The following is a 72089-nucleotide window of genomic DNA, read 5'->3' as shown; positions in this document are numbered from 1 at the left end:
CCACTAGTTAACGTATTCCTAATTAAAATGCTTGCTTACTGAGCTTAGTTGAATGCCAATTCTATAACATTGTGTTCTATTTCTTAGCTGTGCTTCTGTAGCTTTTAAACTAGGCTATTGGTAAGGTTGCAATATTTTTCTAGCGCTTATGAAAGAATAATCTAATCTGATTCATAAACTAGGTTAAATTAATAAAGTAAATTGGGTTGTGGGAATGGAGGGAAGTGAGGCTATTTGATAACTGTGATCATATTGTGTCTATGGAGGCTCTCAATCATCCAGGACATGGTTGCCCCAAAGGTGGATTTTCCAAAAGATTAATGGACTTTCTTGGTTTTGTTTAGCTTCTCATCCAAGAAGCTCCTTCATTTATGAAGAGAAGTGAAATATTTTCAAAGAAAAGAAACCAAGAAAGTCCAGTTGCCTTTAGAAAAGCGCCTATGAGTGACCATGCTATATTTTTAAACAAAGCATTGAAGATAATTTGGCTCATCTGCAGATGTACCAGAAGAAAATCCAGTTTTGGATGGGTCACAATTTACAAAGTATGCCATTTCATTTAATAACTCAAGAGATCCCATTATTCTTCTACATATAAGATGTTGCATCTGTGCCTGGATAGGAAGGGAAAGGATATGCTGAAGGTTTTTGAAGGGGATGGAGGTTCAATTAATCTCACCTCTCATTCATGTTGCATCCTTGCAAGTGATTGCTTCCAACCGATCTCCTAATGCTTCTAGGTTAATCCTGGTGATTTCATTTCAGCTAGCCCAAAAATATGGTCCCGTCTACAGTCTCTATCTCGGAGGAAAGCGTGCAGTCTTCATTCATGGGTTTTCTTCAGCCAAAGAGGTCCTGGTGACAAAAGGCCTAGAATTTGCTGGGAGGCCAGATAATCCATTAGTAGATTATATTGTTAAGAGAAAAGGTACACAATATATCATTTGTAAACACTATTTTTCCTCTCTACTCTTGTTATTCTCTTTGTTGGATGTTTGTGTTACGTTGGCAATTATGAGATTGATGGCTACCTGAATCCATAGAATGATTAAGTAATTAATCAGGTTTTACCATTAGGTAAGCATAAGATAAATACTGGTAGTCCTCAATTTATGACTACAAGTGAGCCCAATAAGCAAGACAGTTGTTAAGTGAGTTTTGCCTCATTTTACGACCTTTTGTACCATCATTGTTAAGCGAATCACTGCAGTTGTTAAGTTAGTAAACAGAATTGTTAAGTGGATCGGGCTTCCCCACTGAATTTCCTTGTCAGAAGGTCGCAAAAGAGGCTTCACATGACCCCCAGGACAATACGACCGTCATAAATGAGAATTAGGTGCCAAGCAGCTGAATTTTGATCATGTGACCAGGGGGCTGCTGCTATGGTCATAAGTATGAAAACCAGTCATAAGTCACTTTTTCCCCAGTGGCATTGTAAGTTCAAACCATCACTAAACTTCAGAGGGTAATTAGGATTGCAGAAAAAACAATGGCTTCCAACCTGCCTTCCATGGAGGACCTACTGCACGAGTTAAAAAAGGAGGGCTGTGAAAATATTTACAGATCCCTCACATCCTGGACATAAACTGTTTCAACTCCTTCCCTCAAAAAGACGCTATAGAGCCCTGCACACCAGAACAACTAGACACAAGGAGAGGTTTTTCCTCCATGCTATCACTTTGCTAAACAAATAATTCCCTCAACACTGTCCAAAGTCTGCACTACTATTACTGCTAATCTTCTTATCACTCCTTTATCATCCATCCCCTCCCACTTGTGACTGTATGACTGTAACTTTGTCGCTTGTATCTTTATGATTTATATTGACTCTTTCCTAGTATGATTTGATTGCTTATTGTACTGTATGACTATTAATAAGTGTTGTACCTGATGATTCTTGACTCTTGGCGAATGTATCTTTTCTTTTATGTACACTGAGAACATTTGCACCAAGACAAATTCCTTGTGTGTCCAGCCACACTTGGTCAATAAAAATAATTCTATTCTATTCTAAACGAACTGCTGTAAGGATTACCTGTCCTTGGAAATCCCTGTAGTTCCATTGTTTCCTTTTCCACCTTTCATTTTTATAGGCATAATCACAGCCCCTTACGGCGAAGCGTGGAAAGAACAACGGAGGTTTTCACTGATGCTTCTCAGGAACTTTGGACTGGGCAAAAAATCAATGGAAGAGAAGATCTTGCAGGAGGCAACTTGTTTGATTGAAGCATTTGCTGAAAACTCAGGTAAGCTCACCTGGGGCAGGACGGGATGGCTGGGGAATTTTCACACCAACGTGACTTCTTTTTCCACAGGACAGAATTCAATTGATTTCACGGTTGACTCATGTTTTTGTGTGTATGTGTGTGTGTGGGTTGATGCAGAGTGGGAGGAGCTTAGCATCCTGGTTGTATAAAACTTAAAGCAAATTCCAATGCAAGATAATATTTGTAGGTTTCAGATATTTCATTCCCCTATTAGGTAACAGGATGATGTTACGTAGGTGGGTAATGAAATTATCTGGGGGAAATGGCCATTGGAACTTCAAATCCCAATCTAATCACCTTGTTTGTGGCCTGATGTAACTTTGAACAGTTGTAAGCTGAGGGCTTTTTGGGGTGTAACCATTTAGAATGGGAAGAAGGCCTAAGTGAGGAAGCAGCCTGGTGTTCCTACATAAACACCAAGAGCGCTCGACCTCTTTTCCCCTTGAATCCTTCTCTGGTCTTTCCCAGGAGAAATCTTCCAGTCTAGGGAGGTTCCTGTATTACAGGCAAAGAACAATAAAGTAGCTAGCTTGAATTACACACATATGAGTCTGGTTGTTCATGCATCAGGATTTTTGTTGTTAGTTGCGAAGTCGTGTTTGACCCATCACAACCCCATGGACAATGCTCCTCCAGGCCTTCCTGTCCTCTACCATCTTCTGGAGTTCATTTAAGCTCAGGCCGACTGCTTCAGTGACTCCATCCAGCCCCCTCGTTCTCTGTCGTCCCCTTCTTCTTCAATTGCCCTCAATAGTTCCCAGCATTAGGCTCTTCTCCAGTGAGTCCTTCCTTCTCATGAGGTGGCCAAAGTCTTTTGAGTTTCCTCTTCAGGATCTGGCCTTCTAAAGAGCAGTCAGGGCTGATCTCCTCTAGGACTGAACGGTGGGATCGCCTTGCAGTCCAAGGGATTTGCAGGTATCTTCTCCAGCACCATAGTTCAGAGGCCTCCATTCTTTGGCATTCAGCCTTTCTTTCTTTTCTTTTTTTTTAAGTAAGAATTTTTATTTTTACTTAAGAGTTTTAAAATCTTTATCATATCTAGAATATATTTGCACATATGAAAACCAATTCATCCTTATACCATGTTCTTTTAGTTTTATTTATTTATTTATTTATTTATTTGATTTGCCAATTGTTTACAAGATAATAAGTATAAGTGTATACATAGTTGTGAATACATGATATGGGTACATATAAGAAAAATAAAAGAATAAGAGAAACAATAGGACAGGGACGGTAGGCACGTTGGTGCGCTTATGCACGCCCCCTACAGACCTCTTAGGAAGGGGGTGAGGTCAATAGTAGACAGTCTAAGGTTAAAGTTTTTGGGGTTTGGGGAAGAGACTACAGAGTCGGGTAGAGTATTCCAGACATTGACCACTCTATTGCTGAAGTCGTATTTCCTGCAATCAAGTTTGGTGCGGTTTACTTTGAGTTTGTATCTATTGTGTGCTCTTGTGTTGTTATGGTTGAAGCTGAAGTATTCATTGACAGGTAGGACATTGCAATGTATGATTTTATATACCATGCTTAAGTCAGACCGAAGACGGCGTAATTCAAGGTTTTCTAGTTCTAGAATTTCAAGTCTGGTGGCATAAGGTATTCTACAACGAGTAGAAGAGTGGAGAACTCTCCTTGTGAAATATTTCTGGACTTTCTCAATTTTGCTAATATCAGATACGTAATGAGGGTTCCAGACTGATGAACTGTATTCGAGTATTGGTCTAGCAAATGTTTTGTATGCTCTGGTTAGTAGTGTGATATTACCAGAGAAAAAGCTATGTAGGATTAGGTTAACAACTCTTAATGCCTTTTTGGCTATGTAGTTGCAGTGGGCTCTAGCACTTAGATCATTAGAGGTGAGTATTCCAAGGTCCTTTACAGAGCTTGGGTCATCAACAAGATCTTGACTATTCAGCTTGTATTTTATTTTCTGATTTTTTTGCCAATATGTAAGACAGAGCATTTATTTGTTGAGATTTGAAGTTGCCATTTGTTTGACCATTCAGATACATAGTCAAGATCTTTTTGTAGGGTAGCAGTATTGTCTGTGGTATTGAACAGCTTTACATCATCAGCGAAGAGAACGCAATTGCTCTTAATATGATCACAGAGGTCATATATGTAGAGTATGAAGAGAGTTGGTCCTAGAACACTGCCCTGGGGGACACCACTATTGACAGGTACTGGATTTGATAGGACGCTCCCGATTTTGACCATTTGTTGTCTGTTTGCATAGATTTAAGTTCACCCTTTATATTCAATATTTCACCATATCTAACTGTTTGTTCCTTTTTATATGTTATTGGATATGAAAATGCTTCAATAGTTGATATAGTTGATAACCATATTGGAATTTTTAAATAATGTTGCCTTTTAATCTTCTCCCAGTTTAATAACAAAGCTTCTCGTATATAATGTCTTCTGAAATACCCCTTTGTTTTAGTTCCCTTGTATCATAAGAAGGCGTGCCATCCCAACAACAAATCACATCCTTCTAATTTCAATAATCTAGTATTTCTTAGTGTTATCCATTCCTTAACCCACATCAAGTTTGTCGCCTGATAGTATAACTCCCAATTAGCCAGGCCAAATCCTCCTCTTGTTCTAGCATCTTGCAATGGTTTTAGTTTTATTCTTGCTTTCTTTACCTGCCAAATAAACTTCCACACTATTTTATTTAAATCTTCAAAATAATCTTTCTCTAGCCTAATTGGAATTCTCTGGAACAGATAATAATATATTCATCTTAATTGTTGATATTGTCCCTATTAATGATAGTTGTAAATTTTCCAATTTTGTCAGATCTGTCACAATCCGTTGTTTGAGTTTATGATAATTATTCTATTTAAGTGTACTGCATCTTGCTGTCAAATGTATCCCCAAGTACTTAACCTTATTTTTGACCTGGATCTTCAAAACTTCTGCCAATTCTTCCTTTTGTCTTGCTAACATATTCTTTGTCAAAATCTTTCTTTATCTTTATTTATTTTCAAACCTGCTACTTTTCCATATTCCTCTATCTTTTTCCATCAATTTAAATCCTGTTTCTAATGGATCCTCTAAAATAAAAACCAGATAATCTGCAACTGCTTGCAATTTATATTCTTCCTTTTTAATTTTCTTTTCCTTCTCTAATATTTCTATTTAACACTTCTAATGTTAACACAAACAACAGAGGTGACAGTGGGCAACCTTGTCTTGTCCCTTTCCTTATATCAATAGAATCGGTCAGTTCCCCATTTATCATTACCTTTGCTGTTTGTTTATAATATATAGTTTCTATGGCTTGAGTGAATTTCTTACCAAAGCCCATCTGCTCCAGCTGTAATAACATAAATTGCCAATTAACTTTGTCAAGGCCTTTCTGTGCATCTAAAAATATCAAAGCCATTTGTTTTTCAGGATGTGCCTTGTAGTATTCCAAAGTGTCCAGAATATTCTCATGTTATCTTTAATTTGTCTCTTTGGCAGAAACACATTTTGATCTGGATGAATAAGGGTGAATAAAGGTGAATAAAGATGAATAAGGATGAATAAAGGTCTACTATTGACCTCACCCCTTTCCTAAGAGGTCTGTAGGGGGCGTGCATAAGCGCACCAACGTGCCTACCGTCCCTGTCCTATTGTTTCTCTTATTCTTCTTTTATTTTTCTTATATGTACCCATTTCATGTATTCACAACTATGTATACACTTATACTTATTATCTTGTAAACAATTGGCAAATCAAATAAATAAATAAATAAATAAATAAAGTTATTTAAATATCTTTTAAGTCTTTTTGCCAATATTGAAGCGAAGATTTTATAGTCTGAATTTAGCAGGGAAATAGGTCTATAGTTCTTAATTTGTTGTGGATCAGCGTCCTCCTTTGGCACAAGTGTGATATATGCTTCGATATATATATATTTAGTTCCATTTTATGTTTAATTGTGTCCATTTTTATTTTAATGTCCTTTTTATTTGGAAATTTCTCTAACTCTTTTTCAAGTCTCTTGTAATCATCCTCTAATGTTTTAAATGCTTATCTTTTCTTAGTATTTCTTTTCCTTGTATAGTAATACAATCAAGCCTCTGGTATGTGCCATCATTGTATCCCAAAGGTTTTGCATTGATGTGTCCTCTTTTCTGTTTTCTTCAAAGAAGAATGCCAATTCTTTCTCCATTTTTATGCAAAGTCCTTTTCTTTTAATATAGTATTGTTTAAAGTCCATCTAGATCTTCTCCTTTGTCCTTTCCATTTAATTGTCATTGGACTGTGGTCTGCCCAAGTACTTGTTTCTATATCAATTTCCTGTATATTAAAAATCAATTCCATTGACATTCATATCATATCTATTCTAGACCATGATGCGTGTCTATTTGAGTAAAAAGTATATTGTCTATTTTTAGCGTTTCTTTCGCTCCATGCATCTTTTAAATTCATTTCATCTGTCATTTTAAAAAAGGATTTTGGAAGAGTCTTTCTACTTTGCTTTATTGTTTTCTGTGTTTTATAGTCCAATTTCTCATTTACTATTCCATTAAAGTCTCCCATCATGCAAATATTAGCATAGTTCAATTCAATTATTTTCATGTGTAATTTTCTATAAAATTCTTCTTGGTTATCATTTGGAGCATAAATTGCTATTAAGAGTATTTTCATATTATTGTCCATTGTTTCCACCATCAAGATTCTTCCATCATCATCTGCATATATTTATTCTGCTGGGTTTGTGTCTCTAATATGTAAAACCACTCCTCTTTTCTTTTATCATGTCAACGCAGTAAATATTTTCCCTAATTTTGGCTGTATCAATATTTGTTCATGTTGCTTTTTAATATGTGCTTCTTGTAGACAGATTATATCAAATTTTAATTTCTCTAGTTTATGAAATGTTTTCTTTCTTTTGGTAGATGAATTAAGTCCATTTATATTAATTGTAATCAATTTTTTCTCTTCCATATTTATATTTTATAAGAGCTTACTGCTCTTGTAGATCTTGGTTCTCCTTGTTCTCTAGATTCCACATTGCCGCCTACTGCACCTTCTTCTTTTTCAGTTACTGCTAAACATTCCTCTTGGAATTCAATTAATGACTCTTCTCTTCCTGTCTCTCCCTCTAAAATATTCTGCATGAAATAGTTCTGCTTTCTCAGTTGAATCTATTCTGAGTCTTTATTCTTGCCATGTAAACATGAGACCTTCTGGTATCAGTCATCTGTAGTTAACATCTTTCTTAAGTAATATTTTAGTCAGAAATTGATATTCTCTGCTCATCTCTCTCATACTTCTCAGTATTTGTTTCAGGACCACAATTTCCTTGTCTTTGTATTTCAGTGTTTTCTCTCTTGCAATCTGTAGTATTTGCATTTTGATTGCTTTCTTAGTAAATCTTATATGGACTTCTCTTGATAGTTTATTTCTCATTGCATACCTTGTAAAAACTTGAAACAGCTCATCTATTCCATCCATCATCTTCTCTTTGGCTATCTGCAATGCCTCTACCAGGATTTCTATCATTATGTCTGCCAAGTTTTCTCCCTTTTCTTCTATGTTTTGAAATCTAGATAAAATTCTGATCTGTCAATCTCCCATCTCAATATTCCACTCTTGTCTCTTTCAACCACATTCAGTCTGTTATTAATATCTCCAGTTTTCTTATCTCTTTGTTCATCTTTTTCTTCAATTTTTTGGAGTCTATCTTCATATTGTGTCAACATTTGGTGTATATTCACCACTTTTCATCTGTTTTTTCTGTTCTCTGTTCAATATTCTCTCTTAATCTATTCATCTATTATTAATATTCTCTAATAAATTTTTGCAGGTCAATCATAATAAAAAGTAAAAATAAACATCTTCAGGTTCTTCTATACCTTAATCCAATTAAGTGGAGTGGGATAAACCAAATATTACAATTAACAATCTCCAGCAGAAAAAAAAAGAGAAATATATGTAAAAATAATATTTCCAAAGAAAAGGAGAAAAGAAATGCACCTTCTCTAGAAAAAGCAAAGGAAACACAGGCTTCTCCTCCAAAAGGCCACAGTCCAGCTAAAAATAACTAAGTGAGGGGGAAAGTAGAGAGGTAACACTAAAAAAAACCTAAAAAAGTTTTCTGTCAAAGAGAAAAAGCTGCCACTATATAATATCCAAGACACTTCTGTTGAATTCCAAACAAAATTTACAGTTCTCTTTCCAAGGTCACTGCAATCTTCTTTCTTTCAACTCTGAGTTTTCTTTCAACTCCAGACTCCAGCCACTGATAGTATCCCAGAGGAGAACCTGTATAAACTATCTTCCATGCTCATCCCACTATCTTCTCAATAAACAGGCTCAGAGTCCTTGAAATTTAATACCAGCTCTTACTTTTCTCAAAGTTATCAAACACTCAAACAAGAGAAAGAAAACAATGTTTCCAAGCCACTGAGTGGCAGTGTTACTTATTATCCTCTACTTTCACTTCTCTCCTTATATTCAAAACAAAAGAAAAAGAAAGAAATTAAGAAGTACAAATAAAACTATACAATAATGCATTGAAAAAAGAAAAAGAAAGAAAGTCTTAAACAAAAAAAATTATTAAGTAGTTATATAAAAAAGGAAAAAAAACACAGTCCAGTTTGAAATTAAAAAGTGTTTGTAAAGAATCCAGCAATAAAAAGGATTAAGAAAAACCACTAAGTTTGACTCAGGCTTAATCTCGCCACTTAACCTCTTCTGTCTAAAAGACTAAAAGATGTTTTCTTTTAGTCTTTTAGTGTGTTCTCTCAAATAATAATTAGAAGTTATCTCACCAAACTGACACACTTTCTCTCCAGCTTTCTTCCGTTCCGGAGCTGTCCCAGCTTCAGCAGCTTCAATGGCCGCTTCTCTGCCGCTGGAAAAAAGGGCTTCTCCTGGATCTACCAAGGACTTTGTGATGTCCCTGGGATCAGCAGGATGTGCCCTTCTCTATCAACATCTCTACAGGGCGGTTTAGGTCCAAAAGGACCGCCCAGCAACAGAGATATCGATGGAGATCTTGGAGCTTCAAGATCGCACGTCGTACTGCTGCGACACCAGCCCCGCCCTCCTGCATTCAGCCTTTCTTATGGTCCAACTTTCACAGCCATACATTGCAACTGGGAAAACCATATTAACAATAATATAATTAACAATAATATAATTAATATGAACAATCACAGGATTATCTCTAATCTTATTTTCTTTTGCTTTATTCTGCAGGTGCACCTTTTGATCCTCAGCCATTTGTCGAAACTGCAGTCACCAACATCATGTCTTCCATTCTGTTTGGGAAACGTTTTGAAAACAATGACAGCTCTTTAAGGACTGTGCTGAACATTTTACATCAAAATCTCAAACTGCTAGTTGGACCCTGGGCCATGGTATCCTTGATAGGAGCACAGGAAAACAGTCACAATTCTCAGAGATGCTAATGGGAATTTCAGTCTATTGGAATTAAATGTCCACCTCTCTAAAAGTTGTTGAGGTTGGAAAATACAAATCTGCAGGATATTATAACACCGGTAGATGAAATGCTTCATATATTTTAGAATTCCATCCAATTTTCCTTGCATAACTTTATTTACTTTTAAAGGAATGTCATAATTTGATGACTGACTTGGTTGAGCCTGCAGGAACCAGAGTTAATTAGAGCATGACACCGCTTTATTGAAATATTAACTTTGTGAATATTTGTGCCCTATCAAAAGTTGAACATGAAATAACCTTCATGAGTATAGATAGTCAAAGGTGTTTTTTCTCTCCCAACACACCCTACAGTGTATATTACCTGATGATCAGTTTAATTAATTTTGATTTGTTTTCTCCTTTTTGGTAGCTTTACAATGGTGTGCCCTTAGTGAGAAGGCTTCCCCTGCCACATCAGAGAATAGTAAGAAATGCCCAAAAAATCTTTGCTTTCCTTGAAAAAGAGGTGGAGGAACACAAGACAATGTTTATTTCTGGAGAAACCCGGGATTTCGTTGACGCATACCTAGAAGAAATTAAGAAGGTAAAAAAAATCCACCCCCCTTTGTTTGATTTTACACTCTTGTATAGTTTTTCTCATTGAGTGGTGCAGTGGCCTAGAAGTGGGGCTCTCACCTCACAATTAGGAGGCTGTGAGTTTGATTCTAGATAGAGGCAGATATTTCTCTCTCTGGGCACACTGAGAATATATCCGCTGAACAAAACTCCGCATTGGCAACAGGAAGGACATCCGGCCAGTAAACAATCTGCTTTTCTCATCTTGTATCTGTGGCTACCACATTACAGTTGTGTGACTATGAAAAACAGATATCTTGTGGATGGCCCTAACCTCATTTGATAATCTAATTACATACAAAATTGGTTGCTTGGTTAGTTAAACAACTTCCATAGAAACTCTTTGGAACTTTGTGTGAATTGGAGTTTTGTCCTAAAGAAAGGAACAAGCTATTGTGTTATCTCGTCTATGGGACTTTGCTTAGCCTGTGGCATAAACCCAGCCAACCCATTGTCCTATAAATCAGAACACGAACAAATATGAATTTCATTCAATAGATATGATTGGAAAATATTCTAGAATAATGCAAATGGTCCTCATTTTTTAACCCCAGTTGGGACTGGAGCTTCCATCACTAAGCAAGGCATTTGTGAAGCAATTCACACCCGATTTTACAACCTTGTAGTGTTAAGTGAATCACTGTGGTTATTAAGTAAATCCATCTTCTCTCATGGACTTTGAGAGTGGGAACCTTGTAAATGGTGATCACATGACCCATGGATTCTGCAACTGTCATAGATGCCTGCTGGTTTCCAAGTGCCCAAATTCTGATCATGTGACTGCAGGACAGTGTAATGGTCTTAAATGTGAAAACAGTCCCTAAGTCATAAGAAATTCTATTCTATTCTATTCTATTCTATTCTATTCTATTCTATTCTATTCTATTCTATTCTATTCTATTCTATTCTATTCTATTTCTATATTCCATTATTCTATTCTATTCTATTCTATTCTATTCTATTCTATTCTATTCTATTCTATTCTATTCTACTCTACTCTACTCTATTCTATTCCTGTTCTATTCTACTCTACTCTACTCTACTCTACTCTACTCTACTCTACTCTACTCTACTCTACTCTACTCTCTATTCTCTATTCTCTATTCTCTATTCTCCTCTCCTCTCTATTCACTATTCTACCTTACTCTACTCTGTTCATTTCATTTCATTTCATTTCATTTCATTTCATTATTTCATTTCATTTCATTTCAGCATTGTCATAACCTCAAACCATCACTGAACAAATGGTTCAGGACAGGTTCATATATGTTGAGGACTGTATTCTCTTTCTTTTTTTTGTTTTAACTAATAAAAGGCAGAGCGGAAAGGTTCAAGTTTTGAAGAAGAACAATTACGAGTTTTATTGATGGACCTTTTGAGTGCTGGATCAGAGACAACAGCTAGAACAATTCAATGGGCATTGCTCTATTTGGTAGCCTTCCCAGAGATCCAAGGTATGGAAATAGCAAATGATGAAGATCTTATATTAACCATGCAAAATCAGGATGGGTCTCGAAGGGGTGATTCCTGACTTTTCTAAAAGCTTCATTTGGATTTAGACAGGTTCATCCCTTCTGTTATGTTTAGAACTATAACACCTCGAAGAATCCCCAGATAGAGATGCATTGTTCTCCCACAACTCAAGGAGAGCACCAAGTTGAGAAGGATGCAAAACATGGGGAATCAGTGTGATGTTTTCAAAAATGTATGTAGGAGATGACCAGGCTGAGCCTGAGGGTGGGGTCAAGTGCATCTTCAGTCTGGAGTCCACAAGAGATCTAAGTCCAGCCCTCTTTGAATTCTGTTGACTCTTATCTCTCTCCAATTTGCTTTGACCATTAGTAGTTCAGATTCTTGTAGAGTTTTGAATATTGTTTTGAACTGCCAGGACTCCTGATTTCCTGCACTTTACAATATCATTGTCAATCCTACTAGATCAGGGGTCTCAAACTCGCGGCCCGCGGGCCAATTGTGGCCCACAGGACGATATCCTGTGGCCCCCACCGTGATACGAAAGTATAATATTAGTGCGGCCCGCAGGAAGAATGGACCTCTGAAGGAGGTCCCGCCCGCCGTTCCTCGTCATGGCTTCTTCTCCACCCTGAACTTTAACAAGTCCAAGTACAGGTCCAGACTTACTGATGATCATCTTCAAGCCATACTGAGGGTCTCAAGTGCCTCCTCTCTCAAGCCAAACGTGGCTCAGATATGTGAGAGGAAGCGTTGTCAAGTCTCTGGCAGCAAGGAGTAAGCTGGAGAAGCCATGTTCTGAGGAACTGTTCATGATCTTCATTCAATGTTCCATTCATGTGTTCAGGACAGTTCATGTATTGGAGAAATCATTAACTGTTGATGACATTTGAAGATATTTTTTTAACAACGTTTTTTGTGGAATCCCTTATGCGGCCCAGCCTCACCCAGACTCTGCCTCCAGCGGCCCCCAGGTAAATTGAGTTTGAGACCCCTGTGAGACCATGGAATGAATTCTTCAGGAAGCTAAAACTGCTTTCATGGAGATTGGCTACAATAACAGAATCTAATTGTGCTGGGTCTCCTCCCTTTCTGTCCAGTTAGCTAAAAAGAGACTTCTGCATATTTATTATACATGTCTGAAGCTCCTTTTCTCTAATGGAATGCCAATTGAAACCTCAACACCATAAGAAACATTTCCCATAGGCAGATCACATTAGCTTTGCATCTCGTGTTAGTCCCACTAAGTAGGCCAAACCGTGAAATGAATTTCTCAGGAAGGCTAAATTTCCTGTTCTTGGGATTGGCCACAAAACCAAGGAGAGAAGCAACCTGGAATTAAGGAGAAACTTCCCGACAGTGAGAACGATTCACCAGTGGAACACTTTGCCTCCAGAAATTATGGAACTCCACTTTTGCTGGTAGTGGCACCACAGGGCGGTCCTTCGCTGTTTCCAGAGCAGCCTCACGGGCCACATCTAAGCCCCCCATGGGCCAGATCTGGGATCTGGTCCTTGAGTTTGACTTTAAAATGTTTCAGTCCTTCTTCCCAGTCTACACAATTCTGTTGAGGTCTCCTTCCTTACCCTCCTCAGTAACTAATTTATTTGCACTGCAGAGAAATGCCAGAAGGAAATAGACTTTTTTCTGGGAAGTAATTCCAACCTGCAATATGAAGATCGGGAAAAGCTGTCCTACACAAATGCCGTCATTCATGAAATCCAACGCTGTACAACTGTTGTTCCTCTCGGAGCACCTCACGCGCCCATCCAAAATGCACAGCTTTGCGGCTATCAAATTCCCAAGGTAAAACTGGGAACCTTCATAGGTGGGCCATGGGTCTGGAGGCTGTACAATGAAGATAAAGGGAACTGCCTTGGGAAGGGGGTTGGACTAGAAGACCACCAAGTTCCCTTTCAGCCGTATGATTCTTTTCACCACCAGTGGTCCATTCTTGAACCAGATCGCAAAAGGGCTCAAGCAGATTGATTCAAGATCCCTTCCATCACGGAGCACTTTCTTCCGTGTGATCTACTTTTCCTGACATTTTCAGGGCGCCCTCATTTTAATCAACCTCCATTCTGTTCATCATGATGAATCCCAGTGGAAGTTCCCCCACGAGTTCAACCCCTCCAACTTCCTGAATGCAAAGGGAGAGTTTGTGAAGCCGGAAGCCTTTTTGGCATTTTCAGCAGGTAAATTAACCCTGTGTCTGTTTTACTTTGAATTTATTTTTATTTTGTATTTATTTATTTTGTCGAGTATGAATCTGATAATATAGATAAGAATATACACATGGTTATTAATATGAGAAATATATATGGATAAAAGGGAACATTAACACAGGGACGGTAGGCACATTGGTGCGCTTATGCACGCCCCTTACTTGAATGTTGTGCAGACCTTGAATGGCAAGGGCTGCACAACACACAGAACCAGGAAGTAGACAAGCCCGTGAACTCAGTTCCTGTGCTTAAACCTTCTGCTTCAGTGCATCCTTAGATGGAGAAAATTGTGAATGTAGCCAATGGGGAGAAGCATTCATTTTGGGGATATATTCATCCATGTTTGTGAAAGCATGGATGTAGATTCTCTCCATGCGTGTATCCTTCAACAAGATCAACCAGAAAATATGCCAATTCATGTGCCAGAAAAGGCATGTTTTGCTTTGCTATTCTCCACCTCTCTCACACCCAACACACACACACACACACACACACACACACACACATCCATTAATCCTAAGGAAACTAGCCAATTTCACATAACATTAGAAAACTACAACTCTGTGTTTCAGGGGTGTGAAGTGTGCTGAAGTGTGCACTGTTCTAGATGAACAGCTGTGATAGTTCATCTTGTCTTTGACTTTTCAGGACCAAGGGTTTGTTTAGGAGAAAATCTGGCTCGGATGGAGCTCTTCCTCTTCCTCACCAGCATCCTGAGAAATTTCCAGCTATCTTGGCCAGATAAATCCCGGGCACCAGATCTCACACCTAACTTTGGTTTCACACTATTTCCGTCAAGCTTTAAAATATTAATGAAAAGTCGCCAGGAAAGCAACTAGATCAAGGGAAGATTTTCCATCACTCAAAGCAAAGTCATCCTCTCCAAGAAGAGACCAAAGGCACTTGAAAAATCCAGATGGAATTTATAGGCTATACAGTTTAAAGCAGTTACCTGAACAAAAGATTTATACTAGATGGTCTGAAAAAATTATCTTCAATATTACAAACTTTTTTTTTTTAATAAAAGTTTTTATTGATTTTAACGACAAACAAAAACACAAAAAACATAAAACATAACATAAAAAACATCATCATTCTTCATATATTTACAGACAGTGTATCGGTTGGTTTACCACTCCTTTTTGTGCATCCATTTCATAGTCATCATAATAATTGTTACATAATAACTCATATTATCGATCAACAATTATATATCCTAATATCATTATTAAACAATCATTTGACTATAATTTTACTAATTCATACTTAAGCGAGATAACTGTAATTTAGTTACTTTATTTTATAACAAATCATGAAATCATACCAAGTCTATCTTAATAAAATATTCTAAAAGTGTTATCAAGACCAGGAAAAAATGTATATTCGTTATTTCCTAAATTTCTAACTATTCTATTATTATATTGTATTATCTAACCATTGATAAAAAAGATCCCAAACTTCATAAAATTGTTTATCTTCTTGTTCTCTAATTTCAAATGTCAATCTTTTCTTAATAATTTCTTCCTCTAATGGTATTTTCTCACTCTTCCAAGTTTTAGCAAATACAATCCTAGCCGCTGTTAATACATTTACAATCAAATACTTTAAGTTTTTATTATATGTATCAGGTAAGATTCCCAATAAAAAAATCTCTGACTTCAAATCTATATGTTTCTTTGTCATTTTTTCCAACCATATGCGAATTCTAGTCCAGGAAGGCCTCCTCACAAGTCCACCACATATGGTAATATGAACCAGGAATCTGATGACATTTCCAGCACTTTTCAGATTTGTTCTTGAACATTCTTGCTATTCTTGTCGGGGGAAAATGCCACCTGTAAAACATCTTATACAAATTTTCTTTATATGCTGTTGACATTGTCACTTTATAATTTTGAGACCACAACTTTTGCCATTTCTCTAAGTCAATCCCATATCCAAAATTCTTCCCCCAAGCAATCATTGTTTCTTTAACTTGTTCTTCCTCCAATTTAATTTCCAACAAATAATTATACAATTTTTAATCACTTTTTCATCAGTACCTGTCAAAATCCTATCTAAATCAGTCATTTTGTCATAAAATCCTTCCATTTTGGAATCTTTAAGATACCTTGAATGTATTTGTGCATATGAAAACCAATTCATCTTTATACCTTGTTCTTCTAAATTTTGCATCGTTTTAAGTTCACCCTTTTCATCTAGTAATTCCCCATATCTAACTGTTTGTTCCTTCTTATAAATTATAGGATAAGAAAAGGCTTCAATAGTTGATAACCAAACTGGAATTTTCAAATAACATTGTTTCTTAATTTTGTCCCAATTCAACCATAACGATTCCCGTATATAATGCCTTCTAAAATAACCCTGTGATTTAGTTCCCTTATATCATAGAAAAGCATGCCAACCCAATAGTAAATCATGTCCTTCTAATGCCAACAATCTAGTCTTTCTTAACGTTATCCATTCTTTAGCCCACATTAAATTTGCAGCTTGATAATACAACTCCCAATTAGGAAGGCCAAATCCTCCTCTAATTCTAGCATCCTGTAAAAGTTTTAATTTTATTCTCGCTTTCTTACCTTGCCATATATACTTCAACACAATTTTATTTAATTCTTCAAAATAGTCTTTACCTAACCTAATTGGTATTGTTTGAAACAAATATAACATTCTAGGTAAAATATTCATCTTAATTGTTGAAATTCTACCTATCAGTGACAATTGTAAGTTTTCCTATTTTTTCAGATCAGATGCTATCTGCTGCTTAAGTTTAATATAGTTATTCTCTTTCAGTGTAGTACATCTTGATGTCAAATATATCCCCAAATATTTAACTTTATTCGTAACTTGAATTTTCAATAGGTCTGTCAGCTCTTCTCTTTGTCTTAATAACATGTTCTTTGTCAAAATCTTTGTTTTGTCTTTATTTATTTTCAAGCCAGCCATCTCACCATACATCTCTATCTTTTCGAATAGTTTTAAAGCTGTCTAAAGAGGATCTTCCAAAATAAAGACCAAGTCGTCTGCAAAGGCTTGCAATTTAAATTCCTCCTTTTTAACTTTCATTCCTTTTATATTTGTATCCTCTCTAATATTTCTATTTAACACTTCCAAAATCAATACAAATAACAAAGGAGATAATGGACATCCTTGTCTTGTACCTTTTTTAATATTAATAGAGTCTGTAAGTTCTCCATCTATCATTACTTTTGCCGTTTGCTTATAATATATGGCTTCTATTGCTTGAATAAATTTTCTAGCAAAGCCCATCTGTTCCAATAATAATAGCATAAATCTCCAATTCACGTTATCAAATGCCTTTTGGGCATCTAAGAATATCAAAGCCATTTGTTTTTCAGGATGCGCCTCGTAATATTCCAATGTATCCAGGATTATCCTCATATAGTCTTTAATTTGTCTCTTTGGTAAAAATCCATTCTGATCAGGGTGAATAAAATTATTTAAATATTTTTTAAGCCTCTCTGCCAAGATTGAAGCAAAGATTTTGTAGTCTGCATTCAATAAGGAAATAGGTCTATAGTTCTTAATTTGTAATGGGTCGACCCCTTCTTTTGGGATAAGTGTAATATAAGCTTCTGACCATGTTTTAGGTATTTTCTTATTTACCATAACTTCATTCATGACTTCTAATAGTGGAATGCTCAACGATTCTTGTAGTGTTCTATAAAATTCTGCCGGGAGACCATCTGGTCCTGGTGCTTTTCCATTGTTCTGTCTGTTGAGTGCTTCAGTTAATTCCATCATTGTTATAGCACTTTCTAACATTTCCCCAGTTTCATCAGGTATCTTAGGTAGGTTAGCATTTTGTAAATACTGTTTGATTTTTTCCTCATCAAGACCCTCCTGTTTATATAATTGTCCATAAAAATCTCGAATGATTGCTTTTTTCTCTTTATTACCATAGCATACTTGGCCTTGATTGTCTATTAACTGTAATATTTTCCTTGATTCTTTCTCTTTTCTCAATTTATATGCTAACCATCTACCTGGCCTATTTGCATCTTCAAAATAATTCTGTTTAGCACTTCTAATTTTTTGTGCCAGTTCTTCTTTCTCTGCTTGATCCATTTTATGTTTAATTATGTCCATTTAAAGTCTAATATCTTTTTTTGTGGCGCTTTTTGTAATTCTTTTTCCAATTTTTTATGGTCATCTTCTAGAGCTTTAATCATTTGCCTCTTCCTAATGTTCTTTTTCTTTGAATAGTCTATTATTAATCCTCTTGCATATGCCTTCATTGTATCCCAAACATTCTGTATTGAAGTGTCCTCTTTTTTGTTTACATTGAAGAAGAAGGCCAATTCTTTTTCCATCCATTGTGTAAAGTTTTTTTCCTTTAAAATAGTATTATTTAATGTCCATCTAGATCTTCTTTTTTGTCCTTTCCATTTAATTGTCATTGGATTATGGTCTGCCCATGTACTTGTTTCAATATTTATTTCTTGAATATTGGATAATAATTCTGTTGATGTCCAAATCATATCTATTCTGGACCATGATAAATGTCTATTGTAATAAAAAGTGTATTGTTGAGTTTTACCATTTCTTTCTCTCCATATGTCTTTAAGATTTAATTCATCTGTCATTTTAAAAAAAGATTTAGGGAGAGTCGTCCTATTTTGTGGTGTTGCTTTTGCTGTATAATCCAATTTATTGTCTACAATTCCATTGAAATCTCCCATCATAAGTATATTAGCGTAGTCCAGTTCAATTATTTTCATGTGTAATTTTTTATAAAATTCTTCTTGTTTATCATTCGGGGCATAAATTGCAACCAAAAGTGTTTTTGTATTATTGTCCACTATTTCAACCATTAATACTCTTCCATCTTCATCAGTAAAAGTCAGTTTTGCTGGAATAGTTTCCTTAATATACAAAACCACTCCTCTTTTCTTACAGTAAGTCAGAGAAGTAAATATTTTCCCTAATTTTGATCATGCCAGTAGTTGTTCGTGTTTTTTTTTAATGTGTACTTCTTGTAGGCAAATTATATCAAATTTTAGCTTCTCTAATTTGTGAAAGGTTTTTCTTCTTTTAGTAGCTGAATTCAGTCCATTTATATTGATAGAAATCAATTTTTTTTTCCTCCATGGTTATGCTTTATGTTTAGGTTTAACAGCTCTCGTGGATCTTACTTCACGTTGTTCTTTGGTCTCCACTTGTCCACCTATTGCCCCTTCCTCTTTTCTCATTTCCATTTGATCCTCTTCAGATTCAGTTGAAATGTTCTCTTTTTCTATCTCCATTTCTCTTCTTTCAAAGAGTTCCTTGTAGAATGTTTCTGCTTTCTCAATTGAATCAATTCTGTATCTCTGTTCTTGCCACGTAAACATTAATCCTTCTGGAATCAGCCATCTATAGTTCACCTCTTTTTCCAATAGCCTTTTAGTCAAAAATCGATATTCTCTTCTAATCTCTCTCACTTTTCTAGGTACTTGTTTTAAGACCACAATCTCTTTGTCTTTATACTTCAACACCCTCTCTCTTGCCACTTGTAATATTTGGGTTTTAATAGTTTTTTTTGGTGAATCTAACATGAACCTCTCTTGGTAATTGGTTCCTCGTCGCATATCTTGTGAAGACTCAATATATCTCATCTACTCCATCCATCATCTTTTCTTCTGTTATTTCCAAGGCTCCAGCCAAGATTTCAATTATTACTGCAGCCAAATTTTGTCCTTTTTCCTCCTCAATATTTTAAAATCTAAGATAAAATTCTGACCTGTCCATCTCCCACTTCAACATCCCACTTTTTTCTTGTTCAACCGTTGTTAATCTGCTATCGATATTTCCAATTATGTCATCTCTTTGTTTGTCTTTCTCTTCTATTTTTTGGATTCTCTCATCATGATTCACCATCATTTGTTGAAAATTTTCAAATTTTTCATCAATCTTCCCAATTCTTTTATCAATACTCTCCATTTTTTGTTCCATGCTCATTTTAAGATCTTGTATTCCTTGCATAACCGTCGTTAAATCCATTTGTGTTTTATCTTGCTTTGCCATTATTGAAAGTCGTCCTCCATATGATGGGGAGACAGGAGCAGAAGTTGAAATGCCCGAAGGTAAAATTCTCTTACTCATTCCGTGACTCAGAGTCTTCCAGTTCTTTTAATCCAGTTAATAAGGTGACCAATTATAATCCAATTAGAAAAAGGGAAAGCACCAAAAAAAAAAAAAAAAGGCCAATAAGAAGTAAAAAGCCCAAAATTAAAAAAGAAAAATTCTTCAGGTTCTTCAAGACCTTAATCCAATTGTGAAATGCTCAATTATAATTCAAAAGTAAAAATTAAAAATGAAGAGAAAAAAGAGACAAAATAAAGCCAACAATGTAATAATAATAATAATAATAATAATAATAATAATAATAATAATAATAAGCAAAAAGAAGAAGTTCTTCAGGTTCTTCCCACCTTAATCCAATTGAGAGATCTCAAAAATAGAAAATAACCATAAAAATAAGTTAAAAGTAGAGATAAAAGGGCAAAAATCCCAATAAAAAAGGATAAAAAGGAAAAAATAAATATTCTGAGGCTTCCCCTTTAAAAATAAAATAAAAATGAGGTAAAATAAAAAATAAAAATAAGTATACCAATATTACAAAATGCTGTGGGGTTGGGGGGGGGGAGGGATAAAACAGTTAATAAAAAATAAAGAATAAAAAGCACCCACTGCCTTTTATTTATCCAAGACTCTTATTTGGCTTCTCCACACATTTCAAAGCCAAGCTTCAAATATTCAATTAATAATAGAAGTCCCGAAGTGCACCTGTATAAACATCCTCCAGTGCTCTTCCCTCTATCTTATCACTTCCAGTGGCCTTGAGAAAAAAGTTTTTTCCCGGCTCTCAACTTCAAATAAGATATTTTCAAGCCTCTAGTTGGCAGTGTTGCAAAATTTCTTAAAACCACTCCCCCTTCTTCCCCCCTAAAAAAGCCTAAAAAGAACGAAAATATATGTATATATATTTAATTTAGAGAAAAAAAAATACTAAAGGGGGCCTCTATTTTATAAAATATAAACAGTCAAAAAGGAGAAAAAAGAACTAGTAAATATAAAAGAAAAAACCAGTCTGCTTAACTAGATCACCATAGAAGTTCAATGAAAGGGGGGAAAAAAGTAAAAGTAAAAAGCCAAGCCTCACTTTGACATTTCTCTTTAAAAATCGCCGCTAAGTCAGTTTTGTCAAAAATCTTACAGATTTCTTCTCATTCTTAGAGTGTCCTTTAGTCCCGAATATTAATATTAGGAAAAAAAAAGTCCTCACCAAGCCGATACACTTTCTCTTGTGATCTCTTCCTTCCGGAGCTGTCCCAGCTTCAGCAGCTTAATGGCTGCCTCCCCGCCGATGGTAAAAGGGCTTCTTCTGGATCAACCAGGGACTTGCGATGTCCCTGGGATCTACAGAACGTGCCCCTTACTATCACCGTCTCTACGGGACGGTTTAGGTCCGTTGGGACCGACCAGGAGCGGGAATATCAGCTGCGATCTCAGAGCCCCGAGATTGCAGCTGTATCGCAGCGACGAGGCTCCGCCTTCTCTATATTACAAACTTTTTATTACAAATCTTCAATATTACAAACTACAAATCTCTTTTATGTATAGGCTGCACCCACACAGCCAACTTCCCTTCCTGCCCCATCACCTCATCCAAAGTTAAATCCTGTATCAGTCTAACCACACAATAAATCTTCCGGAGCTGTCTTTGTAGTTCACAAAAACTTACGCCTTTTAATAAAATTAAAGAAACAGTGTCACAAGATACTTGATGTTTTCTCCTATAGTCTAATATGCTGAGGTGGTATTCAGCCGGTTCTGACCAGTTCTAGAGAATTGGTAATGAACATTTTGAATAGTTCAGAGAACTGGCAAATCCCACCTCTGACTGGCCTTGCCCCCATCTCTTCTCTGCCTCTTGAGTCCCAGGTGATTGGCTGGGTCTTCTTTTGTTGCCCTGCACAGGAGAACGGAGCTGGAAAGCTGGTTAGTGGGGTGGGGAGGGAATAGGGATATTGCAGTATCCTTCCCCCAGGAGTGGGGAAGGAATGGGTTAGGGTTAGGGTATGCTTCCCCTGCTATGCCCATCAAGCCATGCCATGCCATGCCCACCAAGCCATGCCCACAGAACTGGTAGCAACTGGGGCAGGGGTGGGATGGACGGAGCCAGCTAGGAGTGGGACTTGGGGTTTTCTGAACTGCATAGAATCTTAATTAGGGGCTCTCCCAAACTGCTGCAAACCCACAGCAGCCCACCCATGCCCTGCTCCCTTTATGATATATTGTTGTTCAGGAATGGTGGCATTTTTTTAGCCTGGTGTGTTCTACCCAACTGAGTGTCCTCAGATTTAGACTTTCAAAGATCTTAGCAAAGACTTTATTCTCTCCAGAATATTGATGCTTGGGAATAGATTCTGAGCCAATAGGCTGTCCATTTCAATGCAGATTATATAGCTGCCCATGTTCTAGCCAACTCTGGGAGCAGGAGGTCTCCCAACAAAAGTTAAAACTGTTAAGGTAACACATAAGGGAAAGAAATAAGATATATTATAGCATTAAATAAAGAGTTACTCTATAGGCATATCTTACCTTGATGTTAGGCAATTGTTTTCCTATGTATGTAGAAGGATTTATTACTCTATAGGCATGTCTTATCTTGATGTTAGGCAGTTGTTTTCCTATGTATACAGAAGTATTATCTCTATAGGCATTTCTTATCTTGCTGTTGAAGAAAATATTTCTTTAACCTTTCACGTGTTGTAAAACTAGCCTGCAATTAGATACATATCTCTCATCTGAAGACACATGATTTTCCCATCTAAATCAATCTGAATCCATCTGGTTTATGTTCCACCCCCTTGAGAATGGAAAGCACTCCCTGGGAACATAACTCCCTACATCTGGAGCAATATACACCTTTTGAAGTGTGCTGTTAATAGCCCTCTTAAATGGCCAATTGTGATGGATTAGCAAGACAATAGGAGAAGGAATAATGAAAGATAAACAAGTGCCAGAAGGACATTTGTTTTTGCAGGAGAGATGTAAATCAAAGTTAGAGTGTTTTACAATGCAGTTACTCTACTTCTAAAAGAATCTTAAGGTATAAGAAGAGTTACTTTCCTCTATGTGCTTTGTAACTTTCCTCACATATCTGTGTGTATGAGAGAAGAGGTCTTACCCTTTTACTGATCAATATAAGTTAGATTTTGTTATTCAAAGCGTCTGCTTAAGTTCATTTTTGGCAAATTGTGATCTTAAGTTATAGCCGAACTTTACATGATGAAACTATATTAGCCATACTATAAAACGGAACAGATTAAAACATTAAAAACAACAAAGCCCTGGTCCCAGCTGCAGCTCTGAATGTGCAGTTATCCGATCTTATCCCAGCGTTGAGGGAATAAACTTCCTCTTTGGCTTTTCACCAGCAGAGAAATATAACAGCAGAGAAACAAAGAGAATTCTCTGATTTGAAGATGGCTGTTTTCAGCTGGCTCATCGTTTTTTCCCCTCCTGTTCTTCTGGTTTTGGAAAAACAGACGTCCCAAAGGCTTTCCCCCTGGGCCATGGAGGCTGCCTCTGTTGGGGAATCTGCTTCAGTTCAATATTGAGGGACCCTCTGAAGAAATTCGACCAGGTAAGGCTCCTTAATTGCTCTTATATTAAACTCCGTGGAGCAAATTTGCAGAAAAGAAAGACGTTTGGCTGTAATTCTTTTTTAAAAGGAGGCTGGCTGGGCAGTGCTGTGTCTGTTAAATGTTTCTGTGTGTGATTGAAAATACATTCTGCAGCCGACTGAGGAGAAATATTGATCAACGTTGAAATGCAGAGGTTGAAACTCCAGCTACGTAAAGATACACATTTGATTCCGAGCAATCCTAATGGCATTGAGCTGCTTCCAAAAGATTCTTCAGAGTTTATTTGCATTGTGTGGAGGTTTACGAATGTTTGAGCTGAATTCCAAGAGTCAGCTCTGCCCCTTTCCAAAGCAATGTTTGGAATTTCCTAGGACACAGCCAGAAATCTTTCTAGACCACCTTAAAAAAACCCCAAATTCTTCGGAGAAGGGAGAAAATGCCATGCAGCTGCTGGAAGTCACTGCTTTCCCTTTCTTGTAAGCATTGCAATTCCATTCTGTCATTTTGATGTTAAATGTCCATTATGCAATTAGGGGAACTTGTTTTTAAACAAACACCAATGTGTAGCAATTCTCTTGTATAATATCCACCGCTCTTAATTTGAGATTTTAACAAGGAAGCTTCTGATGAAAGGCTTCCAATAATTGTAGAGTTTGCACTTTGTCTTTGCCCCAAGGAGGTGTGTGAATTCTCACAAATGGTGAAAGTTAGAAAAGGGAACACCCTGTTGCTCCTATGTGTTTCTGGGCTGTTGTTAGTACAAATGAGGTCAAGGGCCCCACTCCTTTGGAAAACATGCTGTGCCTGGCGTCGTTCTTTGAGCTGAATTAAACTTTACACATTCCAACTTGCTATATGAAGGATTAGCATGAAGTACTGCCTAATAGCGAAAATTAAAAAGTTAATTAGACATTGAAGTGGAATCATGTTGTAAATAAAGTATTAAAATGATGTTGCTGGAAAACCATGCTCATATTTATCACTTATAGCTTTTATGTACACTGGGAGCTTATGCACTGAAGACAAATTCCTTATGTGTCCAAACACACTTGGCCAATAAAGCTATTCTATTCTATTCTGTTCTGTTCTGTCCTGTCCTGTCCTGTCCTATTCCCTATTCTATTCTAATCTTATTCTATTCTAAATAGTGTGGTCTTTTGATATCGGCCACCTTTGAGTTCGGATGTATAAATGTTCATTGCAAACTGGCAAAAGAGTCATCACACTCAAATGACTCTTTTGCCAATTTGCAATGTACATTTATACATCCAAATTAGACTGTGTTGTTTCTCTGCGTCATATAATTTATGTGGGTATGTGGGTGTATGCTTGCTTGCTTGTTCGTTTGTTTATATTATTGTCATGTTTAGTGTATATTGGAGGCGGTGATCATTTGAGAGCTGCATGCAACGAAATTTCATTTTAATGTATGCTGATTAGTGTACATTCAAAGTGACAATAAAGTGATTCTAAGTTTAAGTGGGTGTATGTAAAGAGGTTGCATGCCAGAAAGCAGGAAGAAGAGCTATATTGTTATCTATAAATAAATCCTTTCCCCTCTACAATATGGTACAATGTTCCTACTAAGCAGTGGTGGGATTCAAATATTTTTACCACCGGTTTGGTGGGCATGGCTTGATGGGTGCACTTTACATGCGTGCACACACTTTGCGCAGGCACAGAGGCATTCTAACTCACCTCCTACAAGCCTGCATGATCCCAGTCGCTTCAGCAGCTGCTGTGCAGCACTCTTCTGTGCCGCGCAAAGCAGCTGCGCTTCAAATTCAGAGGATGAAGGTGAGTATGGGAGCCCAGGCGGGTGGACAGGTGGGTCCAACAGCAGAGTGATGGACAGAACCGGTTTGGTCTCCGCTGCTCATCATAGCTACCGGCTCGGTAAAACTGGGCCGAACCGGTAGAATACCATCATTGCTACTGAGGCAGGGGTCTGCAACCTGCGGCTCTTTTGGCCCTCTGCTGCAGCTACCTGTCAGCTGAGCCCCACCCTGGCTGGGCCCTCCACTTCCCATCACTCCTCATCTGGCCTGAGAAGGTAAGGGTGATGGTGGGGGATGGAGACTCACTCTATATTCCAGAGCAAGAGGTGACCAGGTGGGAGTGAGTGACGTCAAGTTGGCCATGCCCACCCAGTCACACCAGTTGTTAAATTATTGGCTCCCGGGGTTTTTTTTCTGTGGGAAATGAGTCCAACTGGCTCCTTGAGCGTTTAAGGTTGCAGACCCCTGTACTAAATAATCCAGTGAAAGTTCTGGATACAACATGCTTACACGTTGAGTAGGGAGGGGGTAACAGCTGATCATTTTGAAGAATGGAGCATGATGGAGTTACAGGTAATTGTTCAACTTCACCTTGGTGAGGCTACGTTGTATCATTGCAGCAATTGGTTCTTGGTGATTTCCTAATAACTTTTTGGTCATCCTGTTGTTTTATTTCAGTTTGCAAAAAAATATGGCCCTGTCTTCTCTCTTTATGTGGGAAGCAAACCTTTAGTCTTGACTCATGGATTTCCTTCAGCAAAAGAGGTCTTTGTGATCAAAGGCACAGAATTTGCTGGGAGATCAGACTTTTACATTATTGATATGTTCACTAAGAAAAAAGGTAATGGTATAATTTTCAAACCGTTTTAATACCTCTTCAAGTTATTTGTTTTGTTACCTTGTTCTGTCACAAACCTTGTTCCAAGGAAACAAACACGAAACAAAGGTAACAGCAAAACTTTTTAATGATTCTTTACGAATTCCGTTCCTTCACGGTTAAAAAGGCTGTTTCAAACTAATTGTCTCTGGTAAGAATGAGCCTTGCCAAGGTGGTGCAAGGCTGCCAAGAACACCAGATAAAGTTATTAAGAAATATTTCAAACACAGTCTCCAAACACCAACCAAGATATTCCAAACGTCCACCAGGCTTGAGTGCAAAAACTTCTTTGCTTCCTGCAAAGAACTCTGGTTTCTCAGCTACTAGTTCTCCAGAATCGGTCAGAACCTGCTGAATACCACCTCTGAATTTCACTCATAAGAATACAAACATGAAAAAAAAACAACAACCAGAACACGTGCAACAAACTGAAAAGAGGATGAGAACACAAAGGCTTTCATCGGAAGATCTGGCAAATCATGATACCAATGCCAGATGTAGTCCCTTAGAGCAGCATTAAGGAAGGAAACTTACAGGCTTAATGATAGCTGTGTTTCTCAACCTTGACAGCTTGAAGATGCATTGGGCTTCAACTCCCAGAATTCCCCAGCCAGAATCTTTCAACTGTCAAGGTTGAGAAATACTGAATTATAGGATTAATGAGGCTCAATTCAACCAATTCACACTAACCCTCAGAAACAAGCCAGGAAATCCTTCAAATTTCCAGAATTCCTTCCCAGCCAAGAAGAATTGTATAAATGTATTACCATGATAAAATTCATCAGTGCTGGCTTTTCTTCTGTTTGCTGACAGCTTTACAATGAGGTGCCCTTGGTAAGAAGTCTCCCTCTGCCACACCAGACAATACTAACAACTGCAAAGAAAATACAAGTTTTTATTCAAAAGGAGATGGAAGAGCACAAGAAGACCTTGACTCCCGGAGAACCTCGTGATTTCGCTGATGCATATTTAGAAGAGATGTAGAAGGTGGTTGGTTTAATTTGCAAGTCTCCCTCCCCCCCGGTGGCTTTGACATTATCCGTTATGACAGTGCAACAGAAACATCGACACAGTCACTTTTCTAGAGGCCTACTTTGTGCCTGGTGTTTTGCATGTTGTACAGCCCCAACTAGGACAGGGTCCCCAAATCTTTGGGGCACCAGGGACCGGTTCCATGGATAAAGGTTTTTCCGCAGACAGGAGTCGGTGTGGCTTTGCATACTGCCTGTATCCCATGAATGGGGCTTCACTTATTTGCATGGCCCAGTTTCTGGCACACCGAGGCCCCGTACTGGTCCAGGGATTGGAGACTCCTGAACTAGAGTAGATCTTTAGACCAGAATAGGGAATAAAGTCCCCTTTGCCAGCTCTGCAGGATCTTCATTCTCTTCCAGAACTCTTTCTATCCTAATGGGTTAAAAGTCTGTAGAGATTCTCAGTCCTTCGGGTCATGGTTGTCCCAAACGTGCTTTTCCAGGAGGTAACTGGACTTTCTGTTTTTTTCTTTGAAGACATTTATTTAGCTTCTCATCCAACTCTGAGCTGAAGAGCTACACAGTTTGGGACGAACAACCTTTAAATAGTGTGGGAGTAGGAATGGATTTCCAGAGAAAAATTGCAGACTACAGGAACCATTTGCACTACTCAGGTGACCCTGAGGACACAGACAAACCCTCAAGTGGCCTCATTGATCCTCTAAAAGGATGAAAATGACCAGCTCTCTGCAAGGAAAATAAATCCTTCCATTCCCCACTATCCTGTCAGAGCTGAAGAAGCTTCTTGGATGAGAAGCAAAACATCTTCAAAAGAAAAACCAAGAAAGTCCAGGTGCCTCCTTGAAAAAACACCTTTTGGGACAATCATAATTGTCCAAAATTGTTACTGGAAGCAGTTACTAGTTCTACTTCTTCCTACTTCCTTTCCCCTTTTAGTCATAGTACTTAGGATGAATTTCAGTTTTTAAATTGATGTTACCAACTCTCTTAAAAAGGATATGTAACAGGGAGAAAATCCTTCTTCCATTTGGTTATTCATATTTCTTGTTTTAACTGACAAAAAGCCAGAGAAGAAAGGTTCAGGCTTTGAAGAAGAGCAATTACGAGTCCTATTGTCTGATCTGTTTCTGGCTGGAACAGAAACAATGGCTGCAACACTTCAGTGGACATTGCTCTATTTGATAGCCTTTCCAGAGATTCAAGGTATGGAATTACAAAACAGTTTTCTTTCAATAGCAATATCTGCTCTTATTGTGGAACGTGAAGACGGATCCTGAATTGGGGGTCATTTTTTTTGGCTGAGAATTCAATCAGCTGTACTCTGCTCACATCTGATGGGCACCTGGTTGGGAAGTATATTAGATATATCTACAAGAAACCAGAGAAATGCCGGTTGAAAGAGTGGGTAAATCTGTCGAATAAAAGGATCTTATTTTTAGAAGGCCATGATTTAGAGAGGGGATGGCATGCATTTTTATGGGACATTGGGAAATTTCCACAGACATATAATTAGAGATTCCTTATTGGCTAATTGGAACAAAATAAAAAAAAACATTATTTAAAAATCCCAATCTGGATCTCAATGATGGAGGCGATGATACATCCAAATAATCTAGATCTTAATAAAATGATAAAATACAAAGACCTTCTTGATGCGCGAGGAACTTTAAAATCATGGCAAGATCTCCAAGAACAGGGGCTACAAATAGACTGGTGGGCTTACTTGCAAATTCAAAATTGATATAGCCAGGACAAGAAAATTTTTGGAATTTATATTAAGGCACAACAATAAAACCAAATGTTATTAGGTCCAGATAAAAAACAAAACAAAACTAAATTTTATAATTAATTACTAGGGATGGAATTAGAAGAGGAAGTAGTCAAAGGCAACATGATAGCTTGGAGTAGAAACACAGGATGTAACATTACATTATTAGAATGGGAAAAGGTTTGGACAAGGAATAATAAAAGAGGCAGTAATTATATATTCGCAATAAGATATATTTGTAAATGTATCACCAATATTGATAACAAACAAGGAACCATAGACTGTCAATAGTAGAGCCTTATGCTCCATTCTCTACACTCCCCCACAAGACCTCATGAGATGGAGAACTTGCACACACAAAGTTTGTAAGCAAATTTTGCAAGCTTTTCTCTTAGTGTGCATTATACTCATGGGAGATTTCAGAGTAATTGAATCGCAGAGTTAGAAAGGAGCTTGGGGGACTTCTAGTCCAACACCATGCACAAAGCAGAAGACCTTGTACCATTGTGAACAAATGGCAGTCCGGTATCTTCTCAAAAGCCTGTGATGTTGGAGCATCCACAACTTCTTCTTTTTTAAAACAAACTTTATTGATTATACAAATAAGATGTCAAACAAACACATACACAACACACAGAAAAAGAAAGGAAAAAGGAAAAAAATGATTAAAAACTAGCAATTCTATTATCGACAGTCTGTGGTTCCTTGTTTGTTATCAATATTGGTGAAATATTTACAAATACATCTTATTGCGAATATATAAATACTACCTCTTTTACATTTTATGTTGTTTACTAATATATTTTCTATTTTTGTTCTATCCAGTCATACCAGCGTTAATATTCTGATGTTTCTTTTTCCTTGAGTGCTAAGGTTAACTTATCCATCTCTGCACAGGCTGTTATCTTCTGAATGACCATTTCCTCTGTTGGAATATCTGCTTATTTCCAACACTGTGCAAAGGTTTTTCTGGCTGCAGTAAGAATGTGCAGTATTATATATTTGACTTTTTTAGAAATTTATCTATTAACTATCCCCAATAGGAAGAATTCTGGTTTTAATTCAATTTGCTCCGCCATTATTTCCTCTAACCATTTTTTTATTCTATGCCAGTATCTTTGGGCTTCAGTGCAGGACCACCACATGTGAAAGAATGTTCCGTATTTTTTTTTATGTTTCCAGCAATCCGGATTCATGTTAGGAGACATTTTTGGTATTCTCGAGGGTGAGAGATGCCATCTATAAAACATTTTATAGGCATTTTCTTTATATGTTGCTGATTTTGTAATTTTATTATTCCTTGTCCAGACCTTTTCCCATTCTAATAATGTAATGCTGTGTCCTATGTTTCTACTCCAAGCTATCGTGTTGCCTTTGACTACTTCCTCTTCTAATTCCATCTCTAATAAATAATTATAAAATTTAGTTATATATTTTTTTATCTGGACCTAATAGGATTTTATTTAATTGTTGTGCCTTAGCATAAATTCCAAAATTTTTCTTGTCCTGGCTATATCTATTTTGAATTTGCAAGTAACCCACCGGTCTACTTGTAGCCCCTGTTCTTGGAGATCTTGCCATGATTTTAAAGTTCCTTGCGCATCAAGAAGGTCTTTGTATTTTATCATTTTCTTAAGATCTAGATTATTTGGAGCATCCACAACTTCTGAAGGCAAGTTGTTCCATTGATTGGTTGTTCTCACTTTTCGGAAGTTTCTCCTTATTTTCAGGTTGCTTCTCTCCAGGGGTGGGATTCAAATTTTTAACAACTGGTTCTGTGGGCGTGGCTGGGTGGGCATGGCCATGTGATTGGATGGGCGTGGCTTCTTCTCCTTTTTTTTTTTTTTTTGCAGCACCTCCCCCTGTTTTGTTTTGTTTTTCCTTCTGGACCTCAGGGAAGCCTCATGGGATGGAGGAATGTTTGCTCCGAGAAGGCTTCCCTGGGACTTAGGAAAGGAAAAACCTTTTTGCCTCCTGGGCCTCAGGGAAGCCTCCTGGGCAAAGCAGTAAGACAGTGAGGGGGATCCCGGCACGGCTGATCATTGCAACAGCTGATTGTTTGGAGTGGGGGAAGAAATACCTTAAGGAGTGACTGGGTGGGGGAGAAGGCAGTCAACAATGTCACACATGTGCAAGAAGGACCGACTGGGCATGGAGGGAAGGGGCAGGAGGAGGGGGGCAGGGCCAGCTAGGGGCACAATTTGCCGGTTTTCTGAACTGTGCAGAATAATAACAATCGGTTCTATAGAACCGGCCCAAACCAGGAGAATCCCATCCCTGCTTCTCTCCTTGGTTAGTTCCCATCCATCCTGCCTTCTGGTACTTTGGAGAATAGATTGACCTCCTCTTCTTTGTGGAAACTCCGTAAACAATGGAACACTGCTAGCATGTCACCCCTCGTCCTTCTTTCCACCAGACTAGCCAGTCCAAATTCCTGCAACTGTTCTTCATATATTTTAGCCTTCAGCCCCCCTATCAGTTTTGTAGCTCTTCTCTGCTGCTACTTCAATGTCACTGAAGATGACATCAGATTTAACCACATTTCAAATTTTTCCCACTAGTTTCTTGAGATTGAAAAGCAGAATTATCTAGTTACTAGCTCGATACCTGTACTTTGCTATGAAACTATGTGGTCGGGCTGAGTTTTTGAGGAGGAAAATAAAGGACAAAATTCTGCCTCTGCCTACCAGCATCCATCGGTATTCACCTGGCTAGCATCCTGTCAGTGTGTGAGAAAGTTGAGGGCTGTTTGGAAATGGAAACAGTATTTGCTGTATAAGCAAAGAGGCAGCAAGGAACCTGGGCGTGGCTTAGCTCAATTGTTCTGTGCTAAAGCTGCTTAGTGCTGTGAAACTGTAACTAAAACTCCTCTGTTTGTGTTTTGCATTTGGAACAGATTTCTTTTCAGGTGGGGAGGGGGAGTAGAACTCCTTAGCATCAGAGCGTGTTAATAATAATATAGGAAATACTAATGCTCTGATGGTCATTTTGAAAAATCCTTTCTTAGTGAGCACATAGAAGCCAAGAGGAACATACGTGCCAAATTTCAAGTTTATAGGCTTTACAGTTCTGGAGATTTTGTGATGACGTGTGAGTGGTATTTCACTTCTATGTATATCAATTTTATCATTATCGTGCTATTATCCGTGCACTTTTATATTCTATATTTCATTTTTATTTCTTGTTATATATGTTATACAGGTACTCCTCAACTTACAACCACAATTGAGCCAAAGATGTATATTGCTAAGTGAAAAATTGGTTAAGTGAGTTTTGCCCCATTTTATGACTTTTCTTACCACATTTGTTAAGTGAATCACTCTAGTTGTTGAATTAGTAACACAATTGTTAAATGGATCTTGTTTCCCCATTGACTTGGGTTATCAGAAGGTTGCAAAAAGGGACCACGTAACCCTGGGACATGGCAACCATCATCAATGTGAGTCAGTTGCTGCAAGTCATAAGTGTGAGAATGGTCAGAAGTCACTTTTTTCAGTGTCATCGCAACTTTGAACCCACACTAAGTGAACTGTTATAAGGCAAGGACTATCTGCGTATGAACCTAGTTGTGAATTACTGCATATCTGTGTGGCTGTTTGGGTTCATGTGTCTACACACATACATACATAGAACTGCTTTTCAAGTTGTATTATTCTTTCTGCACCAACTCAGAAAGCTCAAACTGTCCAAAGAGGTGCTGATCCAGTTCTACAGAGGAATGATGGAGTCTGTCATCTGCACCTCTGTGACTGTGTGATTTGACTCTGCAACCCAACAGGACAGATACAGACTCCAGAGAGTAATTAGGACTTCAGAAAAAACAGTTACTACCAACCAGCCTTCAATCGAGGACCTGTATACTGCATGAGTCAAAAAGAGGGCTGTGAAAATATTTACAGACTCCTCACTGCCCGGACATAAATTGTTTCAACTCCTTCCCTCAAATGACACTACGGAGCACTGCACACCAGAGCAACTATGTTAGTGTTTTGGGAATTAACCCCTAGCAGAGTATTGCAGCAGTAGTCAAGCCAGGAAGCCAAAACGAGAGTGGAAGGGCCCCAGAGTATACACACACTGAACACAAACACTTCTTTGTAGTTTAAATAGTTTTTAATCCATTTAGAGTTTAAAGCATTGTCATTCAGTCCATTAAGTCATTCACAGTATTTCCATCCAGTAAGACTCACTAGTATAGTCCAAGTTAAGAGTCCTTGCAATATCTTTATCAGCCGATAAAGATATCTTCTCCTCCTCCAGTGCCTCTCTCCAGAGGAACAAACGCTGGATATTCAGCAAGAAGTTCAAACAGTAGAACAGTAGAATTACGCAGTAAATCAGCAAACAGTAGCAGACAGGAACAGTTCAGTCACAGGCACTCACAGTCAGTAATCACAGTTAGTCACAGTAAGACACAGTTAGTCGCAGCAGGCTTTCCAGCTTCTAATGCTTCCTTATATTGTAACTTCTAACCGCACCCTTAATCGGCTAATTGCCTGCAGCATTGTGCTTAAAGTGATAAGCACTTAAACCATGATATCTAAGTTTTATATATTTATTCACCCAAACCATATTTGGTATCAATGTTATACCTAACATACTCCCCTTTTGGGTGAAATAAATATATAATACCTTACAATCTAACCCCATATTTTTCACAACTCTCCTGGTGCTTACTGGCACCTTGGGCTTTAGTAAAATTATCAGCTAAATTGTCCTCCGACATACAGTACTCTAGCTGAATCATCTTACTTCTTACAGATTGTCTCACGTTTAGGTATCTTAGATCTGTATGTTTGCTCCTTGTTTTTACTCCAATATTTGTGGCCATTTGAATTGCTGCCTGATTATCTTCATGTATAATTATAGGATAATCCACAGTTATACCTATATCAATTAACATTTGTTTATACATTATTAATTCTGTACATAACAGTGATAAACAGGAGAATTCTGCCTCCATAGTAGACAAACTTATATGCTGTTGTCTTATTGACTTCCAGCCTATTAATGTCTTACCCAGCATTATGGCTGTTCCTGAAGTCGACTTTCTAGTGTCTCTTTCTGATGCAAAGCTAGCATCTGCATAAGCACTCAGAATTAAATCACCCTTTGGTTCTAAATACAATGAATAATTCATTGTCTTTTTAAGATATCTTAATATCCTCTTAGCTGCAATCCAGTGTCTTTCACATGGTGCAGAATTGAATCTAGCCAACTGATTCACGCAGTACGAAATATCTGGTCTAGACCAATTACTAATATAACTCAAACTACCAATTAAAGATTGATAAATCACCTTATCAAACTCCGGGCTTTGTTCATCAGTGTTGCTAAACTCCTGACTCATTGGAGTCTTAGCTGGCTTACAAAGCTCCATCTTGTAATCTTTTAGCAATTTGCTTATCTTATCTTCCTGAGATATCTTAAAACCTTTCCGTGTTTTCTTTATATTTAAACCGAGATACTTCTTTATCTCCCCTAATTGCTTGATCTTTATTCTCTTTCCTAATGATGCTATTATTTTATTTGCTTCATCATTAGTTTCAGTAATCAATGCAATATCATCTGTGAACAACAATAATAATGATATTTTCTCATTTGTCTCCCTCTTAAACAGACATGGATCGGCTAAACCAGCTTTAAATCCTATATTGTCTAGTTCCTTTACAATATACTGGTTCCATTCATAGCCTGATTGTTTAAGACCATAGAGGCTTTTCTTTAACAACCAACAATCATTATTATTCTTATTTTCACTTTTAATACCAACAGGTTTTTTCATATAAATAGTATGTTTTAATGGGGCGTGCAAGTAAGCAGTTTCCACATCTAGATGGTTAACTATATAGTTTTTACTAGCTGCCCACACTAAAGCTGCCCTCAAGGTTGCTGCCTTAAGACTAGGTGCAAACACCTCATCGTAGTCATTGGCATTCTGCCTAAAACCTTGGGCTACTAACCTTGCCTTATGGATTAAATTACCATCTTTATCTGTTTTTACCTTAAATATCCATTTGCAGCCAATGGACTTCTTACCTACAGGTAATTTGGCATTCTCATACACTTTCATATCTCTTAATGAATTCAGTTCCTTATTCATTGCTGCATACCATTTTTCTTTTTCCTTAGTAGGATACTTTTTAATTTCTTCAACAGAATTAGGAACTTGATTAATCTGGCACACTGTGTTAGCCTGGTACCTATCAGGCGGTCTAGATACACGTGTAGTTCTTCTGGGAATTACAGGGCTTACAGGAGGACTATCTTGAACTACTACCTGTTCATCTTTCTCATCCTGTTCAGCTATTGAATCTGTTTCTTCCTTTATGGGCACTATTTCATCCTGTATTAGTTTCTTTACTTTATTTTTAAAGCTACAGGGATAACTAATTGGATTTCTATAGGATTCAATAATTACATCTTTATTGGCATCCTGTTCTAATTTCTCCCATCCTTCATGTTCTAGAAATTGGGCACTAGCACTACATAACACTTTAGATGTGCCTTTCTCCCAAAATCTATATGCCCTATGGTTTGCCTGATAACCAACGAAGAAAAATCTTTTAGCTCTATGTTGCCCTTTTTTTCTGAGTTGTGCAGGAATATGCACCCATGCTGGTGCACCAAATGTGTGCAGGTAACTTAGGTCAGGTTTCCTGCCATGCCACCTGGTAAATGGTATTTCACCTGTTGTTGTATTAACAACGTTGTTCAATATGTTATTAGCACACATTGTAGCCTCCCCACAAAGAATCAGGTAACCCAGAATCATTTAACATTGTTCTAACCATTGCCTGTAGTGTTTGGCCTCTTCTTTCAATAAAAGCGTTATGTTCTGGCCTGTATGGAGCAGACTTCTTATGCTCTATTCCAGCTACCTTAAGTCTGTTCTGGAATTTGTTATTAATAAATTCCGTACATTATCTGTCACCAGGGTTATCAGTTGCCGTTTAGACTTTCTTTCAGCAAACCTAAGCCAATTGAAAAATGTTGATATGTTTCAGTTTTGCTTTTCATTAAATAGCAAAACCCATATCTAGAATAATGGTCCATAATGCTCAGTATATATCTAGCACCCCCATACTGGGTTTCTTTGGACCTATGATGTCTGCAAATACCACTTCTAAAGGTTCTTTTGTTTTGAAACCATTTAGCCTATTTGCAGGCAATACTTTGGTCTTATCTTCACAGCAAACATTACAACGCAAATATTTATCACAAGGTTTTAACCTTATTCCTTCAGATAACTCAACTGTACGTTTTAGCATTTTAAAATTTACATGCCCCAAACGCCTATGCAATAAATGGATACATTCATTATGAGGTTTTATATTATTAAATACAGTTTGTGCCTCCCTTTTCTTACTATTATCTAAGACATATAATGTTCCATTTAAAGCTGCAGTTACCCTTTTGTTATCTTTTTCAATTATGCAATTATTATCTTTAAAAGTAATTACATAACCTAATTTATCTAATACCCTTACTGAAAGCAAATTAAACTTTAGTTGCGGTACATACAACATTTTTATATCCTGGTTTATGCACGGACAATGTGCAAGACCTTCACCTTTCGCTTTAAGATTCCAGCCGTTAGCAAGAGATATATGTTGAGAGCTTTTAGACATTTTTATAAATTTTGTCTTATCTCTTGTGATGCAGTGGGATGCGCCACTGTCAACCACCCATAGATCATTCTTCACATCAGAGTTGCTAAACGTGGCTAGTTCAAATGCTTTCTTTGGCTTTTTTTATATTCTGGCTTTTTCTCTTTTTGCAGAATCTTGCCAAATGTCCTCTGCCTCCACAATTAAAACACTTTTTAATTGTGTATGCTGTTGAAGATAAATTCTCTTCTTCCAGGTGCTGTATTTTGCTTTGCTGGTTTCTTTCAAGCTTTGAAGATAATTTCTCTTCTTTCTTATCTTCTCTCAGCTCGTCACGCTCACGCCTTCTTCTGGCTTCTTCTAGTAGCCTGCCTGTAATGTCGGTTAATGAGAGGCTTTCTTTTGGCAATACTTCCAACGAAGTCACATAGTCATCATAGCTTTGATCTAATGAAGATAATATTATGTAGACTTGTTGCAGTTCATTAAATATAAACTCTTTTTCTTGCAAATCTTGAAAAATGCTCTTCATACAGTTTAAATGAACTAACATATCTCCATTCCTCTGAAGATGCGTTCGAAAAAGCTTCCGTGTAAGATTTATATGTGCTCCTACACTGTCCCGAACATAAATCTTCCTGAGGTTCTCCCAGCAGTTTGCAGCATTTTCTTCTCCACGAATATGGACAAGCTGCTGATCACAGAGAGTCAGTCCTATGATGCATAAAGCCTGCTCATTTTTCAGTTTAAAGTCTTGTAACTTTTCGTTATCATCATCATCAGCAGGATCCCAGCTACTCACATCTGGTGGGTTTGCTATAATGTCCCACAAACCTTCTTTACGTAGAAGTAAACTACATTTCATTGACCATGAAACATAGTTTGTTCCATCCAGCCTGGATATCATGGACAGTTGTGACAAATTTACTTGTGCCATTGCTCTTCAGATATTTTGACTATTTTAAACTAATTAAAACAGTTTGTTTTTACAGTAATGTGCAACTCACACCAACTCTCTCTGCTATATCCTGGTTAGTTAGACTATGCTGCTGGGCCCATAACCAATGTTAGTGTTTTGGGAATTAACCCCTAGCAGAGTATTGCAGCAGTAGTCAAGCCAGGAAGCCAAAACGAGAGTGGAAGGGCCCCAGAGTATACACACACTGAACACAAACACTTCTTTGTAGTTTAAATAGTTTTTAATCCATTTAGAGTTTAAAGCATTGTCATTCAGTCCATTAAGTCATTCACAGTATTTCCATCCAGTAAGACTCACTAGTATAGTCCAAGTTAAGAGTCCTTGCAATATCTTTATCAGCCGATAAAGATATCTTCTCCTCCTCCGGTGCCTCTCTCCAGAGGAACAAACGCTGGATATTCAGCAAGAAGTTCAAACAGTAGAACAGTAGAATTACGCAGTAAATCAGCAAACAGTAGCAGACAGGAACAGTTCAGTCACAGGCACTCACAGTCAGTAATCACAGTTAGTCACAGTAAGACACAGTTAGTCGCAGCAGGCTTTCCAGCTTCTAATGCTTCCTTATATTGTAACTTCTAACCGCACCCTTAATCGGCTAATTGCCTGCAGCATTGTGCTTAAAGTGATAAGCACTTAAACCATGATATCTAAGTTTTATATATTTATTCACCCAAACCATATTTGGTATCAATGTTATACCTAACAAACTAGACACAAGGAGAGTTTTTTCCCCAAACGCCATCACTCTGCTAAACAAATAATTCCCTCAACACTGTCCAACTATTTACAAAGTGTGCACTACTATTACTATTAATCTTCTCACTACTCCTTCTAACCCATCCCCTCCCACTTATGACTGTATGACTGTAACTTTGTGGCTTGTATCCTTACTATTTATATTGACTGTTTCTTAGAAGGATTTGATTGCTTATTTGAACCCTATGACTATTATTAAGTATTGTACCTGATGATTCTTGACTCTTGATGAATGTATCTTTTCTTTTATGTACACTGACAGTATTTGTACCAAAGACAAATTCCAATGTGTGTCAAGTCACACTTGGCCAATAAAGAATTCTATTCTGTTCTGTTCTGTTCTGTTCTATTCTATTATTATCTTTCTTGGGCTTATGGCTGCAGTACATTTTTTTTTTATTTGAACTGAAAGTCGTGCACTGCTGTCCATCAGCCTTGCACTTATGCCAAAGCAAGAAAGTCAAAAATAATTCCTTTAGATATGAGTGCATATAAGTAATCAGAAGAGGCAAAAAACCCAACTGTATTTTGGCAAGGTGCAAATTCTTTTAATCTAGGATTCCTCTCTTATGACTTAAAAAAAATGCGCAACTCATCCAGGTTCTGCTTCCATGATAATGGAGACTCTTTGGCCACAAATAATCCAGGTCTTTCTGTTCAGACTTCACAAAACCTCAGAAATAATTGGAGAGAAGATAACTACACGTTCAGGAAGTCACGTCTTCCTGAATATCTAAGATCAAGAGAAACACAGTGTGTAAATCCAGCTCTTAGGTGTGTAGAGATCCTGCATGGAGGGAAAGAGCTGTCTCTATTCCCCAGTTCTGTACAAGAAGATCTGGAGATTCTTGGATAACACCTTCTCTGGTGTAAAGTAGAAGAATTTGGCTCTGGCCTTGAGAAGGAGATGAAAGATGTGAACATTTACGAAAATCTGAGAAAGTAGAAATTGTGGGAACAACACTTTGTTGTCCCTCTAAAGAGGCCATGAAAGAGGATGAAGAGACTTTCAAGAGTCTGTAAATACATCCTCCACATAAAATGGTGCCTCTAAAGAGGCCATGAAAGAGGATGAAGAGTCCTTTAAGAGATGAAGAGACTTTCAATATATCCTTCAAATAAAGTGACATTTCTGAAATCCTAGTGGTGTCTGTTTCTTGGCCTGGCCATGCATGTCTGGCTGACGAGCAAAGATCAAGGCAGGTCATCCCCCAGAAGAGAAAAATCCCTTTGACCCACCTCCCCTGCATATCTCCCCTACCCTGTACAGGAACCAGATCCTCCTGCCAGGAAGATAATTGATTTGATAAAGAAGCCATGGACTCTGCTCTTCTCCATTCTTCCTTCCAGTAACCTTGAAGATAGAGAAAAGAGACAAGGGAAATTAATTTCACCTCCTTCATAAACAAGACTGATCATCCACTGGAAAATGTGGCATAAGATAGCCCCTTTATTTTATTTTATTTTAAATGATCTTGTGGTGAATTCAAAGTAGAGGCGCCCTCCGGCTGTTGGAGAGAATGGGATGGTCTTCTTGAATCAGTTGCCTTGCAGATTCTCCCTTCGATCTACCCACTTGGCTGGCGATATTTCAGCAACACCTTAAAGCGAGATGGAGATTGCGTAACCCCAAAGTGTGGTGTGAAATCTGGAGCTTGGGATTTATCTGGCCACAATAACTGGAAGTTCCTGAGAATGCTGGTGAAGAAGAAGAAGAGCTCCATCCGAGCCAGGTTTTCCCCTAAGCAGACTCTCGGCCCTGAAAAGACAAAGTGAAGGAGAGAGAAGCCATTCAGACTGCTGAAGGCTGGCAACCAATTGCAAATGCTAGACTTGTTTGTTTCTCAGTGCTATGATCCCAAATCAGTGCTATGATTTCCAAAGTTGGTAACGTCTTTTGCATTCTTTCCTTCTCTAAAAGATTTATTTTCTAGGCCTCTATGCAGCACACCTCATGTTGTTTAGACCAGGGGTCCCCAACCGCCGGTCCGCGGACCGGTGCCGGGCAGCGGAACAAGCCTTACCGGGCGCTGGTTGCTGGGCGCCGCCATCTTTTTGGTAAAAAAGCAATTTTTAAATCAAAAGATGGCGGCGCCAGCGCTTGGTGAGCTTTTCCGGTAGAAAGCCATTTCTACCCGAAAAAGCTCACCGAGCGCTGGCGCCACTTTTTTGGACGAAAAATCACTTCGTGATGTCACCGGAAGTGATTTTCATCAAAAGATGGCGGCGCCAGCTGACGCCGGAACCGGGCATGGCGCCCAGCTGACGCCGAACCGGGCCGCGGCGTCGAAAGGTTGGGGATCCCTGGTTTAGACTTTAAAAAGATGTTGAGACTCTGAGTGCAGAAAAGAGCAACAAAGATAAGTTCATACCTGGAGGCTAAAACATATGAAGAATGGTTGCAGGAATTGAATATGTCTAGTCTAGTGAAATGGTGGACATGATAGCAGTGCTCCAAAATTTGAGGGGTGCCACAAAAAGAGGGGGTCAAACTATTCTCCAAAGCACCTGAAGGCAGGACAAGAACCAATGGATGGAAACTAATCAAGGAGAAAAGCAACCTGGAACTAAGGAGAAATTTACTAACAGCAAGGACAATTAACCAGTGGAATGGCTTGCCTCCATTAGTTGTAGCTGCTCCATCACTCAGGGATTTTAAGAAGAAACTGGACAGCCACTTGTCTGCCATGGCAGGGGTCCCCAACCACCGGGCCGCGGACCGGTACCGGTCCGTGGAGCACTCTGTACCGGGCCGCAAATAAAATAAAATAAAATAAAAATGGCGGCTTTCTTCGCCTTCGGTGAATGCTGCTGGGATCAGGGATCAAGGACACAAATGAAAGAAGGGCAGGGAGGAAGCAACCAAAGCCTGTCCTGCTCTCCGGCTCAGCGGCTTAGGTTTCCTCCCGCCTCGTTCCTCTCTCAGTCGCTCTCTCGCTCCTCCACCAGCCCAGGAAGAAACTGCTTCAAAGAAGCCGGGGGGTGGTGGCTTTTCCTCGCCGCAGCTCCTCCGAAGCGCCCGTTCACCCACACCCTGCGCGCCCGTGCGCGGTTCAGTCCAGTGCTACGTTCTGCCTCCCTGCCTGCCTTCATTTCTGGTTCATTCGGAGCAGCTTCGGCTGAGAATAATAACTATTCGCCTCTTTTTATCAGCCGAAGCTGCTCCCAAACAACCAGAAACGCAGGCAGGCAGGCAGGCAGGCAGGCAGAATGTAGCACTGGATTGAACCGCGTGTGGGCGGGCGGGATGGGGGTGAACGGGCGCTTCGGAGGAGCTGCGGCGACAGGAAAAGCCACCCTCCCCGGCTTCTTTGAAGCAGTTTATTCCTGGGCTGGATGTTAGAGGTCCATCGTAGCTCTGAATGATCCCTAAACAAGGACTACAGGAGCTTCCTAGGGAAAACACACTGACTAAATGCTCCTCATTCAATTCCTGTTTTCACCAAACAGAGATAAGAGAAACATCTGCATGAAATTTTGTAGCTACACAGCTGGGCAAGACCTAGAACTAGAGAGACTGCAATCAGGTGTCTTTAATGCTAGTTGTAGGGTAAACATAAAGTTTTGGGAATGGAAAATAGAATCTCCCCCCGCTGGTCCTTGAAAAAGTGTTTCTGCTTGAAACTGGTCCCTGGTACAAAAAAGGTTGGGGACCACTGCTCTGAACTACTCAAATTTTCCGCTACCGGTTCTCCAGAACTGGTCAGAACCTGCTGAATACCACCTCTGCTCCAGATGTTCTCCTTCTCAACCTGATGTTCCCAGTAGTTGTTACTATACTCAAATCCAAACGTTTGACATAGTTTCCAGTGAATAATTTTAGCAACTCAATTATGGTATTCTAAGTAGTCAGTTTGTGAGATTTTGCTGCACCCACTGATTAAATGATCAACTGTTTCATCTTTCTCATTACAGAGGCGGCATTTGCTGTTGGTGATGACATGCTGAATCTTTGCCTTCATGCAATTTGTGGCTAAGGCTTGTTCTTGAGCAGCCAAAATAAATAAATATATTAATATATTATTATTATACTTCTCATCTATTTTATTATCTTTTCCTATTGGTGTCTTATGATTATGTTATCTTGTTTGTATATACACTTGTTGTTTGTATCTATATGTTGTTTATATGTTTTCTTAAGTTTTCGCGGGTACTTACATGTATGGTATTCAGCTTTGTTCGGGTATTTTCCCACGTCATTATAGTTGTGCTTTTAAAGTTGTAGCAACGTTTTGGCAGAATCTCATCTGCCATCATCAGGCTTCTGTATTGTGTTCGTCTGTTCGCTCACAGCCTGATGATGGCAGATGAGATTCTGCGCAAACGCTGCTACAACTTTAAAAGCACAACTATAATGACGTGGGAAAATACCCGAACAAAGCTGAATACCATACATGTTGTTTATATATTTATATGTGCACTGATTATATTACCTTGTTGTTTGTAAGTATACTGAGAGCTCATGCACTGGACACAAATTTCTTGTGTATCTAATCACACTTGGCCAATAAAGAATTCTAATTCTATTCTATTCTGTTCTGTTCTGTTCTGTTCTACCCTACCCTACCCTACCCTACCTTACCCTACTATTGCCTAATAGTCAATTCCATTCCATTCCATTCTACTGCTGGAAGGATGAAAGAGCTAGAGATAATAACTCAGGATTTAAAGCTTATGGATAGGTCGAATCCTTATACTGCGTAAATGCTGATATTGTGTGGCTGCTGGGCATAATTGCACCGGGCATTGCCTTTCACCATTATGAAAACTCATTGGGGGATTTGGAATAAAATCTATTGCAGTGCCTAGGGCATAAATAGATTGGGGGGAAAAAGGATTCCACACAATCGTAACATTTGTGTATCCCATCCAAATTATGGTGGTTTCAATGCTCCATTCCTGAGCAGATTCTGCTGTAGAACACAGAGCTTTCTACTCCAAACCAGATTGAAAGTCACAGCCAGAAATCAAAACTAGTAATGGGAAACTTTGGCCTCTGACTTTGTCAAGGCTTTCTATCAAACCTCCCATGAGTGTAATATAAGCCAGAAGAAAAGTTTGCAAAATTTGCTTATGAACAGTATGAGAAAACTTCTTTGTGTATCCAGGTTTTCTAACTGATGTGATTATTTATGGGGGAGGGAGAGGTAGACAAAGGAGCATAAGCCATATTTTTGCAGCCCCACTGGGGACATTATCAGGATTTTTCTTTCAATAATGTTGCCTTTCATTGGCTAATTGCAGGTCTATCTTCTCCAGATTCATGGATGACATGTTTTCCAACATTTGAAACAATTATGTAATGCTGTATTTGTTCAACTCCACCCCCCATCCCCAAGGTTCCCAACGTTAATTTTGAACTTGCCAAAGCTTGTGAAATCTGGCTTCTGAACACCATGTGCCCTTTATCCTGACTTTAAAGATTTAATCTTTGGCTAGTTTGCTAAGTACAACAGCCAGAACCTATCAACATCAGTGGTTGGATTCAAATTTTTTTTACTACCCATTCTGTGAACGTGGCTTGTTGGGCATGGCAGGGAAAGGTTAGTGCAAAATCTCCAGTCAGAGGTGGTATTTGCTGGTTCTCCAAACTACTCAAAATTTCTACTACCGGTTCTCCAGATCTGGTCAGAACCTGCTGATCAACACCTCTGATCAACATGGCTGTTTTCAGCTGGCTGGTTGCTCTTTTCATCCTATTCCTCTGTTTCTGGAAGAGCCAACGTCCCAAAGGTTTCCCCCCTGCACCGTGGAGGCTGCCCCTGATTGGGAACCTGCTTCAATTCGCTAAGAAGTTCCCTCTGAAGGAGATGGACCAGGTAAGGCTCTTTATCCATCCACATGTTAAACTTCAGAGAGTGAATCTGCTGACATTTTCCCCCCTGCTGAAAGCACTGAAGGGGTTTGCATGTTCCTCTTAACTTGTCTACACAGGACACATTTTTTAATTCCGTCTAGAATTTGGAGGAAAATATTTAGAATCTTATGAAGATATGAAAACATCTGTCATTTGATGCCGAAGAATCCTAATTCCTAATTGCATTGAACTTCCTCTGAACGATTCATTGGCTCTTTCAAAGTTACATTTGGTTTCCCTTCCAAGTTGCCAAATGAAACATTTTCCCTCCTGAAGATTACTGGAGAAATTTGATATTTTAAAAGTCTAAAGAAAAGTGTGGTTTATCTGCAGGAATGAATCGTTTATGATTCTGGTTTTGCAGAATTTCGAATCAGTCCATTTTTTCTTTTTCTTCCCCTGCCTTGAATAGTTTTATAATTTGAGAGAATATAATAGATAGACAAAACAGGTAGAAGAATGGAATGCAGGTAGGTAAACAAATCTATTAAAGTAGTTCTCAGTTAATGATCATTCATTCAGTGCCTGTTCAAAGTTCTGATGGAGTGAAAGAAAGAGACTTCTGTTCTTTAGGCAGGCTTTGAAGAGTTATTTGTTGGACACTGTCATTGCAATATGGAGTTGTTTGGGCTCTTGACAAAAGGTGACAGTTAGCAAAGGGAACAATTTTTTCCTGCACTCTCCCTTCATGTTTCTGCCCTGTCAGCAAAATTGGGTCAAAGCCAGTGATCTCTTGGAATTCTAGGAGTTGAAGTCCACAAGTCTTAAAGTTACCACGTTTGGAGACCTCTGTTTTGCAAAATGTGATCTGCCTTATCCCAGGGCAGCTGCTCACCCTCAAACAAGCTGGGCTCTCACAGAGCCTTCTTAGCAGATTTATTAAAAGGTGGTTTGAAGGTCCCTTGGACTGTAAGGAGGTCAAACCGTGGGCAGCCACGCCTCGCCCCGAAGCGGCTGGTGACTCTGCCTTTGGGGAGCTTTCGTCGGCCGATAGAAACAGCCTCGCGGTAAGGGGAGTGTGCATGGGCGCTCCCCCCGAGGCCGCTTCTACCGGCAAATCGAAGTGGCTGGTGACTGCCCTTGGGGAGCTTCCATCACCTGAAAGACACTGCCTCATGACGAGGGGACGCGGGCAGCCACGCCTCGCCCCGAAGCGGCTGGTGACTCTGCCTTTGGGGAGCTTTCATCGGCCAATAGAAACAGCCTCGTGTCAAGGGGTGTGTGCATGGGTGGTCACCTCAAGGCCAGTTCTACCGGCCAATCGAAGTGGCTGGTGACTCTGCCTTCAGGGAGCTTCTATCGGCTGATGTTCTATCAGTAGTAGCTTAGGGCATTCTAGCCTAGGCTACCTGCAGGGCGCTCCTAAGGGCAAGTTTTCTCCCCACCCCCCGCTCTTCCCTCCCTTTTCTCTTCACCTTGTGTAGTTCTAATGAACAATGTGAGAAATGGTGGGAAAATGCATGGTTTAAATAGGCCTCATGCCTAGAAATCATGCTGGGCCTTCCTATTGGGGGAGGCCATATTGTTGGAGAAACATGGTACCTTAACAGTCCCTAGGTCCTTGGTTAGGACACGAGCTGTTGAGCTACCAACCAGCCCCAAAGGCTGTGAATCTCACTGAAGAAATAATAATAATAATAATAATAATAATAATAATAATAATAATAATAATAATAATAATAATAATAATAATAATAAATAATAATAATAATAATAATAATAATAATAATAAAAATAATAAAAATAATAATAATACTGTATTGTCATTGTATGTATATACACACTATACTCATATAGCAAAATTCACATAACACCCAACAACATAACCATCATCATCGACAACTTCTGATGATGTTTTTTCTTCCCCCCCAAAAAACATGAGCTAGGAAAAGTCTGGTTCTGCATTTACATCTTCAAAGCTCATTAAAAAGCACTCAGCTAAGGTATTTATCTCTGGTTTCCCACCCTATCCCCCCATTCTTCCTTTTTGTAAATACCTTCAGCAATGAGCTGGAAAGAAAAAGCAGAAAACAAACAAATATTTATTATTTATGATTTATTATTTTCAAGCATTACTAGTTTGGCAAATGCTGTAAATGTTTTAATTAAGTAAATCAGATTAATTCATCCAATTATAGCCAATATTTTCACCAAATGAACAAAGAAAGAGACAGTGGGCAGTGCACATCAAGGAAATAAAGCAACAATTATTTATTTATTTATTTATTTGATTTATTTGATTTGCCAATTGTTTACAAGATAATAAGTATAAGTGTATACATAGTTGTGAATACATGAAATGGGTACATATAAGAAAAATAAAAGAAGAATAAGAGAAACAATAGGACAGGGACGGTAGGCATGATGGTGCGCTTATGCACGCCCCCTACAGACTTCTTAGGAAAGGGGTGAGGTCAATAGTCGACAGTCTAAGGTTAAAGTTTTTGGGGTTTGGGGAAGAGACTACAGAGTCGGGTAGAGTATTCCAGGCATTGACCACTCTATTGCTGAAGTCGTATTTCCTGCAATCAAGTTTGGTGCGGTTAACTTTGAGTTTGTATCTATTGTGTGCTCTTGTGTTGTTATGGTTGAAGCTGAAGTATTCATTGACAGGTAGGACATTGCAATGTATGATTTTATATACCATGCTTAAATCAGACCGAAGACGGCGTAATTCAAGGTTTTCTAGTTCTAGAATTTCAAGTCTGGTGGCATAAGGTATTCTACGACGAGTAGAAGAGTGGAGAACTCTTCTTGTGAAATATTTCTGGACTTTCTCAATTGTGCTAATATCAGATACGTAATGTGGGTTCCAGACTGATGAACTGTATTCGAGTATTGGTCTAGCAAATGTTTTGTATGCTCTGGTTAGTAGTGTGATATTACCAGAGAAAAAGCTACGTAGGATTAGGTTAACAACTCTTAATGCCTTTTTTGGCTATGTAGTTGCAGTGGGCTCTAGCACTTAGATCATTAGAGGTGAGTATTCCAAGGTCCTTTACAGAGCTTGGGTCATCAACAAGATCTTGACTATTCAGCTTGTATTTTATTTTCTGATTTTTTTTGCCAATATGTAAGACAGAGCATTTATTTGTTGAGATTTGAAGTTGCCATTTGTTTGACCATTCTGATACATATTCAAGATCTTTTTGTAGGGTAGCAGTATTGTCTGTGGTATTGAACAGCTTTACATCATCAGCGAAAAGAACGCAATTGCTCTTAATATGATCACAGAGGTCATTTATGTAGAGTATGAAGAGAGTTGGTCCTAGAACACTGCCTTGGGGGACATCACTATTGACAGGTACAGAATTTGATAGGACGCTACCAATTTTGACCATTTGTTGTCTGTTTGCCAGGAATGCTTCTATCCAGTTATTCAGTTGTCCAGAGATACCATAGGATTTTATTTTTAGGAGTAGTTTTTCGTGTACCACTGAATCAAAGGCTTTACAGAAGTCTATGTAGATTGCGTCTATTGCTTTGCCCTGGTCGAGTTGTGTCGTCCATATGTTTTTGCAGTGTAAGAGTTGCAGATTACAGGATAGTTTTTTTCTGAAACCAAATTGTTTATTGGAGAGTAGGTTGTTTGTCTCTAAGTGGAGGATGATGGATTGGTTAATAATTGATTCCATGACTTTACAGGTGACGCAGCATAAGGAGATTGGTCTGTAGTTTTCAACTAGGCTTGGGTCTCCCTTTTTGAAGATGGGGATGACTGTGGCTTGTGACCATAGGTTAGACAAGGAGCTGGTCCTGAAAGATTTTTCAAAGATTATGCTTAGAGGTTTGGCTATGGCAGTGGATAGCTTTTTTAAGAAGTAGGCACATATTCCATCCGGTCCAATAGATAGAGATGGTTTTAGATTGCGTAGTGATTTTTCAACATTGTCTTCTGTGAAATCGATATGTATTAGATCATTGTTGTTATCTGTGGTACGGCTAGGAAATACTGGGCATGATCCATTGCTGTTTACAAATACTGAGCTGAAGAATGTGTTAAAGATGTTGGCTTTAGTGGTGTCGTCGTTGCAGTCTTTACCATCAGGTCCTATCAAGGGTGGGATAGACCTTGAGTCTTTTAGTTTGTTGTTTACAAAATTGTAAAAAGCACGGGTGGAATTGGTGCTTAGAAGGTTTTCCTCTTGTTTAATGTGATAATTGATGCATTCGGTCTTTATCTGGTGGCATAAATTTTTGTATCGGCTTTTGAAATTGGCAACGTGACCAGATTTGTTTTTCCGCCAGAGTGATCTCTTTTTGGATTGAAGTTTCCTTATTGTTATGGGTAATCTGCTTTTTTGTTTTGTTTTGGGAGTTGTTGTTGGTACATATAGTTTGATGACTCTTTTGACTTCAAAGTAAAATTATGTTGTAATGGTCTTCAACAGTATTGCATCCAGTGAATAGAGATTGCCAATCAAGGGATGAGAGATCGTTGTCTATAAGATCATAGTTGCCTTTTTGAAGTTACAATTGGGGATTACATCATTGTGGTGATTTTTGTGTGGGCGTATGTTGAGACAAAAGTCAATCATATTGTGGTCACTGCTGGAAAAGGGTTCTTTAGTTTGTATTCCGTAAATTAAATTCAAACTATTGCAGAAGATGAGATCGAGGCAGTTGTTTAGTCTAGTGTTGTTGGTTACTAGTTGTTCCATTCCCAGATTTGTAATAGCATTGTAGAAGGTTGTGTGTATGATTTCAGTTGTGCATTCATTTAGGGTCCAGTCAATATGAGGTAGATTGAAATCACCAAGAAAGATAAAAGGGTATGGGCAGGATGCAGCCCATGTTAGTAATGTATTTAGCTTGTTTACATGTTCGATGTCATAATCAGGTGCTCTGTAACATAGTAAGAATCGAATTGTGATATTTAAGGATAGTTCACAGATGATGGTCTCAGGAAGAGCAAGCTCCTGGGTAACTTGGATATTTTTTAGATGTAAGGACTTTTTATAGAAGATAGCAACACCACCTCCTCTATGAATTTCACGATCTGATCGGTAAACATGATAATCCCTTACTGTGGTAATGGAGTCAGGGAGAGATGCATTGAGCCATGTTTCACAGACAAATATAATGTCGAATTTAGCCATATTTAGTAGGAGGAAAAATTCAGGTATTTTATTCACGAGGCTTCTTGCATTGAGTAGTTTGCATTTAAGGCCAGTAGTAGTTGGAATTGAGGTAGTTAGGGGCGTGCATGCCTAGTCTTGGGTGATGGTGGATCGGTTGAGGTAGGGTTGTGGTTGAGGGTTAAAGCTGAGTTGCGGGTTGTGTGGCTTACTTTTGATACAGTCAGCATGGTAGTCAATGTACAGGTCCTTCTCTCCATTGTCTAGACGTTTTTTGAGTTCAGTGCGGAGTACACGGGAGCGGGCACGTTGCTGTATGGTTAAGTCAGGGCGACAACGGAGGTTCTTATGGTTGGTGTTGGTTTTGGCGAGTGAATTTATAGTGTAAATGAATTTACGTTTGCTTGATTCATTTTTGCAAATGACCCTGCACAAGCGTGGAGCCACAGAGCCGTCTCTGTTTTTGAGCTCTCGGCCAATGCGGGAAATGTCAAGTATTTCATCAGCGGAGATGGTTGATGCTTGATAATCACTGATGATGTTTCGGACAGTTGTGATGTCATCATTGTCATTGATGTCCTCTAGACCAAATAAGATGGCGTTTGGACGTTTCCGTTCACGCTCAACGGCTTCTCTGATGAGGATTGGGATATCAATATTTGTCTGGGTTGTGTTTATTTGTGGATTGGGTTTTGGATTGGGTTGTGGTTGTTGGGTAGAGATGTGGTTTGTAGCTATTGGATGTTCAGGTTTTTGCGTTGTGTCTTTTTTTTCAAGGTTGGATATTCTTTCTTTTACGGCGTCCAGGGATGCTACTATGGTGTTAAGGGATGTTTCAATGGTTTCAATGGTATCAACTCTTTTAGACAGATCCAGTTTGGGTCTGCATGATTTGCAGAGATATGGAAACTCATTGGATGATTCTAGGTATTGAATCATTTGCTCAGGTAATCCCAAGCAGTCATGATGAGCGTATTTTTTACACAGAGAACATTTGATGGAGTTTTCATTATCCTTTAGATTTTTGTAGCATTTAAGGCATGTGCAGGAGTCTTGTGGTTCATTGGTGGGGATTATCTTTTCTTTAGGTTGTGGTTTGGCGTTGGATTTTCTTTTTGGCATGGTAGGTTTGTTAAGATAGTACGTTGATTGAATTAATTAAAGGAACAATTTTGGGTAATCTATATAGCCAATATCACATCAAACAATCAATTGCAGTAATCTCTCTAGTCAGATAATATTCCTGAGCAACAATCAGCCTAATCAATTAATTACTCTAATCACTAATCAATTAATTACACTAATCATTAATCACACTGTTCATTTAAATTCACTAAATCATTGATTTTACTATTCAATTAAATTACATGAATCTTGATCTTTTAAACTAGTCAGTAATCACACTATTTGCACTAAACACTCTAATCACACTAATCAATTAAAACAATAAATCAATTAAACCATTAATAAAATATTTTATAGAAATTGATTATCTAATCGTTGATATAGGTGATGAGGTAGAAAAGTTGTAAGTTTTGAGGTAATGAATTAATCAGTGTTTGATTAAAGTAATGAGGTAGTATTAAGAGTCTGCAAGGAAAGGGTTAATTGTTTTACTAGCAGCTGTAGTTGACTGAATGAGAGGAATTTATGTTGTAACACGATGTTCAAAGGGTTTTTATCCGAGTGAAGGAAAGGGCTTCACTTCTAAGAACAGAGGAAACCAACTATTCTTCTCTCCTTTTTGCAAGCAGACTTTGATTCAGCAGAGACAAACTGAATAATTCACAGGGAGGCAACAGGAAACTTTTTGTTTTTGTTTTCCCTTGATCAATGAGATTTCTGGGCCCCTCCTAGTTAACTAAATACACTTTCAAAGTTTGTTGCTTTTAAGAGAAAGAGGCACGTCTTGCACTGGCAATTCGAACAGTTTATATTTTTACTGTGTAGACTCAGATTTGTATTGAGCATTCACTTCTGGCTTCAATATACTTCTGCTTCTATCACTCCTGGCTTCAATATACTTCTGCTTCTATCACAGGAAATAAAATTGCTTCCAATCTTCACAATCTTCACAGGAGTTAAACTCCGTCATGAGACTCTTTTCCAAAGTCAGAATATTTACTTAAACTCAAATTAAAACCTTCCCTTTCATTGGAGTTAAATAAGGGTATTCATTACACTTGGCTGGAAATCTCTCACGTTAGCAGAATGTTGCCCTCTTTGGAAGATGTCCTTATGTCCATCCGCGGTGAATAGGTGTGTCTCTTTCCCAGGATTCTCCTCCACCTCCATCCTTTTATGACCTTTTACCAATCCACTCAAGAGTGTTTCAGTAAGCCTTCCCTGGCCACTCTGGAAATGACATGTTTTCTGCATCTAGAAGGCATCCTGGTTTCCCCCATCTTCTCCTAACTCGTCCCTTTCTCCAGGCACATAAATCACTTTGTGGAAGATATTTTTGTGCACGTGCACAAATGTAGTGAATGCAGGTAGTCTTCAACTTATGACCACAGTTAAGCCCAATGTTTCTATTGCTAAGTGAGATACTGGTTAAGTGAGTTCTGCCCCATTTCATGACCTCCATTGCCACAGTCGTTAAATGAATCACTGCAGTTAAGTTAGAAAAGAGCCTCGGTGGCGCAGTGGTACTGCAAGCTACTTCTGCTGACTGCCGGCTGCCTGCAATTTGGCAGTTCGAATCTAACCAGGCTCAAGGTTGACTCAGCCTTCTATCCTTCTTAGGTCAGTAAAATGAGGACCCAGATTGTTGGGGGCAAGAGGCTGATTCTCTAAACCGCTTAGAGAGGGCTGGAAAGCACTATAAAGTGGTATATATAAGTCTAAGTGCTATTGCTGTTGCCCTTCTTTCTATCAATCATCCATCTGTCCATCCATCCATCTGTCCAGTATTGCAGGCTAACTCTGCCCACTTCCAGCAGTTCGATCCTGACCTGCTCAAGATTGACTCAGCCTTCCCTCTTTCTGAGGTGGATAAAATGAGGACTCAGATTCTCGGGGGGGGGGAGGGGAGGCTGATTCTGTAAACAGCTTAGAGAGGGCTGTAAAGCACTATAAAGTGGTATATAAGTCTAAATGCTATTGCTATTGCTAGCAACACAGTGGTTAGGTGGCTTCCCCATTGACTTTGCTTCTCAGAAGGAGGCAAAAGAGGATCCTGGGACACTGCAACCATCATCAATATGAATCGGTTGCCAAACTGTGATCCCATGACCATGGGGACACTAAAACGTTCATGTGAAACGTGGTCATAAGTCACTTTTTTCAGTGCTGTTGTAACTTTGAGCGGTCACTAAATGAACAATTGTAAGCTGGAAATTATCTGTAGTCACTCTAGCTCTAGACATAGAGGAGCTATAGATACTTTCTGAGTGCCTTCTTTGATCTGCGTCACTGCAGCGTTTGTTTGTTTCCAATCTTCTAAGAAAAATGCTTGGCCAAAATAAAAGCTTCTGCACTTCTGCCAGGCAGGATAAAAATCCCTCCCTTGTTCGGTGGTTTCATTAAAACTTTGCATGTAAACATGTTTACACGTAGACCTAGGCATAACTCAGAGGGAGCAATAGAATAGAGTTGGGGAATAGAGTTGGATGGAGCTGACGTAGATTCCTCAGTGTCATCCTTGAAGACATATTATGCCACAAATATTGCAGTGTTTCATCCGAACTGATTTCCTGATGCCTCTCTGCTGACAGTCCTGGCAACTGAGCCTTCAGTGGCACAGTGGTTAGAATGTAATATTGCAGGCTAACTCTGTCCACTGCCAGGAGTTCAATCCTGACCGGCTCAAGGTTGACTCAGCCTTCCATCCTTCCGAGGTGGGTAAAAGGAGGACCCAGATTGTTGGGGGCAATAGGCTGACTCTGTAAATAGCTTAGAGAGGGCTGTAAAGTACTGTGAAGCAGTATATGAGTCTAAGTACTATAATTACTTTGTTTCAGATAGCAAAAAAATATGGCCCTGTCTTCAGTCTTTATCTTGGAAGAACACCTGTGGTCTTGACCCATGGCTTTCCTTCAGCAAAGGAGGTTCTCGTGATAAAAGACACCGAATTTGCTGGGAGGCCAGCATTTCCTATATTGGATTACCTCACTAGGAAGAAAGGTAGTTGTATATAATTTCTTTTTGTCTTTTTCAAATGCCTGTTTGTTCTTGGTAGGGCTCCCATTCTGTGACCCAGCTGCAAATAATCTTTTTTGTCTGCATTCTGGAGTTCTGACCCAAGGTTTCTAGTAAGAGAAGGAATAGTCTCTTTAAATGTTAGAATTAGCTCCCTTCTTCTTTTCTTTGTATTCAAATGGGAAAAAAAATCCCATTTTTCTTATACTGTAATAAAACCTATTCAACGTATTTTTTCTTGGCATAGTTATATTTTGTTAGCTGAACATGAATTATATAATTTCATAATTCTGTTCATTTACTTATATTGTTGTTTTTGAAAATAAACCTTTTTTATAAAAAAAAAAAAAAAGCCCATATCTTTACTGATAAGCAAAATAAGGGCTATTAAGTCCAAGATGATTTTCCCTTTTTAGGTTTACTGACAATAAGTTATGGTGAAATGTGGAAGGAGCAAAGAAGGTTTTCAGGGAGGCTTCTCAGAAACTTTGGAGTGAGCAGAAAATCCATGGAAGAAAAGATCCTGGAGGAAGTAACTTGTTTGATTCAAACATTCACTGAAAACATGAGTAAGCTCTCCTGGGAGATGATGGGATGGTTGGGGAATTGTCATTCCAGGGTTGGTTTTGGTTTCCATGGGACCCAACTGAGTTGGTCTCAAGGTTGACCATTAAGTGTTTGTGTTGAAGCAGAGAACAGAACAGAATAGAATAGAATAGAATAGAATAGAATTCTTTATTGGCCAAGTGTGATTGGACACAGAAGGAATTTGTCTTGGTGTAAATACTCTCAGTATACATAAAGAAAAGATACATTCGTTAAGAATCAGGAATCATAATGTACAACACTTAATGATAGTCATAGGGTACAATCAACAATCAAATCATAGTAGGAAACAGTCAATATAAATCGTAAGGACACAAGCGACAAAGTTACAGTCTTACAATCACAAGTGGGAGGGGGATGGGTGATAAGGAGTGATGAGAAGATTAACAGTAATAGTAATGCACACTTTGTAAATAGTTGAACAATGTTGAGGGAATTATTTGTTTAGCAAAGTGATTGCTTTCGGGAAAAAACTGTTCCTGTGTCTAGTTGCCCTGGTGTGCACTGCTCTGTAGTGTCATTTTGAGGGAAGGAGTTGAAACAATTTATGTCCAGGATGTGAGGAGTCTGTAAATATTTTCACAGCCCTCTTTTTGACTCATGCAGTATACAGGTCCTCGATTGAAGGCAGGTGGGTAGCAATTGTTTTTTCTGCAGTCCTAATTACTCTCACCTGTGAAGGAGCATGAAGGCAGATGAATTGATAGGGACCTAATTTCTTGTCTTTCACAGATGTACCTTTTGATCCTTTCGGCTTTCTGGACGCTGCAGTTGCCAACATAATATGTACCGTATTATTTGAAAAACGTTTTGAATATGATGACAGCTTCCTCAAAGCTCTGCTGGATATGATACATCAACATTCCCAAACGATAGCAGGACCCTGGGCCTGGGTATCCTTAAAAGAATCCAAAAGAATATTCAAAATAAATGCGCAATTAGGTGGTGGGAATTTAGGTGTTCATGTTTCATGTATTTTGGAGAGTCTCTGGTTTTCCTAGCAATTAGAATAATATCTCATCAGAGTGTCAGGAAGTGTGGGTGAAGTTTCTGAGTTATTTGATCAAAAAGTTCAGTTATCCAAATTTAATCATGGAAAAGTTTACCTTATTGGGACATTTTTTGAAATTTTATCTGATTGGGGCATTTGACTCCCTATCAAATTGTGAATAAGAGATATTACAAGGGGTTTCTTTTCCTGCTCGATTTATCCTACAAAGGAGGGTATATTGATCATGATCAAATTAATCCATGTTGGCTTTTCTTCTCTTTGCTGGTAGCTTTACAATGAGATGCCCTTAGTGAGAAGCCTTCCCCTGCCCCATCAGCAATTATATACAATTGCTAATAAAATAGAAGTTTTCCTTCAAGAAGAGATAGACAAGCACAAGGCGTCTTTGACTCCAGGAGAACCTCGAGATTTCACCGATGCATATTTAGAAGAAATGCAGAAGGTAGATCCTTCAATCTCTTCTGGTTGAATTTGCAATGATTTCTTTTCCTCTCACCTCGGATCTATTTTTCTGACCTTATACATTCTGAAAACATCACAAAATCATTGATAGCGATTTTTGTAGATGGTGCATCAAGTCCATTTTCTGACACATTGTGTGAGTGAAGCAATGCCCCTTTGTTTTGCATGTCGTGCAGACTCAACCACCTAGGGTAGATCTTTCCATCAGGACTGGCAGAAAAGGACCGTTTGCCAGCTCAGGGTAACTCTCTAGGGCAGGGGTCCCCAACCTTTGGGCCGTGAACCAGTTAGCGGGCCACAGCTTGCCAGGAACTGGGCCATGCAAACAAGCGAACCCCATCTGTAGGATGCAGGCAGCACATGAAACCATGCCTCCTTCGGTCCATGGAAAAATCTCTCTCTCTCCAGAACCAATCCCCAAAGATTGGGAGCCACTGCTCTAGGGGACCTTCATCCTCTCCCCAAACTCTATTATGATGTGTTTGTAAGGACCAGCCTCTCCCCCCTCCCCCCACCCACTTCAAAGTATAAGTATGAACTCTTGAAAACTTTGTATTTCAAAAGGAATCCTTTATTGAAGAGGGGTAAAGCAGATCAACCTTCAAAGCAGGGCCTGGGGTCCCTCAGGGCATGCAACTAAGATAAAGGGAATTAGAGACCCCTCCTGGCAGTCTGATGTGGATTCCACCAATCTGCAGGGGTGAACATATTATTATCCCACCATCGCTGAGAAAGCAGATAAGGAAAGGTTCCCAGGAGTTATCTTCTGGTGCTGCAATGCACACAGCCCCTTCTCCCCTTACATCCCTCAAAGAGGTGAGATTTTTCTAGGGTTCTGGGGCACCAGGCAACAGTTATAAATCATGTAAAAGGTTATACAAAGCCAATATAAGAAATAGGATATTTAGGATACATACAGAGGAAAAGAATGAAATGCATCAAATCAGAGGTGGTATTCAACAGGTTCTGACCAGTTCTGGAGAACCGGTAGCAAAAATTTTGAGTAGTTTGGAGAACCAGCAAATACCGCCTCTGACTGGAGATTTTACGGTATTTTTCCCCTGCCACGCCCACCAAGCCACCCTTACAGAACCAGTAGTGAAAAAATTTGAATCCCACCACATTATCAAATCCAATTCCCCCCTTTCTTCCATTGAAGAATGGCAGATACATGGATCTGACATTGTTATCACCAGAAGTTGCTTATTGCTTCTCTCCCTACTTCCTTTCTATTTTGAGTCATATTTTTCAGAATGAATTCCTGCTTTTAAATTGAAGTTATCAACTGAATTAAAGAAGATACATGACTGGGAGGACGTCCTTTTTCCATTTGATTGTAATAATATTCTTTGTTTTAACTAATCAAAGCCGGAGAGGAAAGGTTCAAGTTTTGAGGAAGAGCAACTACTAATCTTGCTGTCTAACCTATTTGTGGCTGGAACAGAGACGATGGCGGCAACACTGCAGTGGGCATTGCTGTATTTGATGGCCTTTCCAGAGATCCAAGGTAAAGAATTGTGAAATAGGGTTCTTGACCTGTAATAGTAACGACTTTATTTATTATGCAAAGTGAGGAAGGTTCCTGAATTATCAAGGGTGGAAACATTCCCCTCACTTCTTGTGGGCACCTGCTTGGAAAACAATGTCTACTGCATACAAAGAAAATTTATATGAAACGTTCCACAGATGGCATTTTCCACCAGCAAGATTAGCCAGGATGTATAAAGGTATGTCAGCTAAATGTTGGAAGGGTAATGTCAGATCCATTTATCTGCCATTCTTCAATGGAAGAAGAGTGGGGGAAGTTGGTACAAGTAATCCTTTTTGATGTAGCCTGAATATCTTAAATCTTACGTTGAATCTGTATAACTTGCACATGATATACAACTGGAGGATTGGAGCAAGGTGTCTAGAAACTTGTCACCTCTTGGAGAGATAGCAAGAGGAGAAGGGACCATAAAAATTCCAGCTCTGAAAGATACTCCCTGGGAAACTTTTCTAAGATATGTTCACATTCCCAGAAAAGGAGGGGGGAAATTAACATGTTGGTTCTTTGTTTGGCTAAATCCACATCAGGACAAGGGGAGGGGTTCTAACTCCCTTTATCTATTACTGTATGCCTGGTAGCATCTTAGATTCTGCTTTGACTAGTACCGGGACCACTTCCTTTCAATAAAGAATTCCTTTTGAAGTACCTAGTTTTCAGAAGTTCATTCTTTTCGGTTGAAGGGGAAAAGTCCAGTGCTTACAGGTAATCAGAGTCCGGGCTCATTCTACCACATGTGGTGGATGTGCCCAAGAGCAAAAACATATTGGACAAAAATACATACTTGAATAGAAAAAATGACAAAGGAACATGTAGATTTAAAACCAGAAATATTCCATTTTTTTCCAATAATTTTTTTATTTTAATTCTTTAAACATCTCTGAGTGAACAATGAGATTCCAGGTTGTAACATACATACATAATCATAATTACATTTTCAGCTTTCTTATCCAGTTTCATATTGTATCATTACCTATTCCATTTTTCTTTTAATATTTGTCACTTCATGTTATTTCATTCATCATTTCCAGAAAAAAACAATTTCATCCTAAAATATATTATCCAATATTTATCCCCTTTCATTGTCAATTCAATCTTGCCATCTATTTTTATTTTATATATTCTCCCCATTTTATTCCTTTACACCCAATATATAACAAAAAAACCTCTAGTATCAATATAGCCATTTTTAGTAGCGACATCCTATATTAACAACAATGATCTCCTATTTACTATTATATATGCATATATTTCTTTTTCCCCCAATCCACATGCTATTGTTTCCCTATTACATAATAAATCTTATATTTATTCCAAAAGCATTTGTATAACAATTTAATATTTCACATTTTATTTCCGCTTAACCAATTGTAAATATGAATAACAATATTATACTTTTAATTTCCATACTCTGTATTCTTTTTCTTCATCACTGTACTAATTATTATATAATAATCTTATTTTAAATCCTTATTTAACAATATAATCATTTTTAATGTCCATACTCTTTATTCTTCCAATAACATTTATATAGCAAATTATATTTTCTATTTCATTCCCATTTAATCCATTATAAAAAAATTGATAACAATACAATCATTTTTAATTCTCTTACACCATATTCACTTTCCACATCATATAATTATATCTTAGATAACATTTTTACAATAAATTCTTATTTCCCTTTCTATTCCGATTAAATTTATTTGTTTATTTTAACAATAATTCCCAATAAACTTTTAATTCCAAACTCCCTAGCTTATATATCTATATTCTAAAATACCAAAATACATTTCCATGTGGAATCCCTTATCCTTTATATCTTTAACCATCTCTTGGTTTCTTGGCTATATAATTTCTTCTAATCTTAGCTTGCTTTCCCTTTTCTATCATTTTTCAGTCCTTTTTCTTAACCTTTTCCCCCTGTTATTCTTCTTAGTTTCATCTCCCATTTGTTTATTTTAACCCCCTCTCCTGATTTTTTCTCTGTAGTTTCCTCTTCTGTAACTTCTTCTGTTGTTTAATCTTTAAAATATTTCCCCTTCATTTGTCACATCAATCATTAAAGTCTTAGATTAAATTCCTTTTTTGTCATTTTGTAATGTCCATTGTTCTCTTCGCTTTTTTAAGATGACTTCCTCTTTATTCAACTCCTCCCCCTTGGGCTTTCTTTGTTCTTCTGTGATCTGCATCGCCATTTCTATTTTTTCTGCCATAATGCTCCATAGTTCCAAGCTTTCTTTTATTATTCCCCTCATGCTTTGCAAATCCAATCTAAGTTCTTTGCATAGTTCATTCATTTTACCTTACTTCCTCTATATCTTCTTTGATGTTTATATCCAATTAAATTGTCCCATAGTTTGTTAAGGCCAGCGTCTTTTAACTTTAATCCTTACCAACAATGTCCATTGTTCTTTATTTTCCAATGTTAGTCCTTCTAGCTCTTTGACAAACAGTCCCAAGTCCACCAATCAGTCCCAAAATAATATCTTCATGTATCCCTTTACTGTAGTATTTTTTTTATAAATAAACCTTTATTGAAAAATTAAAACATTAAAATACAAAATACAATACAAATATTTAAAATGAAAGTGTTATATATATTACAATCCATTTTGACAGTGCTTACATTTCAATTGTTATTCTAGTGCATATTTTATACTCCTATTTGTTCGTATGTATATATCTCTATCTTTCTAAATTATACATTCCTTATTTATTTAATTGCTTATTTCTATCGTTTATCCAATGGTACCATTTTTCCCATACTGTATAATAAACTGAATTTAGAATTAAAAGAGAAGGATGACTCAGTTTACTGTAGTATTTTAATATTCCACTTTCTGGGGTTGCTGTTGTATTAAAACCTTTTATTTTATTTCAAATTCACACTTTTGCTAGATCAGAAATTTTCCATAGAGTCAGAAAAAAATTCCTTTACTGTTAGGTGGCGCACTTAAATCAGTTTTCACTTTCCACCTTTTAGTTTCTGCTTTTTAAAGCTTGTATTAACTCTGCTAATTTCCAATCATTAGCTGTTATTTCTTTTAAATATAGTCAATTCCAGCATTCTAATCAATGCCTAATTAATGCCAATTTCTGTATAATCATCCATCCATATTTTGTATAATCAGTTTCTTATTCTGTTATAGTTAAAGAATCTTCTCTGAATAATATCACTTCCATTTAAGTCTTTTTCAAATCCAATTTCTTTATCTTTACCAATTTTCCTCTTTCTTTCAAATTGCCACTTCTACAATCCTTAATGAGTACTCTTTCCTTCTGTTTTCCAGGATTACTTTTTTAAAAACCAGAGTATTTTGCCTGGTCTACACACTGTTCACCACTTCACCGCTCCAGCACAAACTTAGTTCCCGGATAGCTTCCCGTCTTCATGGCAGCCATTAAAAGGCTACTGTTGCAGACTGCTTTCCGAGGGAGGGTTCCTAGCCAAGGAGGGGAGATGTGGCTCCCCTCAACCTGGCAGGTGGTCTCCCCTTTTTTCACCATCCCTACAGGGCGGCTCCGATCCCATTCACCAGACCCTCCAACATGTAGAACAGGGATTGAAGCAGCACATAATCGGGGACCCTGATCCATCTTTGATGGAAGTGCCACCGGGAGTCCTTCAAAACCAGAAATATTTCTGTTGAGTATCATACCAGAAAAGTTATAATAAAGGGACTATGTATTTAATATTACATGTGTTAACAGCAGCCAGAATTGTATTTGCACAACATTGGAAAGGTGTGGAGATCCCCACAGATGAAAAGATCGTAAAAAAAAAGTGCAGAAATGGATAGATTAACACTTGAAATTAAAGTGAAGGAAGATACGGAATATTTTGAAACATGGATTTGTTTTATCTATGGTTAACTAACAGAAACAGAAATTAGAATGCTTAAAATTATAAGCAAAAGGTTAATTTTACCATGAGGGTTTATTATGATATATTTATTATCAATATGATTTAGTATTAATAATTAAGTATTAATAGTATGTGGAGAAAATACTGTTATTATAGGATCACAACTAATGAACATTTTGATGATGACTATCACTTAAACTACCTGTAACCAGACAACATGCTGTTTATATAGACATTGAAATAGCTGCTCTTTCTTTATATAGTTACAAAAAATATTGGGAAAAGAAAAGGAAAACAAACCATTGTGTACTTTAAAGTCAATGAATTATTTCCCAGAAGGTAACCAAGATATTTGTTCCACAGAGAAATGCTGGAAGGAAATAGACACAGTTGTGGGAAACAAGGCAATCTTGAAGTTTGAAGACAGAAAAAAATTGCCCTACACAAACGCCGTCATTCATGAAATCCAACGTGTTTCAAATGTTGCTCCTCTTGGAGTACCTCATGCACCCATACAAGATGTGCAGCTTTTTGGATATAAAATTCCCAAGGTAGAAGCAGAAACCTTTCATTGCTTTACATCAGGGATCTTCAAACTTGACAGCTTTAAGACTGGTGGACTTCAACTCCCAGATTTCCTCCTCCAGTCATGTTAGCTCAGGAATTCTGGGAGTTGAAGTCCACAAGTCTTCGGCTTGCCATGTTTGAAGACCCTTGCTTTACATGAAGTGAAGTTTTGATGAAGACACCTGGGTCTTCCTCAACTGAGGCATTTGTGTTTGTATGTAAGAGCAAGAGAAAGCAAGAGGCATCTCATTTTATGGGAGCGCCATCAGCTTATAGTTGTTGTGTGCTTGTCTTGGCTTGTGCAGGACACTATGGTTTTGGTCAATATCCATTCTGCCCATCATGATGAATCCCAGTGGAAGTTCCCCAATGAGTTCAACCCCTCCAACTTCCTGAATGAAGAGGGAGAGTTTGTGAAGCCGGAAGCCTTTTTGGCATTTTCAGCAGGTGAATTATTCCATCCCCGCCCCCCTCAGAATGAGATAAGTAAGTACTTGATCTCTAAGGTCAGACTTAGAGATGAAAACAGGAACTGAAGTGAGAGAGGAAAGAAGTGAAGATTGATTTGAGAAGTTGAGTATTTTAAAGAATAAAGCAAGCCCAAAAAACTCACCGACATAGTGACATTTAGGATTTAGTGACGTTTAGGATCATTTTGTGGCAGACCAAGATGGAGAGAGAGAAAGAGAGAGAGACAGAGAGACAGAGAGACAGATACACACACATACACACACAGAGAGATATTTTTTTCGGAGTTCAAAATGTTTTTCTTGCACGCAGAAATAAAAAAAAAAATTCTCTGTAGCAGTTCATTGATTTCATAAATGCAACACAGTATAGTTTTTTTTATACGCAGCATAAAGGTCAAAAAGGGTATATGCAATGTTATCTTCATTTTAGATAGTCCAAAGAGTTTTGTGGCTCCCAGTCTTTTCTTTTCTGTGGGAAACGGGTCCAAATGGCTGTTTGAGTGTTTAAGGTTGCAGACCCCTGCCCTATACCATGGCAGACAAGTGGCTGTCCAGTTTCTTCTTAAAATCCCTGAGTGATGGAGCAGCTACAACTAATGGAGGCAAGCCATTCCACAGGTTAATTGTCCTTGCTGTTAGTAAATTTCTCCTTAGTTCCAGGTTGCTTTTCTCCTTGATTAGTTTCCATCCATTGGTTCTTGCCCTGCCTTCAGGTGCTTTGGAGAATAGTTTGACCCCCTCTTTTTTGTGGCACCCCTCAAATTTTGGAGCACTGCTATCATGTCCACCATTTCACTAGACTGGACATACTCAATTCCTGCAACCATTCTTCATATGTTTTAGCCTCCAGGTATAAACTAATCTTTGTTGCTCTTTTCTGCACTCAGAGTCTCAACATCTTTTTAAAGTCTAAACAACATGAGGTGTGCTGCATAGAGGCCTAGAAAATAAACCTTTTAGAGAAGGAAAGAATGCAAAAGATGTTACCAACTTTGGAAATCATAGCACTTGTTATGTTTGGAGGAGTGGGCGCAATAACGGAGACGAGACATCGATAGTGACTCAGTTCAACTCTTTAATAGTGACTTCGGAACAGATCAACGATTAGGGCAGCAGCAGCTCTTTTATAGAGCTGGCTGCTGTCACAACCAATGAAATTGAACTAACCGCTCTAAAAGCGTCCAATCAGAGACGGCCCGTTGTCAGCCAATCAGATCAGCCAGAATCGGCCAATCACGATTCGCTTATCCGCGGGCCAATCCGAAGTGCAGGATTACAAGCCTGCTGCTGAAACAAGTTAGCATAGTTATTGTCAAATGAGTTTGCTTAGTTCGTAACAGCACTGATTTGGGATCATAGCACTGAGAAACAAACAAGTCTAGCATTTGCAATTGGTTGCCAGCCTTCAGCAGTCTGAATGGCTTCTCTCTCCTTCACTTTGTCTTTTCAGGGCCGAGAGTCTGCTTAGGGGAAAACCTGGCTCGGATGGAGCTCTTCTTCTTCTTCACCAGCATTCTCAGGAACTTCCAGTTATTGTGGCCAGATAAATCCCAAGCTCCAGATTTTACACCACACTTTGGGGTTACACAATCTTCATCTCGCTTTAAGGTGTTGCTGAAATATCGCCAGCCAAGTGGGTAGATCGAAGGGAGAATCTGCAAGGCAACTGATTCAAGAAGACCATCCCATTCTCTCCAACAGCCGGAGGGCGCCTCTACTTTGAATTCACCACAAGATCATTTAAAATAAAATAAAATAAAGGGGCTATCTTATGCCACATTTTCCAGTGGATGATCAGTCTTGTTTATGAAGGAGGTGAAATTAATTTCCCTTGTCTCTTTTCTCTATCTTCAAGGTTACTGGAAGGAAGAATGGAGAAGAACAGAGTCCATGGCTTCTTTATCAAATCAATTATCTTCCTGGCAGGAGGATCTGTTTCCTGTACAGGGTAGGGGAGATATGCAGGGGTGGTGGGTCAAAGGGATTTTTCTCTTCTGGGGGATGACCTGCCTTGATCTTTGCTAGTCAGCCAGACATGCATGGCCAGGCCAAGAAACAGACACCACTAGGATTTCAGAAATGTCACTTTATTTGAAGGATATATTGAAAGTCTCTTCATCTCTTAAAGGACTCTTCATCCTCTTTCATGGCCTCTTTAGAGGCACCATTTTATGTGGAGGATGTATTTACAGACTCTTGAAAGTCTCTTCATCCTCTTTCATGGCCTCTTTAGAGGGACAACAAAGTGTTGTTCCCACAATTTCTACTTTCTCAGATTTTCGTAAATGTTCACATCTTTCATCTCCTTCTCAAGGCCAGAGCCAAATTCTTCTATTTTACACCAGAGAAGATGTTATCCAAGAATCTCCAGATCTTCTTGTACAGAACTGGGGAATAAAGACAGCCCTTTCCCTCCATGCAGGATCGCCACACACCTAAGAGTTGGATTTACACACTGTGTTTCTCTTGATCTTAGATATTCAGGAAGACGTGACTTCCTGAACGTGTAGTTATCTTCTCTCCAATTATTTCTGAGGTTTTGTGAAGTCTGAACAGAAAGACCTGGATTATTTGTGGCCAAAGAGTCTCCATTATCATGGAAGCGGAACCTGGATGAGTTGCGCATTTTTTTTAAGTCATAAGAGAGGAATCCTAGATCAAAAGAATTTGCACCTTGCCAAAATACAGTTGGGTTGTTTGCCTCTTCTGATTACTTCTATGCACTCATATCTAAAGGAATTATTTTTGACTTTCTTGCTTTGGCATAAATGCAAGGCTGATGGACAGCAGTGCACGACTTTCAGTTCAAATAAAAAAAATGTACTGCAGCCATAAGGCCAAGAAAGATAATAATAGAACAGAACAGAACAGAATAGAATTCTTTATTGGCCAAGTGTGACTTGACACACATTGGAATTTGTCTTTGGTACAAATGCTGTCAGTGTACATAAAAGAAAAGATACATTCATCAAGAGTCAAGAATCATCAGGTACAATACTTAATAATAGTCATAGGGTACAAATAAGCAATCAAATTCTTCTAGGAAACAGTCAATATAAATAGTAAGGATACAAGCCACAAAGTTACAGTCATACAGTCATAAGTGGGAGGGGATGGGTTAGAAGGAGTGGTGAGAAGATTAATAGTAATAGTAGTGCACACTTTGTAAATAGTTGGACAGTGTTGAGGGAATTATTTGTTTAGCAGAGTGATGGCATTTGGGAAAAAAACTCTCCTTGTGTCTAGTTGCTCTGGTGTGCAGTGCTCTGTAGTGTCATTTTGAGGGAAGGAATTGAAACAATTTATGTCCAGGATGTGAGGAGTCCGTAAATATTTTCACAGCCCTCTTTTTGACTCATGCAGTATACAGGTCCTCGATTGAAGGCTGGTTGGTAGTAATTGTTTTTTCTGAAGTCCTAATTACTCTCTGGAGTCTGTGTCTGTCCTGTTGGGTTGCAGAGCCAAATCACACAGTCACAGAGGTGCAGATGACAGACTCCATCATTCCTCTGTAGAACTGGATCAGCAGCTCTTTGGACAGTTTGAGCTTTCTGAGTTGGTGCAGAAAGAATAATACAACTTGAAAAGCAGTTTTATGTATGTATGTGTGTAGACACATGAGCCCAAACAGCCACACAGATATGCAGTAATTCACAACTAGGTTCATACGCAGATAGTCCTTGCCTTATAACAGTTCACTTAGTGAGGGTTCAAAGTTGCGATGACACTGAAAAAAGTGACTTCTGACCATTCTCACACTTATGACTTGCAGCAACTGACTCACATTGATGATGGTTGCCATGTCCCAGGGTTACGTGGTCCCTTTTTGCAACCTTCTGATAACCCAAGTCAATGGGGAAACAAGATCCATTTAACAATTGTGTTACTAATTTAACAACTACAGTGATTCACTTAACAAATGTGGTAAGAAAAGTCATAAAATGGGGCAAAACTCACTTAACCAATTTTTCATTTAGCAATATACACCTTAGGCTCAATTGTGGTTGTAAGTTGAGGAGTACTTGTATAACATATATAACAAGAAATAAAAATGAAATATAGAATACAAAAGTGCAAAGATAATAGCACGATAATGATAAAATTGATATACATAGAAGTGAAATACCACTTTTGTCATCACAAAATCTCCAGAACTGTAAAGCCTATAAACTTGAAATTTGGCACGTATGTTCCTCTTGGCTTCTATGTGCTCACTAAGAAAGGATTTTTCAAAATGACCATCAGAGCATTAGTATTTCCTATATTATTATTAACACGCTCTGATGCTAAGGAGTTCTACTCCCCCTCCCCACCTGAAAAGAAATCTGTTCCAAATGCAAAACACAAACAGAGCAGTTTTAGTTAGTTTCTCAGCACTAAGCAGCTTTAGCACAGAACAGTTGAGCTAAGCCACGCCCAGGCTCCTTGGTGCCTCCTTGCTTACACAGCAAATACTGTTTCCATTTCCAAACAGCCCTCAACTCTCTCACACACTGACAGGATGCTAGCCAGGTGAATACCGATGGATGCTGGTAGGCAGAGGCAGAATTTTGCCCCTTATTTTCCTCCTCAAAAACTCAGCCCGACCACATAGTTTCATAGCAAAGTACAGGTATCGAGCTAGTAACTAGATCATTCTGCTTTTCAATCTCAAGAAACTAGTGGGAAAAATTTGAAATGTGGTTAAATCTGATGTCATCTTCAGTGACATTGAAGTAGCAGCAGAGAAGAGCTACAAAACTGATGGGGGGGCTGAAGGCTAAAATATATGAAGAACAGTTGCAGGAATTTGGACTGGCTAGTCTGGTGGAAAGAAGGACGAGGGGTGACATGCTAGCAGTGTTCCATTGTTTACGGAGTTGCCACAAAGAAGAGGAGGTCAATCTATTCTCCAAAGTACCAGAAGGCAGGATGGATGGAAACTAACCAAGGAGAGAAGCAGGGATGGGATTCTCCTGGTTTGGACCGGTTCTATAGAACCGATTGTTATTATTCTGCACAGTTCAGAAAACGGGCAAATTGTGCCCCTAGCTGGCCCTGCCCCCCTCCTCCTGCCCCTTCCCTCCATGCCCAGTCGGTCCTTCTTGCACATGCGTGACATTGTTGACTGCCTTCTCCCCCACCCAGTCACTCCTTAAGGTATTTCTTCCCCCCAACTCCAAACAATCAGCTGTTGCAATGATCAGCCGTGCCGGGATCCCCCTCACTGTCTTACTGCTTTGCCCAGGAGGCTTCCCTGAGGCCCAGGAGGCAAAAAGGTTTTTCCTTTCCTAAGTCCCAGGGAAGCCTTCTCGGAGCAAACATTCCTCCATCCCAGGAGGCTTCCCTGAGGCCCAGGAGGGAAAAAATAAAACAGGGGGAGGTGCTGCAAAAAAAAAAAAAAGGAGAAGAAGCCACGCCCACCCAATCACATGGCCATGCCCACCCAGCCACGCCCACAGAACCAGTTGTTAAAAATTTGAATCCCACCCCTGGAGAGAAACAACCTGAACATAAGGAGAAACTTCCGAAAAGTGAGAACAACCAATCAATGGAACAACTTGCCTTCAGAAGTTGTGGATGCTCCAAATAATCTAGATCTTAATAAAATGATAAAATACAAAGACCTTCTTGATGCGCAAGGAACTTTAAAATCATGGCAAGATCTCCAAGAACAGGGACTACAAGTAGACCGGTGGGCTTACTTGCAAATTCAAAATAGATATAGCCAGGACAAGAAAAATTTTGGAATTTATGCTAAGGCACAACAATTAAATAAAATCCTATTAGGTCCAGATAAAAAAAATATAACTAAAATTTATAATTATTTATTAGAGATGGAATTAGAAGAGGAAGTAGTCAAAGGCAGCATGATAGCTTGGAGTAGAAACATAGGAAGTAGCATTACATTATTAGAATGGGAAAAGGTCTAGACAAGGAATAATAAAATTACAAAATCAGCAACATATAAAGAAAATGCCTATAAAAATTTTTATAGATGGCATCTCTCGCCCTCGAGAATAGCGAAAATGTCTCCTAACATGAATCCGGATTGCTGGAAACATAAAAAAAAAATACGGAACATTCTTTCACATGTGGTGGTCCTGCACTGAAGCCCAAAGATATTGGCACAGAATAAAAAAATGGTTAGAGGAAATAATGGCAGAGCAAATTGAATTAAAACCAGAATTCTTCCTATTGGGGATATTTAATAGATAAATTTCTAAAAAAGTCAAATATATAATACTGCACATTCTTACTGCAGCCAGAACAACCTTTGCACAGTGTTGGAAATAAGCAGATATTCCAACAGAGGAAATGGTCATTCAGAAGATAACAGCCTGCGCAGAGATGGATAAGTTAACCTTAGCACTCAAGGAAAAAGAAACATCAGAATATTATAGAAGCTGGGAACGCTGGTATGACTGGATAGAACAAAAATAGAAAATAAATTAGTAAATAACATAAAATGTAAAAGAGGTAGTAATTATGTATTTGCAATAAGATATATTTGTAAATGTATTACCAATATTGATAACAAACAAGGAACCATAGACTGTCGATAATAGAATTGTTAGTTTTTAATCATTTTCATTTTTTTCTATTTCTTTTTTCTTCTTCTGTGTGTTGTGTTTGTTTGATGTTTTGGTTTTGTAATCAATAAAGTTTATTTAAAAAAAAAAGAAACCAGAGAAATGCTTTTCAGAAGGTAACTGAGCTGTTTGGATGGATCTTGGAAGACATGAACACTGGGCCCTATCTAACAAAATGAAATTCAATGTAGAGAAAAGTAAAGGCCTCCACTTAGGCAAGAAAAACCAAAAGTACACATATAGACTGGGTGAAACCAGGCTCAATAGCAGTAACTGTGAGAGGGATCTTGGAGTCTAAGTGGACAACCAGCTAAATAGGAGCCAGCAGTGTGTAGCAGCAGCCAAAAAACCCAACACAACCCAAGTTGCATTAACAGAGGGATACAATTGAGATCAAGGGAGGTACTAATACCACTCTATAAAGCCTTAGCAAGACCACATCTATAAAGCCAGTTTTGGTCACCACACTATAAAAAAGATGTTGAGACTCTAGAAAGAGTGCAGAGAAGAGCAACCAGGATGATGAAGGGACTGGAGACTAAAACATATGACGAACGGTTACAGGAACTGGGCCTTGCTAGTCTAGTGAAGAGAAGGACCAGGGGAGAGATGATAGCAGTCTTCCAGTATTTGAGGGGCTGCCACAGAGAGGAGGAAGGGGTCAAGCTATTTTCCAAGGCACCTGAAGGCCAGACAAGGAATAATGGATGGAAACTGAACAAGGAGAGATTCAACCTGAACATAAGGATAAATTTTCTGACAGTGAGGACAATCAACCTATGGAACAGAAGTTGCTTTCGGAAATTGTGGGCGCTTCATCACTGGAGGCTTTCAAGAAGAAACTGGATTGCCATTTGTCAGACATGGGGGGGGGTCTCCTGCTTGGGGGGGGTTGGACTAGATGACCCACAAGGTCCCTTCCAACTCTGTTAATCTGTTTGGTCTTCAGAGAAATGCTGGAAGGAAATAGACACAGTTCTGGGAAACAAGGCAATCTTGAGATATGAAGACAGAAAAAAATTGCCCTTCACAAATGCCGTCATTCATGAAATCCAACTTGTTTCAAATGTTGCTCCTCTTGGAATTCATCACGTCTCCATTACAGATGTGCAGCTTTTGGGATATAAAATTCCCAAGGTAAAAAAGAAGTCTTCCAGAAAACTGATTGTTTCCCATGAAGTGAAGTGTTGGTGAATCTGAGTGTGTCCACCTGTGTCTTCCTGGCTTATGCCTGTATAAGAGCAAGAGAGAGCAAGAATTGAGATCAATCTTGTTCTCTCTTTCTTTTGAACGTACCATAGACCTATTGACCATTTTTCCCCCCGTGGAGTGCTTTGCAGAGTGACACCATTTCAAGGTTTTCTAAAGCCCTTGCTGCAAATATGTTTCTTAAATCTCTAGCATTCTCACTTATGGAATGGAAATCCTTTTTCCTACTTCCGAGTTCTGCTTTGCTTGATCCATCAGTCCGCCTTCTATTTTGTTTTTTCACCTGCGTCTGCCATTCTTCAAGCACATCTCAATGGGGTCTGTCTATCTAGAAGCTCATTCAGAACCATTTCCAACAACAAGGGCCTTCCTCAACGTGACCTACCTCTCTTGGCTTCTGCAGGACACTATGATTTTTGTCAACATCCAGTCTGCCCATCATGATGAATCTCAGTGGAAGTTCCCCAATGAATTCAACCCCTCCAACTTCCTGAATGAAGAGGGAGACTTTGTGGAACCAGAAGCCTTTTTGGCATTTTCAGCAGGTAAATTTCTCTGTCTGTCTGCCTGTCTGTCTCTCTCTCTGTCTTTGTCTCTTTCTGTGTGTCTGTCTCTCTGTGTCTCTCTGTATTTGTCTGTGTCCCTCTGTTTCTCTATGACTCTCTATGACTCCCTCTCTCTCTGTCTCTCTCTCTCTATCTGTCTTTGCCCCTGTGTCTCTCTGTCTCTGTCTCTGTCTTTCTCTCTCTCTCTCCCTCCCTCTGTCCCTCTGTCTTTGTCTCTCTCTCTCTCTGTCTCTCTCTGTCTCTCACTCTCTCTCCCTGATGGAGAAAAAAATTAGACAGGCAAGCACAGAGGCGGGATTCAAATTTTTTAACAACCGGTTCTGTGGGCATGGCTTAGTTGGTGGGCATGCTTGGTGCTCATGTGACTGGGTGGGCATGACAACTCGATGTCACTCACATTGAGGGGCACTTCTCTTTGCCTGACAGTGACAGTGGGGAAGATGCAACGGTTGTAGTGTGAAAAATGGTCATAGGTCACTTTTTTTCAGTGCCATTGTAACTTGGAATGGTCACTAAATGAACTGTTGTAAGTCAAGGATTACCTGTACAACAATACAAAAAGCTTCTTTGCTTGCAAAAATCTGCCCTAAATACCAATCATTAGATTAAAAATACCTGCAAGCCAGAGTTACAAATCAGGCAGGGTGCCAGAGCACCTTGAGGAATTCAAATAGTTAAAATGCAATGATAGCTATCAGCAGTCAACTCTTGCTCGTAAAGTGAAACCCTTTAGCAGAGAGGTCATTTAAGCTCTCCAGAAAGAGCACACCCAGGAGAAGCAATCCTTAGATCCTTTTGCACCACTTAAAGATACCAGCTAGTCTCACTCACTTCACAAGATATCCTAAGGGAATCATCCAGATTTAAGGGAAGATCACATGCCCCCCAGAAAGGCAGTACAAAAATCCAGTGCCATGCTTGCATCCTACCTCTTGGAAGTACACCCCAAAAGGACAGTGCCAGGAACCATAAAACAGTGAAGGAAGACCCTCTCTCCAGATAGAAAAAGAACCACGAGTCAGGAAAAATTTCAAACACAATATAAATAATTAAATCACAACAGTAGCTATTGCTTGTTAAACCAATTACCAGAACAAATAGACACAGGAGCTAGCCAGATTTCTCAACCCAGTTTCTTTTCAGGAACAGAGATTAACCTTTTTCCTTCCAAACAAAGCTGAATAGGGAAAATTATCCCATCAATAAATACAGGATTAAATGTCACCAAGCACAGAATCAAACTTCACCAAAAACAAGTTTTAGATCAAAACTCAGAAAAGGTATGTAAACTCACATTTGAATGTCAATCTTTCTAGCTAGCCAAGAAGCCTTGCTGAATGTCACCCATCTTGGTTCCTTATCATTAAAAGCTTATTTTTGGCAGCTCTGCTTCGTTATTCAATTATTTCTTCAAAGTGCTCATCCTGGCTGGAAGAACCCCAACAGGGGAGTATTTCCTCCCAACAGCAGTGTAAAAAGCTTAAAACAACCCTTCCCCTTTAAGAAAATACCAGCAAAGGAAAAAAAAACTCCTTCAGAGACAGTAAGTCTAGGCATACTGCCAAGAATGTAATAAGGGTAGGGAAAAAAAGGATATTTCTTCCAGCAACCAGTTCTATAAACTGCTTAGAAAGTTAATAACCGGTTCTAGCGAATAGGTGAGAACCAGTAGAATCCTACCCCTGGGTAAGTGTCTGATCTCTAAGGTCAGAATCAGAGATGAAAAG

At 38.6% G+C, this 72089-nt stretch overlaps 2 protein-coding genes and 1 long non-coding RNA gene across 7 annotated transcripts in view; all 3 read left to right on the top strand.

Moving 5' to 3' along the window:
* Positions 1–15136, top strand: part of LOC113414946 (cytochrome P450 2J6-like) — a 28873-nt gene extending 13737 nt beyond the window's left edge. For 3 of the 4 annotated variants that reach the window (XM_087971671.1, XM_026672083.2, XM_087971672.1), the window contains 8 exons: positions 766–928; positions 2094–2246; positions 9474–9634; positions 10090–10263; positions 11611–11749; positions 13384–13571; positions 13819–13960; positions 14639–15136. In XM_087971671.1, coding sequence (XP_087827797.1) covers positions 766–928; positions 2094–2246; positions 9474–9634; positions 10090–10263; positions 11611–11749; positions 13384–13571; positions 13819–13960; positions 14639–14829 — 1311 coding nt within the window. In that variant the 3' untranslated portion in view covers positions 14830–15136. Of the gene's footprint in view, positions 1–765; positions 929–2093; positions 2247–9473; positions 9635–10089; positions 10264–11610; positions 11750–13383; positions 13572–13709; positions 13771–13818; positions 13961–14638 lie in introns of those variants that run through there. The other variant, XM_087971673.1, reaches the window with a different exon arrangement.
* An 8303-nt stretch (positions 15137–23439) lies between these two features.
* On the top strand, positions 23440–24597 carry LOC148129846 (uncharacterized). Its single transcript, XR_015750651.1, has 2 exons — positions 23440–23645; positions 23734–24597. It is a non-coding gene; the product is annotated as an uncharacterized LOC148129846 (long non-coding RNA).
* Positions 24598–43875: 19278 nt separating this feature from the next.
* On the top strand, positions 43876–69796 carry LOC113426020 (cytochrome P450 2J2-like). Of its 2 annotated transcripts, XM_087971664.1 has the most exons (9): positions 43876–44228; positions 53307–53469; positions 53901–54053; positions 54823–54983; positions 55371–55544; positions 56933–57071; positions 61342–61529; positions 61851–61992; positions 63466–63804. In XM_087971664.1, exons 1-9 carry the CDS (start codon positions 44070–44072, stop codon positions 63654–63656), a joined length of 1470 nt encoding a protein of 489 aa, XP_087827790.1. In that variant the 5' UTR covers positions 43876–44069; the 3' UTR covers positions 63657–63804. The 2 variants fall into 2 exon arrangements, with proteins under 2 accessions (XP_087827790.1, XP_087827791.1); XM_087971665.1 differs by lacking the exons at positions 61342–61529; positions 61851–61992; positions 63466–63804 and adding an exon at positions 69537–69796.
* The last annotated feature ends 2293 nt before the right edge of the window (positions 69797–72089 follow it).

Source organism: Notechis scutatus, chromosome 9 (assembly GCF_049901735.1).
Source record: "Notechis scutatus isolate UNSWTSFEM ecotype Mainland chromosome 9, rNotScu1.2, whole genome shotgun sequence".
Classification (NCBI taxonomy): Eukaryota; Metazoa; Chordata; class Lepidosauria; order Squamata; family Elapidae; genus Notechis; species Notechis scutatus.
Note: the sequence above shows the minus strand (reverse complement) of the source record. Positions and strands in the feature narration are given on the sequence as shown.

What these genes read in the sequence shown, in the direction of transcription:
- LOC113426020 (XM_087971664.1), top strand. Translation starts at nt 44,070, where the DNA reads ATGGCTGTTTTCAGCTGGCTGGTTGCTCTTTTCATCCTATTCCTCTGT. An exon ending in AACATTCACTGAAAACATGA is followed by an intron (nt 54,054 to 54,822) that starts GTAAGCTCTCCT and finishes TGTCTTTCACAG; the next exon opens with ATGTACCTTTTGATCCTTTC. An exon ending in TTGGATATAAAATTCCCAAG is followed by an intron (nt 61,530 to 61,850) that starts GTAGAAGCAGAA and finishes TGGCTTGTGCAG; the next exon opens with GACACTATGGTTTTGGTCAA.